At 44.6% G+C, this 72,089-nt stretch overlaps 2 protein-coding genes and 1 long non-coding RNA gene across 7 annotated transcripts; 2 read left to right on the forward strand and 1 right to left on the reverse strand.

The window, feature by feature from the left end:
* Positions 1 to 24,570: 24,570 nt before the first annotated feature.
* LOC125524740 (uncharacterized) lies at positions 24,571 to 38,472 on the reverse strand. 5 transcript variants are annotated; one of them, XR_015611203.1, is made up of 8 exons: positions 38,091 to 38,472; positions 37,466 to 37,557; positions 36,749 to 36,821; positions 34,025 to 34,142; positions 33,740 to 33,816; positions 28,642 to 28,925; positions 28,020 to 28,111; positions 24,571 to 25,628 (listed from the first exon to the last, which is right to left on the reverse strand). It is a non-coding gene; the product is annotated as an uncharacterized LOC125524740 (long non-coding RNA). The 5 variants fall into 5 exon arrangements; XR_015611204.1 differs by lacking the exon at positions 24,571 to 25,628 and adding an exon at positions 27,510 to 27,528; XR_015611202.1 differs by lacking the exon at positions 24,571 to 25,628 and adding an exon at positions 27,687 to 27,926.
* Positions 30,831 to 31,835, forward strand: LOC147960329 (uncharacterized). The gene has a single exon (XM_087537443.1). It carries the CDS (start codon positions 30,831 to 30,833, stop codon positions 31,833 to 31,835), a length of 1,005 nt encoding a protein of 334 aa, XP_087393569.1.
* Positions 38,473 to 52,769: 14,297 nt separating the features above from the next.
* On the forward strand, positions 52,770 to 58,711 carry LOC125519116 (T-complex protein 1 subunit epsilon). Its single transcript, XM_048683996.2, has 9 exons — positions 52,770 to 53,156; positions 53,692 to 54,010; positions 54,755 to 55,103; positions 55,678 to 55,810; positions 55,884 to 55,936; positions 56,303 to 56,405; positions 57,457 to 57,623; positions 57,703 to 57,816; positions 58,287 to 58,711. The coding sequence occupies exons 1-9, from the start codon at positions 52,958 to 52,960 to the stop codon at positions 58,455 to 58,457; spliced, it is 1,608 nt and encodes a 535-aa protein (XP_048539953.1). The 5' UTR covers positions 52,770 to 52,957; the 3' UTR covers positions 58,458 to 58,711.
* Positions 58,712 to 72,089: the final 13,378 nt, after the last annotated feature.

Below are 72,089 nucleotides of genomic sequence, written 5' to 3' on the forward strand. Positions count from 1 at the left end.
ACACGGTGAATCCTACAAAAACATTTCCGTAGATATGTATATCAGACACGGTTCTTTATGTGGAAACTTTTGTGCAAGGTGGCCTAACGCAAACAGTTCGCTGCCGGAAGCCATGTGTGATTGTTAGTTGATCGAACACGCCTACTTTCTAGAAACCGTGCGGGTTATTTGAGTTCATCACCCACGGTGCTGTCTGAGTAACCGTCTGCAATAGAAAACCCCAATAAGTAGGGTAATTAGCCAATTATTGATAATCCATGTACTAATCAAATTGATATTTCTTATAAAACACACCAAATATTTCATATCTGTATAATAGCAACCAGGATTTCATAATCGATTACATCAGATAGCTTCGGCACTCAGTTACGCCACTACACAACAGCACCAAGTTTCACATGCAGCATCAAAAACCTTTGGAAAGTAGCATCATACATGGTAAATAGACAGATGAATCTCATCTGGGAAACTACAGAAGCGGAAGGCAAATATTGAGCCTTCAGTGATGTTGAATGTCCTTGCAACTTTAGGCCAGTGGCTATGGATAATTGCCCGCCCAACCTTCGTCCTCTTCAACAAGACTTCAATATTGTACCGTGGGTGTTGAATGAATACCTTCCTCGCCTCTTGACCATGCAGGTGGTTTGAGAGGTAATCATCGGTGAACTTCTTTGAAAAGTACTGAAAACAAAGCTATGCATAAATCGTTGTTATAAATTCTGAAATGGTGCAAGGGGTAAAAAAAGGTAAAAGAGTTAGTACCATCCTATAGTTGACTGATGTCTTCTTCATTGTGCAAACAAAGATCTTGCTGTTATTCGTCGCAAGTTTCTTCATCCTAACAATCTTCCTGAGTTTCTTGACTTGACTGATAGTCATGGACATCTCATTTCCCCATATGAAAAATGGGTTGAATAGTGGGTCTAAGCCTCTGACAGCAGGACCTACGTGTGCAAGACCAAATTGTAAGAAACCTAAATATTAGAATGATTCCTGCAACTGCACAATAATGTGCTATTAGCCAAAGGACCCTGCTTGAACAAACCTCAATGGTAAACCGCGGTATCTCCCATTGTTTCCCTACAACACACATAAGGAAGATCTTGATCAGGTTAACTGAGAGTTGCCATACTATCAGTAGAATATGTATTGAGTACAGCCAAATTCGATTGGTGTCACATGCATAAAAATACAAAATTGTACCCACAGCAAATGAAAATCAAATTGCAGAACTGAACCAAACAGTTAAATGGATAGCAGACCAAATGAACCAAAATAGTTAACTGAGCACAACATTGCAGAATAGAAACATGTACTAGAAGATAAGACAGTTAACAAAACAAAGAATGCTTGAGAACAGTACTACGAAATGTAGCAATTATTGGACCAAAGTGTTAACTGAACATTACATTTCAGAGGACCAAACTGTTAACTGAACATCAGATTGCATATTAACATTACAGAGGAAAAATCACTAGAAGGCACTGGCGGTGGCCTCGAGAAAACAACACAAACTGCATTTTAAAGTAGACAACCGCATGGCAGTGTCGACGATGACCTCGAAGACGAGGTGCTCCTCCAAGATCTGGCGGTCGACACGCATGGCAGCCATAGCGACCTCATGCGCATGTGCGGTCGCATGCTACTGAGCTCCATGTTATACTGCATGAAAAATGGCTGTGGGCGGCGCTTAATTGGAGGAGGGGGCAGTGATTTCGATGGAAGGTGTCACGCCGTTGGTCGAGGCATGTGGGACGGGAAAGGAGGGGGATGGTGTGGGTGGGTGTGGATTACCTTACCATATTTATGAGGCCGCACAGCAAGAAGAAGGGTCAGTGGCGAGAAGGCCGCGCAGCAAGAAGAAGGATCACCGGCGAGGAGGCAGCGCTGCAAGAAGAAGGGTCGCCGGCGAGGAGGCGGCGCTGCAAGAAGGGTAGCCGGCGAGGAGGCGGCGCTGCAAGAAGAAGGGTCGCCGGCAAGGAGGATGAGCTGCCAGTAAGCAGCAGTGAAGGTTTGAACTTGGAAAGCAAGGAGGAACAGTGGAAATGTGGCTTTTGGTAGGAGGAAGGGGCGGGGAGATAGATATTTCCACGGTGGCAAAAAAATTTGCTCGGTGCCACGAGAAACTGGCGTGCAAGTGTGGTTCAAGCGGGGGCGGTGGACTGTAGACGACAAAGCTTCCTGCGTAAGCCGGACAAGATGGTGTGCCAAGATATTTTATATCACATCCCACACGATTCTTTCTAGTAAACTATTTGTGGTATACCTGATTTTTTTCATTATGTTTGAAAAGACAAAATGGTGTTATGGAGGGAAAGGATGGTGTTTGAATTGCTAGAACATTTACGTACAGTGAACATGCAACTAGTACATGAGTGTCGTGTTTAAATTTGGAATTATTTCGGGTTCATTTGGCATTTTTTGCATTAATTGAGTTTCTCGGCATTTAGTGTGCATAATTCAAATTTGAACTACAACCACATGCTCCAGTACACCAAAGTTTGTTAAAAAATCACATGTGTATCTTTGGGTGAATTTATAGGTCCCATGTAAGAAATGGGAATGAAATTCAAACATCTGGGCGTCGTGGCTCGGTCGGAAAGATTGAGAAACTTGGTTTTTTAATTCCTGTAAATCCAAAACACGCCTGAAATCATGAAACTTGGCATGGTGTCATGACATGGCACCAACATGCTGTGGTAATTTTTTTTGGCCGAATTGGAACAAGCTTTGGTGTAAGCTTCTTGCAAACCGGAGCTTCCCTCAAGAAGGCTCGTGGTTCCGAGAGGGAACATGTCACCTCCGTGTGTGAAAAGAGATACGTACACTGCCTTCTCCCGCCTTAATTTTTCTACAAAGACAGATTAGACCAAATAGAAGTATCATGCTAAATTTTGGAATTATTCCGGGTTCATTTGGCCTTTTTTATACATTAACTGAGTTTCCACGCATTTAATGTGCATAATTCAAATTTGAACTACAAGCACATGCTCTAGTGCACCAAAGTTGGTTGAAAAATCACATGTGTGTCCTTGGGTGAATTTATAGGTCACATGCAAGAAATGGGAATGAAATTCAAACATCTGGGCGTCGTGGCTCGGCCGGAAATATTGAGAAACTTGGTTTTTTAATTCCTGTAAATCCAAAACACGCCTGAAAAACATGAAACTTGGCATGGTGTCATGACATGGCACCAACATGCTGCGGTAATTTTTTTGACCGAATTGAGACAAGCTTTGTGTAAGCTTATTGCAAACCGAAGCTTCCCTCAAGAAGGCTCGTGGTTCCGAGAGGGAACGTGTCACCTCCGTGTGCGAAACGAGATACATACACCGCCTTCTCCCACCCTAATTTTTTTTACATGCAGATTAGACCAAATAGAAGTATCGTGCTAAATTTTGGAATTATTCCGGGTACGTTTGGCCTTTTTATACATTAATTGAGTTTCTGCACATTTAATGTGCATAATTCAAATTTGAACTACAAGCACAGGCTCCAGTGCACCAAAGTTGGTTGAAAAATCACATATGTGTTTTTGGGTGAATATCCAGGTCCCATGCAAGAAATTAGAATGAAATTCAAACATTTGGGCGTCGTGGCTCGGCCAGAAAGATTGAGAAACTTGGTTTTTTAATTCCTGTAAATCCAAAACACGCCTGAAAATCATGAAACTTGGCATGGTGTCATGACATGGCATCAACATGTTGCGCTAATTTTTTTGGCCGAATTGGGACAAGCTTTGGTGTAAGCTTCTTGCAAACCGGAGCTTCCCTCAAGAAGGCTCGTGGTTCCGAGAGGGAACGTGTCACCTTCGTGTGCGAAACGACATACGTACACTGCCTTCTCCCACCTTAATTTTTTTACACAGGCAGATTAGACCAAATAGAAGTATCGTGCTAAATTTTGGAATTATTCTGGGTTCGTTTGGACATTTTTATACATTAATTGAGTTTTTGCGCATTTAATGTGCATAATTCAAATTTGAACTATAAGCGCAGGCTCCAGTGCACCAAAGTTGGTTGAAAAATCACATGTGTGTCCTTGGATGAATTTCTAGGTCCCATGCAAGAAATGGGAATGAAATTCAAACATCTGGGCGTCGTGGCTCGACCGGAAAGATTGATAAACTACATGCATGCGGATATTGTTGAGCCCCATGTGTGCGGATATTGTTGAGCCCCATGTTCTAAATCATGCGACACATCTAAGATTCAGTTTGTACCACGCTTCTAGACTGCAATACTGTTTCAACTTTAAAAATATATATCACAAGTTTATGTTTTTGTAATAAGTTTTAGAACTGTAACATCATTTCAACTTTAAAATAAATTATGTTTGATGCATTTAAATCATCTCTAAGAATTAGTAGATGTGAAACCAAATATGTTTCCGTGAAGTTACGTGTCTTCTATAAAAAATGAGAATCTCATCCTAGAACAATTAAATAGATAGTGGATTTCATGATTATTAGATTTTCAAATGAAAAGAGGATGAAAATTTCAATGTTTTAATTCTTCGAAAATTCATGGCACCAATTCCACGAAATTATGTCTTTCTAGTTTTTATTTTTAGTGAAAACCCAGAAACTTCATGATAATGATTGGATAAATTTACTTATACTAATCTCATGACCTTTTTTCTATAAAGGAGCTAAGTTATTGCTCACGGTGTTTGCTGATTTATTTGTGCAGCCACATGAAACCATCTATATTCATGGTTTAGCAAAGATGAATTAACACTAACTAAATTGCATGGAGACTCGTTTGTTTTTCATTTATTAAATTACAGTATACATGTGAGCTCCAGCACATTTGTTACACCGATAACTGTCTAACGTCCTTCCTCTACCAACACACAATTAACCATGTAAGGACACAAAGTCAATTCACACTAACTTCTGGTATTGCATTAACAATCCAAAAAATTGCCTTGTGCCTTGTACCGATTAACTCGTCATTACTTCTCTACAATGTCATGCAACTTATTTATGTGTATTCAAATTGTATTGGCTCAACAGGGAAACTAAAAACATTTCAGTCCGCATCTCGATGGACATTGAATGGGATAAAGATTACAGGGAGGTGAGCCTCCATGAGCTCCTCGTCCACGTCCGTTGAGGTGAGTCTTTTTTCATAGAGGGCATTGTGACATGGTGTGCTGAGATAGTTGTATGTTAAGTATGAAACATTAGTATTTGTGTTAACTGTATGAGAATTGGAGTTAAAATAAATATAATTTATTCTAGTTGATTATTATATAGTTGTGAAATGTATGTTGAATACAAGTATCATTGGTAACATATTATTTTATCACTATGGCATGATAAGATGATATAAGTGCATGCTCATAGAGAACTAAAGATAATAAGGGTCAACTATTGATGTATATGAGATGACCTTTGTATTCATTGAAAAGGAAAACGTCTTAGCAACCATAGATCACGTATCTGCCTGGGTCGATGGATTTATATATCTCTACTACTTATACTTAAATAGAATGTAAAGTTTCATCTTTCACTTTTATTCCCACCACTCTTTTGTCCAACCTTACCCATATAATAATAAATCACCTTAATTTATTTACCTTCCGAACCAATTCCACTTTAATTTACTTACCAAATTTATCATCAAGCTATAAGGTAAATCAAATAAATGGTGAGGTAAATCACAAGATAATGTACTAGAATATTTATACCGCATTGCAACGCATGGGCATTGTCCTTTAAAAAAATCATATCCCTCTCTTTATTTATGATTCAACTAGCATTAGATCGCTTAATAAGAGAGACATGGGATCGCTAGGAGGCTCAACAAAAGAACTATTACAAGACGTTCCCTTAGACAAATTTGCTAATTCACGAGCAATAGAATTAGCGTCTCTAGGACAGTGCACAAACGCGGTATAAGGGAAGCTTCACACTATATGATAGCAATGACCAAGGATTATAGCCGATGGATCCACAAACCGCTCTCCTCCATTCATCGTATTGATAACCTCAAGATTATCTGAATTGATAGTAACCTTGTCACAATCGATCGTTTGTGCTAGGAAAAGACCATATCTCAATGCAGTAGCTTCAGCAGATACCACATTGTAATGAAAGTCAATTTTCTAGTTCCTCACACTTATAACGTTTGCCCCTATTATCTCGAATAGTTGCACCAGCCACCCCCTTAAGAAGGTCCAGATCAAACGAAGCATTCACATTTAGCTTCACATGTCCATTAGGAGGTAGCATCCATCCTCCCGCTTTCCTCTTAGCTTTTGGCTATGATGCGGAAGTGTAGTTTGATGTCAAGACTCGGACGGAATCAACAATTTGTTTGGCATTTTGTTTTTTCTCGCCATGGCGGAGCTTCCTTCTCTCCCACCATAGATACAAACAAGTGATAGATATTATTTCATGCATTTTTCTTTGCCCTATCACAAACGTCTCATGTTCTGGCAACTCCATGAGATATTCAAGCACAGTTTCTCCTTCTCTATCAATTTGACATGCATTACTAATAATATTATCCAGCCCAAGTCCTCCCAAACTTGCATAGCTGATGGACACTGAAACAACGCGTGTAAAGTAGTATCAACCCCTGTTCTGCGAGCAGGGCATTGTGGTGATACCTTAACATCCTTGTTTAAAAGATTAACACCACAAGGTAAAGTTCCATGAAGAGTTTTCTAGACAAATATGTTTACCTTTGCCGAACAGTCCAAACTCCAAATTCACTGCCACACACTTCTGACTTGCATTATTCCTTGTCCATTTGCTCGACATAGGTTGCCCCCGAATCTGTGGTCCTACTCAACATAATATGCTAATTTCATGAAAACCCTAAAACTTTTTGTCATACCCCATGTAACAAAATCCTCCATGTCATAGTTTGGAGGCGAATTGCTAAGATTCGGTGAACATCCACCTACCAGAAGGTTTGTCTCACCAGTTCCTCATCCCACTAGTTAGTACAATGCTCAATCAAGTCATTTACTTCTGATATGATATGGTTGCCACGTACAATAACAACTTTTCTGTTACACAAACCAGGAATCCATGGGTCATCCCATATATTGATTTTATGTCCATCACCCACTCTCCATATGCACCCATGTTTAAAGAGTATTAACCCCTGCCAGAACACTTTGCCAAGTGAAGGAAGCTACCTTTTTTAATTTGGCATTGAGCAAATCTCCATTAGGAAAATGCTTTGCCTTCATAACACCAGCACCCAAAGAATCTGGATGATTTATTAATCTCCATGCTTGTTTTGCTAGAAGAACTAAATTAAACAGTGGATGTCTCTAAACCCCATATCTCCTTTGCACTTCGGCACACACAATTTCCACCATGCCATCTAATGCATTCGCTTTCGGTTATCATTGTCCTGCCACCAATAGTGCGACATTGATTCAGATATCCTTTGCAAACTTGTTTAAGAATTTTAAAGACTAACATGGCATTTGATGGTATAGCTAGTGCAACTGACTTGAGAAGGATTTCTTTACCGCCCAATGAAAATTGCCTCTTTTTTCAACCATTCACCATCTGCATGACACAATCAATCGAGTACTGAAAACAGTATGTTTTATCCATCCCCACTTTAGATGGCAATCCCAAATACTTATCATTTAGCGCTTCTGTCAGTATATATAGTAAATCACAAATTTGGGCATTCACATTAACATCTGTATTGGGACTGAACAAACCACTAGATTTATCCAAACTCACCAATTGTCCTAATGCAGCACAATATAAATCCATGATTCTCTTTAAAGTTTTGGCATTCTCCATATTTGCTTTCATAAGGATTAATAAGTCATCTGTAAACAGGAGGTTAGAGATGGATGGGGCCTCCGTGCACACCTTTGCGACCTGTAAATTTCTAACCTCCTCTTCACGAGCAAGAAATGCAGTTAAATCCTCTGTACATAAGACTTCTTCCAATGTAAAGGTGCTTAATTGAGGTGCTAAGTGCATTAAATAACTTATCAACTCAACTCCCCAATGCATAGGTGCTTAACTTGTTGTTGCTAAGCCCACTTTATTAAATGATTTAGCACCTAAACTCTTTCATGCATTGGTCATCTTCTTTCATTTAAGTGGTTTGCCTAGGTTTACGCACTTGGCATTGGTTCTTTCTGGGTCACCAAAGTGCTCTCTCTCCTCTTTAATTGTTGTGCCATGTCATTTTTAGCTTATGTGGCATGCTTAGCACCTGTCCAACATGGAGCACTGGGAAGGGCCTAATAGGAACAAATATGATGAAAGAGGATCTACTTAACATAAACCTCTAGTCGGTTTGAAAGTAGCAGTTTCAATAGAGTTAAAGCGAACATAATACTCAAGGGTAGTCACACATTGCATCACTAGGTTGACCCAATCCTCAAGAAAACCTAACATCAACATGATATCTTTCAAGAAAACCCATTCAATACAATCATAAGCCTGATGCATGTACAATTTCACCACACACAAACCAACCTTGCCATTCTTTCATTTTTAACTGTGTGAAAACTCTCATAAGCAATCAACACATTATCTGTGATAAGGCGTTCAGGGAAAAACACACTTTGTGTGGGACTAACAACTATAGGAAGAAAAACTTCAAAACGTGTTGCTAGCATTTTTTTAGATTACCTTATGTCGGTGGGAACGACACCTATGGGATCACAAGAATCCCTACTACGGTTGCGGGGCGCGGGGTCGTGAGAAGAGCGGATCAAACAGATAGCACACGGTTCGTTTATCCAGGTTCGGGCCGCGAGGATGCATAAAACCCTACTCCTGCTTTGGTGGATTGTATATCTGTGTTCTTGAGCTAGCTATGGGGCGTGAGGAGCTCCAAAAAGCCGAATCCTCCTCCTGGTCGCCTTGGGCCTCCTTTTATAGGAAAGGGGTCGCCATAGTGGCACATAGGAGGTGGAAAGGGTACAGTGATGTGAGGTTATCCCTCGCATTACATGACAAGGCGCATTTAATGCGTCTTGCCCAGGTGTCCTTGCTTTATCGGGGACGGGGGAGAGCCCTGTCTCGTCCGTCGCCGCTCCCTCTCGTGTCGACACGCGCCCTGGCCAGCGGCGCCCGCGGTGCCATGTAGGCAGGCAGGCAGCTGAGGTGGCATAGTGGTGGGTCTCCACGAAGATCCGCATGCCGCCACGCAGGTGCCTGCCTAGCTGGTTGGGTCGGCAGCTGCATGCGAACGGCGGTGGAGGTTTGACTGGCGTGGGCCTGATGGTGGCCCTACGGGTGTTCTTGGCAAGGGCCTTGCCGGGGCCCCGGCAAGGGTCTTGCCGTGGCGCCTGCTGTCATCCCCGGCAAGGCTCTTGCCGGGGGCCTTGTGGTCCTCCTTGGCTGGGATCCCGCCAAGGATCATCATCTTCTAAAGGGTGTATCTGATCTTGAATGTCTTCACAAAGATCTGCATGCCACCACGGGGATGTCTCCCGAATCCTTGCCCCATGGGGGCAGTGGACTCAAGGGTGACTCACTCCGTAGGTGTGGGGCGAGCTGCCATGGCAAGGGTCTTGTCGGGTTTGCTAAAACCACCTCCCGGCAAGGATCTTGCCGGGGGGAGTCTGCTTCATCTCCTTTGCTCTTTGTGGTCTTGGTCTTGGCGTCGTTCTGCTTCTCCTGAGCTTCGGCCTTACCTTGGCTCACCTCCCTTGCCTTGCTCAGTGTGGTGGTGCCCGTGGCTCAGACTGCCCATGCACAGTTATAGGGGTACAAAAAGTGTACCCCTCTTTGTACACCGACAGGAGCCCCCGGGCCTGGGCCACACGTAAGCGCAATCGCGTCGTTGGGCTAGGCCCAAAAACAGTGCGTGGGCAGGCGGGGCGGTTTTTACCGCCGTAAGTCTCTTCGCGCGCTGCGCTTCCCATGCTTCCCGCGCGTGGCGTGGCGTGGGGAGGCGTGTGTGACATGGGCGGCATGCGTGGGGCTGAGCTCTGCATGCATGCGTCACGTTGTAGTAAAGGGGGCGGTTTGCGCCTTCCCCATAAACGGAGGGAGGCGTGGAGGCGCGGCCCATTTACTGAACGGGGCCGAGGCATGGTTTTCAAGGCGTCCACTCCCCACGATCACGGGGTGGGGAGAGGTCGCCTCACCCGTCGCCTCGGTCCTGCACGCCTGCCACGTGGCTCTCATGCGCTTGGGGTGGCGAATGGTGGAGGCGGGAAACCGGGCCGCCGCGGGCTCGGGCGGCGGGTCGGTCCCAGTTCCCTGCGCCTTCCGCGTCTTGATTGGCCGAGCGGGGCGGCCGAGCCCCCACCCCGTTCCTTTATAAAGAGCGGGAGGGGGATGGCATCCCGCATTCTTTTCATCTCCTCCTTCCTTCAGCTTCTGCCCCCCCTTCCATCCGCCATGGAGAGAGGGAATCCTGGTCCTTCAACGGTGGCGGCGAGGGTCGCCGCGCGACAACGCGTCCCTCCTTATCCTGCACCCGCAGTGGCAGAGCCAGCCACGAGGGGAAGGGGGAGGGGGCGAGGCCGTGGGCGAGGCCGGGGCGCTCGGGGAAGAGGAGGACGGGGCGGCGCGCCGGCCTCGCCTCCGCCAGCAGCTCCTCCTCCAATGGAGGGCCATGTTGGGGATGACCCTTGTGAGTTCTTCGTCAGGCTGCGCCGGCCGCCGCGCCATCGCCTTTGTCTCCCAACTCCATTTGCGCGGGAGATGGAGTTGGATCCGCCGGAATCGTTGCGGCTGCACATGAGGGGCTGCAGGATCAGTGGCACGCGGGTCCGCGTCGACTTCCCCGCCCCTCACGTGATGTATCTTTGTCGGGGATGGAAAACGTTTGCTCATATCCACCGCTTGACGGAAGGGCTCACTCTCCATTTTAAGCTGATGGAGAGTGGCCTTCTCTCCGTCAAGGTCTTCGGGTGTTTTGGGACCCGTGCAAGGTGCTGCGTGGAGAGCTCTTCTGATAGTGAAAACTCCTCCTCGGGCGGGAGTGACGAGGAGGATAGCGGCAGCGAATACGAGGGTAGTAGGCGGCAGGATGACGGGTCCGATTAGGTGTCGGGCGCCGCTCCGTGCGGCACCGGCGACCCCATCATCCGCGTCACCGACTCCCTAAGCTTCTCGGGGTCGTCTCCTTGGGCGGCTGGTGTTGGGAGGCTGCGGGAGAGGAAGAGGGCGGGCGGCAAGGCCGTCAAGTCGGAGTACGCGGGCATCGACGCCTTCGACGCATGCTGACGTCCTGCCGCCTCGTCTTCGAGCTCTGCTTCCGGCGCCGCCATCACCATCCAGCCTTTGGACGGCCACCAAGATGTTCTCTTGGTGTCTTCTGCCACCCGTAGCTCGCCTAGGCGCTCATTTTGTCTCTTTTGCCTCCTTGACCTGCCTCCTGAGGAGAGGGACAAGAAAGGGATTACAGGCACCTTATCTCTTTTTAGTTTGTAAGCCTTCGGGCCTTTGTTGAATTTAAAACTTGTAATCCCATCATTCATGTTTTTCATTCCCTATGGGTTGTACCTGAGTGGAATGTTTTTAATGAAAAAGGGATGCTTGCCGGGTCATTTGTTTGCGGGTGGAACCCACGACAAGGAGTAAATCCTTGATATCTTCAAGATAAACATTTCATTGCCCAGCAACAGGCCTTGCCGTCCCCCCACTTCGCTCGACCTTCCTCACGCCTTTAGCGGAGGCAGGGATGAGGCGGGTTCTGGCTCCTTGTTTCATCCTTTCGCTGCCGCGACTACGACCAAATTTGGCCCCAGGAACGAGCCCTAGGGCCTAGAGTTATGGGAGCACGGTAGCTTGGGGAAAACGAGGTTTCACATACCTCAGTCCATAATGGAATGCATGATAAGGGATGAAGAACTTATCTGAAGATGCAGCCCCCGGCAACCCTGGTTCGCCGTGGGTGAATCTTTGCTCTTGCAGCCCCCGGCAATGCTGGCTTGCCGGGGGCTAGATGCTGGTCTTTTCATCTTCTTTTCCTCCCCAAGTGGTTTGGCACGGATATCCGTGTGTCCTATAAACCAAAGAAGACAAAAGAAAGACAAAGAGACGCACACTCGACCTCTAAGCTAGGGGTTAGTCGCCGCTAAGCACTATCAACCCTAACCAAGGACGAGACTCGACCTAGCATGCATGCTATAACTTAGGGCGCCAGCGCTTCATTTATTTATGCTCAGGGTCTGCGCCTGGCTTTGTACAAAGGGTTACATGCATCATCGGCAATGCTTGTGCAAAAGGTGGCTTGCCGAGGGGCCCGGCAAGCCGCGCCTCACGGGTAAAACTTGCGAAGATGCTCAATGTTTCAGGAGTTACTCACCGGAACGGCATCTTCGGTCTCCAGGCGGACTGCGCCGGGCCTGGTGACTCGTATTACCCGATAAGGGCCTTCCCACTTTCGCGTCAACTTGTTGGAATTCTTGGCCGATTGAACGCGCCGAAGGACAAGCTCGCCTTCCTCAAGGCTTCGGGCATGAACCTTGCGGCTATGGTAGCGGCGCAAGGCTTGCTGGTAGCGTGCTACTCTCACAGCCTCCCGAAGACGATCTTCCTCAAGGAGCATTGCGTCATCTTGCCGCAGTTTCTCTTGCTCAAGCTCATCATAAGCGAGCACTCGAGGTGACCCGTATATGAGTTCAGTGGGGAGAACTGCTTCTGCCCCGTATACTAGGGCAAAGGGTGTCTGGCCGGTGGCTCGATTTGGCGTCGTCCTGATCGACCAAAGAACCGTCGGCAACTCATCAATCCAGCGCCTTCCACTCTTGTGCAGCCTGTCAAAGGTTTTGGTCCTTAAGCCTCGCAGTACTTCAGTGTTTGCCCTCTCAGCTTGACCATTGCTTCGTGGGTGAGCAACGGAAGCGAAACAGACTTTGCTGCCGAGGTCTTGGATATATTGCATGAAGATGCAGCTTGTGAACTGTGTGCCGTTGTCGGTGATGACCCTATTGGGTACACCAAAATGGCACACTAGTCCCTTGAAGAACTTGACGGTTGACTGAGCTGTGATCTTCCTCACTGCCTCCACCTCCGGCCACTTTGTGAACTTGTCGATTGCAACGTACAAGTACTCAAAGCCCCTGACAGCGCGGGGGAAAGGGCCCAGTATGTCGAGCCCCTAGACCGAGAAGGGCCAGGATAGAGGAATGGTTTGAAGGGCTTGAGCTGGCTGATGAAGCTTCTTTGAATGGAACTGACACGCTTCACACCTGGTGACTAGTGTCGTCGCATCCTGGAGGGCGATGGGCCAGAAGAAACCTTGCCGAAATGCCTTGCCGGCAAGGGCCCTTGACCCGATGTGGGATCCACATATGCCTCCGTGTATCTCCGCCAACAGCTCCAGTCCTTCCTCCCGAGGGATACACTTCAATTTCACACCGTTCGGCCTCTTTCTGTACAGGACGTCATCGACGAACTGGTACATGGTAGAGCGACGGGCTACTTTTTCCGCTTCTTCCTGCTCTTCAGGAAGTTCCCCTGTTTGGAGGAATCGGACGGTATGTTGTGCCCACGCTGGAGCCTGGGGCTCGACGGCGAGGACTAAAGGCATTTCCTCTGCTACAGGAGCGGCTGTCTCGACGGCAAGAGCTTGACGCTCCGCCGGAGCTAGTCATCCCGTGGCGGGCTCAATGTCCCCGGCAACATCCTTGCCGGTGGCTCCGGGGAGCTAGGCGGGAAAGTACTTGTCGGGTCTTGATTTCCTCCTCTTGTTCTGCTCTGTTGATGGATCAACGGATGGCTGAGTTAGCTAGAGCACAAAGGTACCTGGTTCCACAGGTAGCTTGAGGGCAGCGCGTTTTGACAGGTAATCGATGATATCATTCTCCGCTCGGGGAACGTATTCAGCCTGTATACCGTCAAAACGCTCTTCCAGCTTTCTCACTTCATCGATGTAGGCCTTCATCAACGGGCTCTGGTAGTCCTTGTTGACTTGCTTGACGACGAGCTACGAGTCGCCCCTGACGATGAGCTTCTTGATTCCGAGGTCCGCCGCGATCCTAAGACCGGCAAGCAGCCCTTCGTACTCTGTCGTATTGTTTGTTGACACCTCCCTGGGGAAGTGCATCTGGATCACGTACTTGAGGTGCTCTCCGGTGGGCGCGACAAGCAGTACACCAGCCCCGGCGCTGTGTAAGGAGAAAGCTCCATCAAAGTACATGATCCAACTGCAACTTGCCTCCTTGCCGAGGAGAGCAGTCTCTTGGGCTTCTTCGTCAGGCGTTGCGGTCCATTCTGCAATGAACTCCGCCAGGACTCGGCTCTGAATCGTCGAAGTACTTTCAAACTTGAGGCCAAAGCTGGATAGCTCCAGTGCCCATTCCACAATTCTTCCCGTTGCATCTGGATTGTGCAATATCCGTTGCAGAGGGAGGCGAGTGACGACAGTGATCTCGTGTGCCTGGAAGTAGTGACGTAGCTTCCTCGAGGCCATAAGAAGGCCGAAGAGCAGTTTCTGCACGCCGGAGTACCTTGGTCTAGCTCCCTGCAGGAGGGAACTAACAAAGTAGACCGGGTGCTGCATCATTTTCTTCTTCGGCGGCACTTCAACTGGCTGTGTCGTCTCTGCATTGGTGGTGTCGGGCTCTGTCGCTGCCATTACCTCGTCATCAACCTCTCTCTGCGCCACTAGTGCGGCGCTGACCACCTGGTTCGTTGCCGCCAGGTATAGCAGCAACGGCTCCTGTGGCCTAGGCGCAACTAGTATTGGTGCGGAGGAGAGGTACTTCTTCAAATCTTGCAATGCTGCTTCGGCTTCTGGCGTCCACTCCATCGGGCCCGCCTTTTTCAGGATCTTGAAAAAGGGAAGGGCGCGCTTGGCAGACTTGGAAATGAATCTGCCCATGGCGGCGACGCAACCAGCAAGCCGACGCACATCCTTGATTCGCTTGGGTGCTTCAATCTGCTCTATAGCTTTGATCTTGTCCGGATTGGCCTCTATCCCACGCTGTGACACAAAGAACCCGAGAAGCTTGCCGGACGGGACGCCAAAGACGCACTTCTCAGGGTTCAGCTTGAGATTGATCTTGCGCAGGTTTGCAAATGTTTCTTGCAAATCCGGTATGAGGGTTGCCCTGTCCTTGGTTTTGACCACTATGTCATCCATATAATCTTCCATATTTCTATGGAGCTGGGGTTCAAAACCAATCTGGACCGCCCTTGCAAACGTCGAACCAGCACTCTTCAGCCCGAAAGGCATCCGCATGAAACAATACGTACCACATGGGGTGATGAATGTTGTTTTCTCTTCGTCTTCTCTTGTCATGAAGATCTGGTGGTAGCCGGAGTAGGCATCGAGGAATGACAACAGATCACACCCAGCTGTGGAGTCAACAATCTGGTCGATGCGCGGCAACGGGAAGGGGTCCTTAGGACAAGCCTTATTGATATCAGTGTAATCAATACACAGCCTCCACTTCCCATTAGCCTTGCGCACTACGACCGGATTGGCCAACCATGTTGGATGGAGCACTCCTCTTACCAAACCCGCTGCTTCCAGTTTCCGGATCTCCTCTGTGATGAACTCTTGTCGTTCCAAAGCTTGCTTTCTGACCTTCTGCTTGACGGGCCGCACATGAGGACAGACAGCAAGGCGGTTCTCAATCACCTCCCTGGGAACGCCGGGGATGTCGGAAGCTTGCCACGCAAACACACCGACATTCGCCCGCAGGAAGGTGACGAGCGCGTCTTCCTATTTGTCATCAAGGGTGGAGCTTATGATGAAAGCCCCTCCCGTGTCGTCCTCATTGACAGAAACCTTCTTGGTTACCGGCGGTATGGCCCTGGGCTTCTTGTTTCCGCCGGTGGAGCTCTCTGGCACGTCCTCGACGGGAGGGCTACACTCCGGAGAGGTGCGCTTGCCGGAGTGGGTGTCCAGGTCTCACCGGTCTTCTTCTTCTTCCCTCCCGGGGTCCCAGCGGCAGGAGCAAGTGCCCTAGTGGCGGCAGCTACTGCAACTGCTTGCTGGTATAGTTGGTCAGCGCAAATCAGTGCATCTTTCTTATCGGAGGGGATGGTGATGATCGTCACAGGTCCTGGCATCTTCAGGGTGTTGTAGGCGTAGTGTGACGCCGCCATGAACTTGGCCAGCGCTGGGCGGCCAAGGATCCCGTTATAGGGTAAGGGGATCTTGGCAACATCAAACACGATCCTCTCCGTCCTGTAGTTCAGATCGCTTCCAAAAGTCACGGGCAGCGTGACCTTTCCCTTAGGTTGGCTTCTTCCCGGGTTGACCCCCTGAAACGCGCCCGTCTCTTCGAGGTCTCCATCAGGAATCTGCAGTTTTTCGATCACGGCAGGCGAGATCAAGTTCAGACCGGCCCCGCCATCGACTAGCATCTTTGTCACCTTGAGGTTGCGTATTGTGAAACCAACAATGGCAAGAACCCGACCGCAGTAGTGCGATCAGGGTGATCCTCAGTGTCAAAAATGATAGGTGTGCTGGACCACTTCAGCGGCCTTTGGGCATCAAATGACGGCTCTGCCGCTGTAATCTCTCGCGCCCACTGTTTAAGCTGGCGGTGAGAAGTATGCAGCGAGGCGCCGCCGTAGATGCACATGGCCTCTGTAGCTTTCTGAAACTCTTGGTCACCGGATTCGTCGTCCTCTTCGTGATCGTCGTCTTCTGGCTTTTTGTCACGGCCCTGGGCGGGCCTCTCTTGTTGTTTATCCTTGTCGCGACGGCCCGCCTGGCCGTCACGCTTCTTGCCGGACCCCTTAGCACCGTCTTGGCCCTTCTCCTTGTCCCGCCTCTCATATTCAGCCCTCTGCTTCTCAGCGAGGAGCTCAACCTGTCGGCAGTCTTGGAGAGCATGGCCTTTGGTGCGATGGATCTTGCAATATCGCTTGTCGGAGTTTCCTGGCTTCTCGACAACCGCCAAGGACCGGCAGGCGACACATCCGGCAATTTCCTTGCCGGGGTCATCTGCCTTGGTTTTCTTGGTGGAGCCGGTGTCATCAGATCCCTCGACGGCAAGCACGGCTTTACCTTTGCGCTTCCTGTTGTGGCGCCGGCCCTTCTTCGCAAGGGCGGCAGTATCTTCATCTGAGGAGTCGGTTTCCACGCCAGCGTCTTCGCCGGGGTACTTCCTTCCCTCTTCAGTCCGGGCACATCTGTCAGCAAGAACATAGAGTTCTGCTACATCTTTCACCTTGTTCATTGCCAGCTCTTCATGCATCTTGTGGTTACGCACGTTCTGATGGAACGCGCTGATGATGGCGGCAGGGTGAACATCAGGGATATTGTACTGTATCCGGCTGAACCTCTGTATATACTTGCGGAGACTCTCGCCTCCCTTCTGGGGAATGACGTGCAGGTCGCTCGCTTGGTCATGGGCTTGGTGGCCTCCAGTAAAGGCGCCCACAAACTCATGGCACAAATCCGACCAGGAGGAAATAGAGTCTACCGGCAAGTGCATCAACCATGACATGGCGTTGGGTTTAAGAGCCAACGGAAAGTAATTCGCAAGCACCTTATCGTCGCGGGCTCCGGCAGCTTGCATCGCAATGGTGTAGATGCTGAGGAACTCAGACGGGTGGGTCTTACCACTGTACTTTTCGCCCACGTCAGGTTTGAAGGTGCGGTGAGTGGGCCACTGGAACTGCCGCAGCTCACGGGTAAAAACCGGACAGCCTACCTCGTAAGGTAGGCCTCCAGGGCTCTCCAGTGCCGGGTGGTTCACAGCAGGCCCTGCTCGCCTGTCTGACTGGTGGCGCGCTCCGCGCCGGCGCTCGATAGTGGTTCGAGCGTCTTCATGTTCTCGTTCCCGAAGGACTTGGCGCTGGTCACAGTGGGTCCGCGGGTCGGACGACGCTATGGAGATTTCGTCGCCCGTAACGTCGCGATGGGCTGGCGTCCGCGGTACCGAGCGAGGAGGAGGCGAGTGCACCGTGGTCGCGGCGCCACCGGCTTTCCTGCCACTAGTGCGTGGGACTCCGTCGGAGCATCGAGCCGGGGGCTCCACCGGACTCAGTTCGTCTTTGTTGGCCACCGCAACAAGGCTTCGGATAGTGGCTCTCCATTCGTCGAGTGTCCCCGTAGTGGGAGGAAAATCGAGGAGCAACTGCGCGCGCTAGGGCTTCTGCTGGCGTTGGTGGCAGTGAAACCTGCACGGATCGCGACGCGCTTCAACTTATGACCATGTCAGAAGGAGCTCTATCACGACCCCGCGGTCACATGCCATCTTCACTAGCGCCTCGGCGAGCGGGCAGGTCTTCTACCTCCCGGGAGTGGCGCTCGGGGCTCTTCCCGCGGCGACGCCCGGGGTCTTCGGCGTGATTGCGCCGTTCGTCGCGCGCCGCTTGAGAGGAGCGCGCCGTCGGTGCCGGCATGGGAGTCTTGGAGGCCCTCGCATCGCCTTCGGGCGGGGTGGTAGCGATCTTTGAAGGCCCCGCGCCACCCGCGGAGGGCCTGGCTCCGTCTTTGGATTTGGCGGCGTGCGGCCCGTTACCAGGCGCACGAACATCGCCGCCTCCCAAACTCCGGCTGCTGGGACGGTGTTGGTGTTCGCGAACGGCGCCCCGGGTCCTTTCTGCGACCGGTCCGCTGCTCGCCCGCGTCGGGACGGGATGTCCGGCTTCCGACGGGCCAACCACCACCGTCGTCTTCTTCTTGGGCGCCATGACGATGAAGAAGCGTCGAACTAACTGCTAAAGCCAATTCTCACAACTGTGCCTCCTACCTGGCGCGCCAAAGATGTCGGTGGGAACGACACCTATGGGATCACAAGAATCCCTACTACGGCTGCGGGGCGCGGGGTCGTGAGAAGAGCGGATCAAACAGATAGCACACGGTTCGTTTATCCAGGTTCAGGGCGCGAGGATGCGTAAAACCCTACTCCTGCTTTGGTGGATTGTATATCTGTGTTCTTGAGCTAGCTATGGGGCGTGAGGAGCTCCAAAAAGCCGAATCCTCCTCCTGGTCGCCTTGGGCCTCCTTTTATAGGAAAGGGGTCGCCACAGTGGCACACAGGAGGTGGAAAGGGTACAGTGATGTGAGGTTATCCCTCGCATTACATGACAAGGCGCATTTAATGCGTCTTGCCCAGGTGTCCTTGCTTTATCGGGGACGGGGGAGAGCCCTGTCTCGTCCGTCGCCGCTCCCTCTCGTGTCGACACGCGCCCTGGCCAGCGGTGCCCGCGGTGCCATGTAGGCAGGCAGGCAGCTGAGGTGGCGCAGTGGTGGGTCTTCACGAAGATCCGCATGCCGCCACGCAGGTGCCTGCCCAGCTGATTGGGTCGGCAGCTGCATGCGAACGGCGGTGGAGGTTTGACTGGCGTGGGCCTGATGGTGACCCTACGGGTGTTCTTGGCAAGGGCCTTGCCGGGGCCCCGGCAAGGGTCTTGCTATGGCGCCTGCTGTCATCCCCGACAAGGCTCTTGCCGGGGGCCTTGTGGTCCTCCTTGGCTGGGATCTCGCCAAGGATCATCATCTTCTAAAGGGTGTATCTGATCTTGAATGACTTCACAAAAATCTGCATGCCACCACGGGGATGTCTCCCGAATCCTTGCCCCATGAGGGCAGTGGACTCAAAGGTGACTCACTCCGTAGGTGTGGGGCGAGCTGTCACGGCAAGGGTCTTGCCGGGTTTGCTAAAACCACCTCCCGACAAGGATCTTGCCGGGGGGAGTTCGCTTCGTCTCCTTTGCTCTTTGTGGTCTTGGTCTTGGCGTCGTTCTGCTTCTCCTGAGCTTCGGCCTTACCTTGGCTCACCTCCCTTGCCTTGCTCAGTGTGGTGGTGCCCGTGGCTCAGACTGCCCGTGCATAATTATAGGGGTACAAAAAGCGTACCCCTTTTTTTGTACACCGACACCTTATATACTATGTTGCATAAGCTAATCGACCTGAATTGAGTAACTTATTTACCTTTGGGTTCATAACAATGCAATGTTATTTCAACCAAACGGAATCTTGCGTGTATTTACCGCCTACAAGACTTCCTCAATCAGATCATCCTCTAGCAATGGTCAAAACCTTTTATAAAAAGATGCGTGTAGCCCATCTAGGTCAGGAGCTTTGAGATCTCCAATGTTAAACAACACATTTTTAACATCTTCTGCGGTGCAAGAAGCCAAGAAAGCATCGTTCATGTTCTGTGTCACAGACCGCTTCGCCCGTCATAGCACGACAGGATCTAGGTGTGAAACTTCCGAACAAAATAGCTTAGAAAAATAAACAGCAATATGGCCTTTTAGTTCATGTGTACCTTCAAGCATGACCCAACAGAATTGAGAAGTTTTTTGATGTAATTCCGTTTCTTCCTAGCTGTATTATGAAAATATGATGTGTTGCGATCATCGCGTAAAAGCCAGTTTACTCGACCCCTTGCATTATCCTAGTAAAGGATGCCGACATACCGTTTTGCAGTAAAACACTACTCAGTTGGAAGGAACAATGCCACTTGGACAACGTCTCATAAGGTGGCCGACGTCGCGGCGGCTGGTCGTCTCGCCGGACATCCAAGAAAATCGCAGACATAAGTGGGCCAAATTCTGATTGACACGGAGATGGCTAAGCCATTTATTTTCTTGATGCGGCCCTACGCACCAATGGCTGTCGTCTGTGACAAATAAAATTCACCACGAAGGGATCGACGTAGAGACAAAATGTAGCGTCATGATAGAGATTTTGATGGAAATTACTCACAGTGTCAAGTGCCAGTGACAAATATCCCTTGTTTGGCCCGCTTCTGGTCGTGCCAAGACCACATTTATGGTCATGGCCTCTGTTCCCGGGTCAAGCTCAACAATGCGTTTCAGTGGCCTCTTCCTCACTCCGACCATATTGACAGCGGTCAGTGCACCCGTGTGGGTCAGTAAGATGGTAAATGTAAATCTTCACTCACGGCATTTTGTCACAGCCATATGGATTATGGCACAGTTGAGAGCATCTACAACCCGGACTGTGCAAATCCGGCCTCTCAAACACACGGATGCGCCGGGCGCGTCCGCGAGCACTCATTAGATACCCCTCAAATAATGTAATTCACATTCGGATATCTCAATTATTATATCTCAAGTTCATACAAACTCATGCAACTATGTTGATGCATATACATCGTTCGGCTACTCCATCACTACTAACTAAAAATGCCATCAGACTATCAAATTTAGAATGTTTGGCTATGGTGGAGTTCATCCACGGCTGCCCTTGCCCTTCCCGGCGCCCTTGCCGTTTTTCTCGCGGAAGTATCGGTCGAAGACGCAATAGGATTAAGTCGGATCTGCGTCGTCGGAGCTGTCCTCACCGTTGCTATTCTCCTTCTCCTTCGGTGGCAGTCCGACCATGACAGGGACCGTCCGATTCTGCTCTTGGGCGAGGGTGCGCGTTTTCCTCCGCTGTTGTTTCTTCATAATACGCGCGCAGATGGCTTCCTCCTCTGTGGCCGCCCGCGCCACCGCATCAGTCGCATCTGCCGCCGCCATTTCCGCCTCGATACGGGCCTCGTCGACCCTTATCCTCTTCTTCCCACGGCGGGTCGTCCGTTCCCGATGAGACTCATACTCTGCCCGACCAGTGATGGGAAAGAAGATGTGTTCCGAATGCCGGGACCGCGAGGATCCAGCACCAGAGGACCCGAGCGCCCCGTGAGCCGACAATGCGGCATTGCGGCGGACGGATCCGTCCGTCGGCCGGGCATTGTCCTCCCGAGAGCGGCGGAGTGCACTGCGGACTGCCATTGCCTCCTCAAACCCATATGGAATGACACCCCAGTCGATGGATCCGGACTGGTCGAAGTCCGATCCGCTGCCTGCCATGGCGGAGAAGGCTGGAAAACCACCGAAGGTGAGCTCGGGTGGCGGAGGGGAGTGAAAGGGAGTGGAGTGAAGTGGTTAGGGTTTGCTCCGACGAGCGGATTGGGATGGATATATATGGGGTCGGGTGGGCCGGCATAGGCCGGGTCTGACATGGCGGTTGTGACCGGGCACCCCAATATCCGCTCTATATTTGGGGTGGATATGTGGAGTGCGAGTCAGCTCGGACGTTTGAGACGTCCGTCTGAGTCAAAAAAACGTGACCAATGATCGGGCAACCCGCCCGGACGTATGAGGTGGGTTTGAGCTGACCGGTGGTAGATGCTCTGAAAGCCTACTGGAAGTTAATTATGTTCTTGAAAGGGATTTTAGTTTTTTTTTTCTCCTCAAAAATCTTGACCTTTTAACTAGCTCACTTAATTCATTGTTTTTTTAAAGAAAAATCTTAGGCCTTACCTCATTGGGACGGCCAGTCGAGAGAGGTTGATTAGTCTAGTGTGTTAAACTGTGATTTATTTAGGACTTTTGACCAGCATGTAGTGAAGTGATGATTGCATATAACTGTGCCACCAAATTACTGATGTTGCAGCATGACACAAAGTTATACGAAACGCTAAGTACTTTTTCCGTTTCATAATATAAAAGTGTTTTTGATGCTCTTTTATATTATGAGACGGAGCGAGTGGTACCGAAAGAGACGAGAGTATCTGTCTGCTGTTATTTTATTTTTCTTTTGAGTAGGAGTAACTATCTGTTAAACACTCCGACAAGTGCTAACACAAACCGCATGGATTTGTTTATTTTCAGAAACACACACTGCATACAAAAGATGATGTTTTTGGATTTTTTTTTAGGATTGGATGTTTTTGGATGATCTGCAGAGGTTGGATGGATGCAACAGGCACCGCTGCGGCCTCCCACAGCCAGATTTTTGATATTTTTTTGTTGAAATTTTTGAATTGCTAATGACATGTGTCATGTGGTCTCACGACCCAGGTGCTCTCTAAAACGGATGCACCTAATTGGCGATGTTGGCGCCGGTTGTCAATCCTGGCGCTCCCGCGCGCACGATCTTGGGCAGGCCCAGATCACATCGATTTGGACTGGTCGCGATTGACCGGTCAATTGTTCACTTTGGAAAAAGAACTAAAAAAAATTGGGGAGTCAAAAATGTACATGAATTTGAAAAAAAAATATCAAAAAATAATAAATTTGACAAACAAATCAATGAATGTTTAAAAAGTTCATCAAATTTGGAAAAAGTTCATAAAAATTTAAAATTTAAAAAGTTCATCAAATTTGAAAAACAAATCATCAAATTTGAAAATTTTCATCGATCTTAAAAAAAGTTCATCAATTTTGGAAACAGTTCATTGAATTTGAAAAGGTTCATAAAATTTGCAAAAAAAGTTCACCCATTTTAAAAAAGTTCATTGATCTTAAAAAAAGTTCTTTGAATTTTAAAATTAGTTCAACAAATTTTTAAAAAGTTCAAAAACGTTCATCCATTTAAAATAAATTCATCAATCTTCAATTGATTTTGAAAAAATTAATCAAATATTAAAAAAATCCATCAAATTTGAAAATAGTTCTTGCATTTTGAAAAAAAATAAAGAAAAAGAAAAGGCATTAAATGAAGGAAAGAAAAACCAAATAAAACCTGTCTAGAAAAAAACGCAACGCAAAAAGAAAAAAAACTGGCTGGAAGCTTTGCATAATTGGGGCTTCCGCGAATGGGGAAATTATAAATAGAAAAAAGGGAACTTTGTATGCACAGGTGATTTGATGTCCTAGTGGTAGGTCGTTTCTCTTTGAACCGAGAGATGTCCTGTTGAAAATCTTCGCGCGCACCTTCTTTTGTTTAAACACGAAAAAAGAGAGAGTAATGGGCCGGACCAACCTGGTGAGGTGGTCTGCCTCGGTTGGGAAAAAGCACCTAAACAGGCGCCTGAAGCGCCGAATAGGGAGTGCCCCCTAAAACAGGGTGCCGGGTAAAGCAAGCACGGGCCTTGCCACGCGATTTGGCCCGGCCTAGTGTGGGGCGCAAGCTCCAATTTGTTGTTTTGGAAAATGATCAGAAAATGTGAAAAAACTTGAGATCTGTAAAATGTTCCAAATATTTAAACAATTTAGATTCTAAAAATGTCCATGAATATTTAAAAATATAGTGTATCTAATAAAATATTGGTTACTTTTAAAAATATTCTCATATTCTTAAATTTTCAATTTCAAAAAAACGTTCCCGAATTTTAAAAATGTTACGAATTTTAAAACTCAAATAAAAGCAAAATTTGGAAAATGCTCCCAGATTTTAAGAAATGTTAATAAATTGAATTTTTTTCCTGCATATAAAAACTATTCATTATTTTGATAAATGTTTCTTGAATTTATAAAAACAGATTTCAGAATTTCTTCCAAATTTTAAAAGCGCCAATTTTTTAAATACATATTAAAAATATTCAGGAGCTATAATAAATATATAAAAGATAAAATGATTTTTCTGGAAAAATAGAAAAAATCCAAAAATTTGAGAAAAACGACAGAAAAAGAAAACAAATGAAAAAGGGCGACGCTACGCATCGACCGGTAGATAATATAAAAAGTTCTGCCGCATTCGTGACCATTGGATAGAGGTGCGGATGGCGTCCGATCTACCTATGTGACAAGTCGTCTTTGCAACAAGTGTGTTATTTGAAAGTGCTAGTGATCGACTAGAGGGGGGTGCATAGGCGATTTTTATGAAAGTCTTCAAAACATGAAAGTTTCGAAGATAAACGATAGAAATAAACCTATTACCATGCAGCGGAAGGTAGACTACACTAGGCAAATCATAGTCAAGTATTCAATGGAGTGAAAGCACAATGACTAATAGCAGCTAGGCAGTAAAGATCAGGTAGGAAGATATTGTGAAGCCAATCAGAACAAGCAGTCACTCAGTGAAGACAAAAGATAAAGCAATCATACAGTGACTTCACAAGGACCAACAGTAAGTAAATGGAAGGGAAGGATGAAACCAGTGACTCGTTGAAGACAATGATTTGTTGGACCAGTTCCAGTTGCTGTGACAACTGTACGTCTGGTTAGGGAGGCTGAGATTCAACTCAGAAGACCTCGTCTTCACCTTATTCCCCTTGAGCTAAGGACACCCAGTCCTCGCCCAATCACTCTAGTAAGTCTTCAAGGTAGACTTCCAAACCTTCACAGACTTCGTTCACCGGCGATCCACAATGACTCTTGGATGCTCAAAACGCGACGCCTAACCGGCTGGGGGATTCACAGTCCTCAAGTGTAATAAGTCTTCAGATCACACAGACAGGAAGACTTAAGTGATGCCTAACACTCTTTGGCTCTGGGTGTTTAGGGCTTTATTCTCGCAAGGAATTCTCTCAAAGGCTTCGAGGTGGGTTGCTCTCAAACGACAAAAGCCGTGTACTAACTCTGAGCAGCCAACTGTTTATGGTTGTAGGGGGTGGGCTATTTATAGCCACTGGGCAACCCGACCTGATTTGTTCGAAATGACCCTTGGTCACTAAGGAACTGACACGTGTTCCAACGGTCAGATTTCAAACACACACGACAACTTTACTTGAGCTACAAGCAAAGCTGACTTATCCAACTATGGACAAGATTTGCTCTCATAGTCTTCACTCGAAGACATAGGATTTTGGTTAAGCATCACTTCAGTCATTCTGACTGGTTCTCTTGGACTCCACTTAACAGTACGGTGGTTTCTATGACCCAACAAGGAAAAACACAGAACGACGAAACTGCTAAGTCTTCGCGCTCCATAGTCTTCACGCGATGTCTTCTCTTGTCATAGTCTTCAATGTGAATGTCTTCACATACCATCTTTGACTTCAATGTCTTCATACATTTTTAGGGGTCATCTCTGGTAGGAAAACCGAATCAATGAGGGACTTCTACCTGTGTTATCCTGCAATTCTCACAAACACATTAGTCCCTCAACTAGGTTTGTCGTCAATACTCCAAAACCAACTAGGGGTGGCACTAGATGCACTTACAATCTCCCCCTTTTTGGTGATTGATGACAAACTGATTGAAGTTTTCAACAGGGAATAAAATATGTGAAATTGTAAAGGATAGGGGATTGTCATCATAAGTGGCAAAGGCTCCCCCTGAAGATGTGCATATAAGTAATTTGTTTTTGGTATGCAAATGCACATGGCAGGTTGTACTTGTGGAGATCCTCTTCAACTTATGATGACAATTCATCATGCATGAAAAGTAAGTGAAGATAATGACATGCATAATGAAAAATGGACGTCTGCAAAATGATCTAAGTGCGGAATTTATCGTCGCACATGCGGAATTTATCATCGCATCACAGAAAGGCAAATAAGTAGCAGACGACCATCGAGTTTGAGTGTTACAACTCAAAGAACCAAATGTATCAAAACGCGAGAGTTGTAAACACTAGGCAAAATATAAAACCACCGCCCATATGGACCCACTTAAAGACTATCAAACTCATATGCTTCTCCCCCTTTTGTCAGTAAGGACCAAAAAAGTTTAAAGACATAGAGCACCTACGCGTTCCCATGAGGAGTTGGTGAAGCAGCAGGGTCGTCGGAGTTGGTTGGCGGTGCAGACGAACTCGGTGCAGTGGTGATTCACGCCGAAGGTGGTGAAGTAGCATCGTATTCATCATCGATGACACATGCATTCACTGTTGCAGCAGAGGAGGAGAACTCAGAGTCTTCAAGAGACGGAGTACGCCGCAGCAAGGTCCTTCTTGGAGGTGTTGAGTCAAACTTGAAGCGTTCAGAGAAACCATCCTCTTGAAGATCATCTTCAGAACACATAAGCGTCAGCCCTTTCCATGTACGCCGACAAGTTTCATGGGCGACAAAGGCATTCTTGGTGGCAAGGTTGCGAATCCTGTTTACGTCCACCAAGAGGCTTTGCATTTGGCGCTTCAGCCAGTCATGATGCTTATCCTGTTTCTGATGAAGGGCAACCAGAAGCTCTCGGTCATTGAGAACACGGGATCGCTTCTTGGGCCATTGTGCAATGGTGCTTTCAGTGGCTTCAGTGAGGACACGATGAGGTGCACGGGTAGTACCAGCCAGAGGATAAACACGAGTGACTGCTGGGTCGCCTTCAATGTGTTGAGAGAAACTTTGCTTATCAGTATTCTGAAGACTAAGGGGCTCCTTGGCAGGCTCTGTATAGATGGCTTCAACTGACATGTCGACGTCAGGCAGAAAAATCCAATGATTGCGAGCAGAGGGCTGATAGGTGACAGCTGAGTGTAGTTTGATCAGACGCATAATCCATGGGGCGTAAAACTTCAAGCCAAAGAGATCAGATCCGGATGCAGCAAGTTGGCGGATGAAGAAGTCTTGTGCATTGAAGCTTTTGCCGTGAAGAATATGGAAGACCAAAGTCTTCATTGCACCTTCCAGCTTTGCATGTGGAGAATGTCCTTTGATGGGCCAGAGAGTTCACCTTATGATGTGATAGATAGTGCGTGGCAGATACTCAAGGTCTTCAACAAAGAACTCCTTAGGATATTCAGCATTTGGAGGCAAAGGCTTCATCATGCTAAGCATCTGACTCATGTTGGGTTCAGGCTTGTGAAAAATGCTTTCCATAGCAGCACTGTGAAGCTGACAACCAGGTTCATAAAGATCTCCTAGAATGGGCAGGCCAGTGAGCTCAATGATATCTAAGGCTTTGGCTTCGTGATGAACATTGCCTGTCATCCACTCAAGGACCCAAGTCTTCGGATCCCTGTTGTAGCCACGAATATGAAGAGTGGCATAGAATTGGAGCAGCAATTCTTTGTTCCAGTGCTCCTTGTCAGTGATGAACTGCAACAAACCAGATTCTCTGAAGCAATCCAACGCTTCTTCCAAACAGGACGGATGTAACGACCCGTATATTTTCACATAGTATTTCCACCCTTAACTAGATAATTAAGTAGAATCCATTAAGCAAATACATATCAGATTTCTTCAACAAGCATTCGTAACCACTCAAGTATATATATATTTATATTCATAAACCATAGACAGTATAGGTGTACAAAGACTATGCTAAGCTATACAACAAAGGGCACACCAAACTTAGACCAACCCAAAAATATCTCGTGGTCAAAGCAGTAAACAGTGAGACATATTTGGGATACACATTGACCACCACCATCACGTGCATTATAGATATCAGTAGTCAATTGACCAACAATTGGTCTAGGCATGGGCTGCAACTCCTAGCCAATAGAGAGACTCCACAAATGACTACACTGTACAACAGGGATGGGCAGCCATAACTAGCTAGGTACTAGAAAGAGAGGAGGAGTAACCTGGCTAAGGTTTCACCGTAGCACACTCTTCACTCTGCTTCCAAATAGCCAGACCAAGCTCTCGTCTTCTTCTCAGTAGCATTTCCATTCCCCTGTTCACAACCAACAAAGATCCAAGATCAATAAGTGAAGATGGTGACCTCAGAAATCATCAGTAGACTGAAGGGGACAGGTTGGAGCTACAATCTAGCCTACTGGAGTGGACTTGGAGCGTAGGAGCAGCAAGAGTAGGACCAACAGAGAGGGCAAAAGAAGAAAGGTGAGTTCTTCTTCTGCCACTATATATTTCTCACATACACAAAGAAGACCAGCCCAGATGCACACACAAGTCTCATAGTCATTCACAGATGCACGCAGAAGTATCCTAATTATTCATAGGTGCACAAAAGTCACAGCAGGAACATCTACCCCAGATCTTGGAAGCAACAGTACTTGGAAACATGGATAAGGCATTAAGATGTAAAATAAAAAGTTCCCAGATTAATTAGGCAGCAGAAATACACCAAGATTATTCAAAGGGGTGAACATGTTCAGTACACACACATGGGAGCCATTTTAATCTACTAAATCTGAGAACTTGACTATCCTAAATATTTGAGAAAGGAACAAGGGCACCACTAACCTGCACCCATGGTGGATCTGCTCCACGGACACGCACTGGAGCTCTGACCTGCACCATCCAGCATCACGGTGGCGGCGCCCAACGCCAACCACTTCAATCTGGAGCAGGGAAATCACATCCCCAATAGGGTTTGACCTGCAAGCCAAAAGAACACACACACAGAGGGGGATTAGAGAGTTGAGGCTGAAATTCATGGGGATAATACGGGGATTCACGTCAGGGGAGAGAGAGAGTGTGGAGGATCTAGCAGCGGCATCTTTCCCGTCGCTGGCGGCGGCGCCGATCTGGGCAAGGAGCAGAGGAGCATCAGTCTGTATTATTACTTGTGTTCTCGCTGGACTAGTAGTACTAGTGGGTGCTCTGTTCGGTTGAGGACTACTAGTACATAACTAGTACAGGGAAGAGAAAGATAGGCTTAGTTTAGAGAAAGGGAGAGGGCACGTGGAGGATAAATTAGCTTAGTAACTTATCCAGGTGCACACCTAGTACGCGTACTAATGCAAGCTTAGTAAAAAGACATTAGAAAAAAAAGTAATATTTGACTGTAGGATGACCACACTGCACCGACGTATATTTTTTCATTTTCCTAGTATTCACTCGACTTAGTCTCAAAATATATATTTGCCGAACTGCAGGAAGCAAGTACAGTCAGGAGAAGGAGATGCTACAGAAGCAACCTGAGTCCGGGTCTGAGTACGAGAACTCAGGCAAGCTCTCCTTGATCATGCTGAGTAGAGCTATTTTTGAAAAACACTATTCTTTGCTGCATCTTATCATCAACTTGCATAAAATGTTTTGGTAATAAATTGTGTGGAGTGACTATTGCCAAAAAGTTGGGTTAGCTGATGGAGCAGCTAATCCATTGATTTATTTATTTTTTTATAATTATTTGGTGGGTAGAGGGTGCCCTGGATGGACATACTGGAAGGTGGGGCCCTCTACATATGGCTAGTATATTAAGAATTAAATAACTTTCACTCGTTTTATGCGCCGTACTACAACCGTATCAACCATGGTCTCGTCTAAGACGAGTTGAGCCCAATACCATCAAGTTATTATACTCTCCACATGGGTAAGTAGTAGTAGGATGGGCGATGAGTTCCCACGCTAATGCCGGATGGGTGCATTAGCAAGCGCTATATATATTAAGCGTTGGTGGAGTGCGGGTTCCGAAACCCGACACAACGGCTAGTGACACTAGCCGGGTGGAGATATAATATACAAATGGGAAAAAGCTTAGGTTCTGAACCATGTCTCGCATCTAAGGAAATGCAGATGGCAATTATGGTTTCGAGCTCTATGAGTAAAGTGATACAAACTCTGTAGAGTTAAAGGAAAACATGAATTCATGCCAGTCTCTTGGATTGGGGATTATGGGGACCTATTGGTGGTCTATCTCGCAATACGAATGTTTGATAGCTTTTATAAATTGAAATAAACTTTTTGCAACAAATGGTTATTTTGAAAGGTGTTGAGTTGAGGTAGGACTTGTTGATTTATATTGAGCTATCATGAGTGTTGCATTTTGCCTTTTGAGCTTGCTGAGTACTTTGTACTCACTCTTGCTATTAATCATCTTTTTCGTAGAGCAAAGCGTGTATGAGAATCCTACTGGACCAAGTGAGGAGAGCAATGGTGATGACTACAACTACACAGGGTACCTAGATGTGGATCCATCTAGTGCTATGTACGATCTGGATGCCACATATGGGGGTTGGGATGAATAAGTAACTATGATCTAGCTATGTAATCCAGAAACTATTTTATCATCATCTATCTAGTACTGCTAGTTGGAACTCCGGTGTTAGGAGATGTAATAATTTGGCAAAACATGTGAGAAGCCTACCTGAGACTTTTAGCCCTGTGTGGCAAGGTATTGTAATATAAATGACCATCTCTAGCTATTTCCCTGTTGCATATCTCTGACATGGATTATTATTTGACAAGACAAGATTTTGTCAAGAAATAATCCAAGGACTAGTGTCATTATCTATAGTAATAATGACACGGGTCATCACAGGTGGTATCAGAGCAATGGTTTCGAGGGCCACGCAGATAGTTAGAGATGGTAGGAATACTTTAATTGGAACCCATACTTGCTATATTGCACTACCAATAAATCCCACATCATAATTATTCTGTCCAGTAACTTTAGATGACTACCATGCTAATTAGAAGCCTGTTGCAGGATGGTTCGAATTAGAATTCCACCATCAAGGGTTCATGGCCAGCATGTCCTACTACTTTGGCAAATGATGCAGGAGCTTGGGGCACCATGTCCTCAATTCTTTGAAGAGATGCCAGATGATGGAACACACTACTACAGGCGTGTAGTTGTGGTGCTCAGCGGTGTTCCATCAGACATGGACTTCTATGTGGAGCTCTCCACAATGCAGCGGTCATCCGATGACACTCTACCCATGCAGGAGGTTGCCAAGGAAGTTATGCTTGGACTACGAGCACGCTTTGGAGAGAAACTGCGCACCACCGGATACCGAGACTTGCCAGCACTTGATTCTGGGGGTTTTGGGCAGAACCATCAGCAAGGACCTAGAGGAGCAAGCCTGGGTGTTGGGTCTTCATCAGCTCAGCCTACACCTGTCGCTTCAACAGTTAGCACCACTTCTAGTATGATAATGATTGCTGATACGATGATGTATCATACAATGAAGGAGGAGCTTATTAGACACCAGGAAGCAACCCAATTCTGGTATCAATGCTATCAGATGAGCGAACATGATAGGGTTGTGCTTCAGGGAGCACTAAATGCTATGCCTGGAGGTCCTCTTAATCCTATAATAGTACCAGGTGATGTTCAAGAGGAAGAAGAGGAGGATCCAGAGGAAGTAGAACTAGAGGAACAGGAAGAAGTTGAGGGAGTAGAGAACCCAAATGAGCCACTAGTTCCACCCTCACCGAACGTACCACCTGCACCACCCCAGCCGCTACCTGAACATATAGTTGAACCAGAACCAGCCCTACAGCCAGATATAGAGCAGCAGCAGCTACCCCACTTCCCTATTCCACGACCACACCAACCTGACTTTATCCACCCACACATGAGTGTCAGCTCGAGGGAGTACAGGGAGGCTGCTACCTATGCAAGGGTACTTGGGCTTGGCGCGAGTGGCAGTGGCGGAAGCAATGGAAGTGGCAGCGGTAGCAACAATGGCGGTGGCAGCGGCATCGCCTAATCAAGTTCCAATCTTCCAGACTCTTAGGCGTGGGACGCCTGGGCCATAGACTAATCTTTTGGGATCAGCAGTAGTTAGTGTAGTGGCAGCCTGAATATGTGTGTTTATGTAAAATATGTGTGAATTGCAAGGTAGAGTTTGTCCCCTATGTACTAGTAGGGACTGAACCCTATGTGGTGTGTGCTCTAGTTGTAATGCAGTTATGCCCTTAAGCAAGACTTATGTGATGTACTGATTGTAATATAAGTGCTTGTTCTATAGTATATAACTTGTGTGCATTAGGAGGCTCATAGTACCTTACTATTGTGTGCTTTAGTGAGTAATCAGAGTGGTATCATTCTGGTTAGCAAGAGGCATTTGCCACCATGATTGCACTTCATGTTGGGTTACTGCAAATTTAAGGACAGCATGCTATTTATTGGTATCACTTGCACTTGTGCTTGCTGATTTGAATCAATAATCATGCAAAGAAGTAACCAACTAACTAGAAAAAAAATGCAGGATGAATAACAATGGTTTGACTGAGCAAGACCTTGTCTTTCGTTTGGGATCAAGCACCCATGATCAGCATGGGGGTACTCCAGTTTCAGAAAATCAAAGTGCCCTACCCGGAGCGGCACAACTTCCAAGCAATCTAGAAGTGGGCAATGCTGGAACTTCTGGACTTATGGGTGGAGAAGGCAATCTAGGAGATGTCCTTAAGTTCATGGAGAATTCTCGAAGGGAGTCCCAAGAGAACCAGAACCGCTTCCTCGAAGCGATACTAACAAGACTAGTTCCTGGAGGAGCACACCTACCCGTTGCAGGAGTTAGCTTGGGAGAATTTTTGAAAACTCAGCCACCCACATTCTCCAAGGCGGTGGATCCACTAGAGGCAGATGACTGGCTGTTAGAAGTAGAACACAATCTGGAAACCGTGGGGTGCTCAGATGAAGAGAAGGTGAGATATGCATCACACCAGCTAACCGGACCAGCAGCAGCTTGGTGGAGAAATTTCAGCCTTAACCGAGCAAATAATCAGCCTATCACTTGGGAGGAGTTCAATGAGAATTTCCGTCAGACCCATATTCCAAAGGGAAAGATGGATATAAAAAAGAGGGAGTTTCGCAATCTGACTCAAGGTAGCAAGAGGATAAACGACTACCTAAACCAGTTTAATGATTTGGCAAGATATGCTCCAGATGATGTGAACACTGAAGCTAAGAAAGTGGAGAAGTTTATGGAGGGGCTGCATCCATTCCTGAAAATGCACCTCTCAATTCACGGGATCACCCAGTTTCAAGACCTTGTCAACAGGGCCTTCATACTTGAGAATGAGCATGCCAACCTAAGTGAAGAGAGAAGGAAGAAAGCAAGGGTAGATCCACGCCCCATGATGCATCACCCACATCCTATGATGCCTGGACCAATGCGTCCTCATATGCCACCACCACGGCCTAGATTTCCTACTCAGCCAATCTTTGTTCCTAAATGTGGGAAGTGTGGAAAAGGTCATGCTACTCGAGATTGTATGACGGGTACAGGACTTTGCTTCAATTGTGGGAGACCAGGACACCACAAGCTCAATTGCACCTCTCCTCCCACGAATCCTACAAGGCCACCTATACAGCAGACTCAAGTGCATCGTCCACCAGCTGGGCGAGGACAAGGCGGACCTATGAACTATGCAGCAAGAGGAGCTGGGCGGGGAGGACAAGTAGGAGGACAACCAAGGCTGAATTATGTGGCTGCAGAGCAACTAGGAGAAGCTACAGATGTTGTCATCGGTAAACTACTCATTCCTCCTTCAGTTGGTACAGTTCTTTTTGATACTGGTGCCACACACTCATTTATTTCCCAAGATTTCGTGAATAAGAATGGATTAACATGCACACCGTTGGAAAAGGCTTTAGGAGTTAACTCACCTGGAGGGAAGATTACAGTAGAGGCAATGCGCAGAAATCAACCAATAATAATCCACAACACCAAATTTTCAGCAGACCTGCATGTTATAGAGATGTCAGGGTTAGAAATAATCCTTGGGATGGATTGGTTAGCTGCTAATGGAGTAAAAGTAGATTGTGAACTTAAAAGTGTATCCATAAGGAAGTCTGATGGCTCTAGGCTGATATATTTTGGAAGTAGAACCAGACCCAACAATCCCTTAGTAATGGCAGCAAGTGGACAAAAGAAAGAAATAAAGGATATACCTATAGTTTGTGAGTTTCCTGATGTATTTCCGGATGAACTGCCGGGTATGCCGCCTGATAGGGAGTTAGAGTTCAGCATTGTTTTAATGCCTGGGGCATCACCCATCTCCAAAAGACCCTACAAAATGTCACAGCCAGAGTTAGTGGAGCTAAAGAAACAATTGGATGAGCTGAAGGAAAAAGGATTCATTAGGGAAAGCATGTCACCATGGGGAGCACCAGTATTATTTGCAGAGAAAAAAGGATGGAGGGTTGAGGCTATGCACAGATTTTCGAGACCTTAACAAGGTAACTGTAAAGAATAAGTATCCGTTACCGAGAATAAATGATTTATTTGATCAACTCAAGGGTGCATGTGTCTTCTCGAAAATTGACTTGAGATCTGGATATCACCAAATGAAAGTGAAGGAAGAGGATATTGAGAAGACGGCATTTGTATCTCGATATGGACACCATGAGTACACTGTGGTTCCATTCGGTCTAACTAATGCCCCAGCTATGTTCATGAACTTGATGAACAAGATTTTTATGCAATATTTGGACAAGTTTGTAGTGGTCTTTATTGATGACATATTAATATATTCAAGAAGCAAGGAAGAGCATGTTGAACACTTGAGGATAGCACTTCAAATCTTAAGAGAGAATCAGTTGTATGCAAAATTTAGTAAGTGTGAGTTTTGTCTGGACCAAGTAGCTTTCTTGGGGCACGTAATTTCAGGAAGAGGAGTTGAGGTTGACCCATCCAAAATTGAGACAGTTGTGTCTTGGGCTCGTCCGACCAACCCAAGTGAGATAAGGAGTTTCTTGGGCTTTGCTGGATACTACCGCAGATTTATAGAAGGGTTTTCGCAGATTACAGCACCAATCACCAAATTGCTTAGGAAAGAAGCTAAATTTATTTGGACTGAAGAGTGTGAGAGAAGTTTTGAGGAACTAAAGAAAAGGTTAACTACCGCACCAGTGTTGGCATTACCTGAAAGTGGACAAGATTATGTGGTGTATTGTGATGCTTCAAAATCTGGACTAGGATGTGTTCTGATGCAAAATGATAGAGTGATAGCCTATGCTTCTAGGCAATTAAAGACACATGAAGTAAATTACCCTACCCATGACTTGGAGTTGGGAGCTGTTGTGTTTGCACTGAAAACATGGAGGCACTACCTATATGGTTCTAAGTGCACACTGTACAGCGACCACAAGAGTCTCAAATACATATTTACACAAAAAGAGTTGAACATGAGGCAGAGGAGGTGGCTGGAACTAATCAAGGATTATGATCTGACAATTAACTACCACCCTGGTAAGGCAAATGTAGTGGCAGATGCACTTAGTAGAAAGAAGCAATGCAACCACATATCAATTGAAGGGTATGGCAAAGAGCTACTGCAGGATCTTGCAAAGATGGGAATAGAGCTGAGAGAGGCCACATCTAGTGCTAATATAGCAGCCATGACATTTCACCCCACATTGCTAGATCAGATTAAGGAAAAGCAAGCAATGGATGCATTCATCAAGGAGGAAACGAGAAGAATTCAAGCGGGACAACCTTCACAATTCAGGTTGGACCAGGAAGGAGTTCTTTGGAACCATAGTAGGATCTGTGTACCAGATGACCTACAAATCAAGGAAATTATTCTGCATGAAGCTCATGACACTTTGTACACTATCCATCCTGGGAGCACGAAGATGTATAAGGATGTGAAGGGAAATTTTTGGTGGCCTGGTATGAAGAGGGAAATCGCAGAATATGTCAGCAAGTGTGACACTTGTCAGAGGGTAAAAGCGGAGCATCAAAGGCCTTTCGGGTTATTAAAGCCATTAGAGACACCAGAGTGGAAATGGGAAGATATTTGTATGGATTTTATTACTGGTTTGCCTATGACACCGAAAATGAAGGATGCTATATGAGTTGTGGTCGACCGACTCACTAAGTCAGCACACTTCATTGCTACAAACCAGAAATATTCCTTTGATAAGTTGGCTGAACTGTACTTAGAGAGGATAGTTACCCTCCATGGTGTGCCAAAGACCATAACGTCTGGCCGAGGTTCCGTGTTTACATCAAGCTTTTGGAAGAGCCTACAGAAGTCTCTTGGAACTGAGCTCCACTTTAGCACGGCTTATCATCCCCAAACTAATGGCCAGACAGAGCGGGTAAATCAGATCCTTGAGGATATGTTGAGAGCATGTGTAATGAACTTTGGAGAATCATGGGATAAGAATCTACACCTAGCAGAATTTGCTTACAATAATAGTTATCAATCCAGCATACAAATGGCTCCATATGAGGCATTGTATGGGAGGAAATGCAGATCACCTATATGCTGGTATGAAGTTGGAGAGAGACCATTACTTGGTCCTGACATAGTGAGAGAGAATGATGAGAAGATCCAACTAATCAAAGAACGACTCCAGATTGCACAAAATAGGCAAAAGAGCTATGCTGACCGGAATAGGAGGGTTATGCAATTGGCAGTAGGAGACTTGGTGTATCTAAAAGTATCACCTATGAGAGGGGTTAGACGCTTTGGAATCAAAGGAAAGTTGAGTCCTAGATATGTTGGGCCATTTAAAATTTTGGAGGAAAAGGGAACATCTGCTTATAAGTTGGAGTTACCAGAACGTTTATCAAGAATTCACAATGTCTTCCACATATCTCAACTTAAGAAATGCAACAAGCCACCACCACAAGTATCAGACTTGGAAATTGAATTACAACCAGACCTGAGTATGAAGAACGACCATTGAAGATCTTAGAAGTTGAAGACCGCAAGCTCAGGACAAGGACCATTCGGTTCTGCAAAGTGCAATCGAAGAACCACTCAGTTCGTGAGGCGACGTGGGAGAAGGAGGAAGACCTACGAGTAACCTACCTCAACCTTTTTAAGTAAGTTTTCGATTTCGAGGACGAAATCTTTTTCTAAGGAGGGTAGGATGTAACGACCCGTATATTTTCACATAGTATTTCCACCCTTAACTAGATAATTAAGTCGAATCCATTAAGAAAATACATATCAGATTTCTTCAACAAGCATTCATAACCACTCAAGTATATATATATTTATATTCATAAACCTCAGACAGTATAGCTGTACAGGTGTATTACAAATCTTTGAGAATATATATATATATATATATATATATATATAGAAAGAGAGAGAGAGACCAGACTATGCTAAGCTATACAACAAAGGGTACACCAAACTTAGACCAACCCAAAAATATCTCGTGGTCAAAGCAGTAAACAGTGAGACATATTTGGGATACACATTGACCACCACCATCACGTGCATTATAGATATCAGTAGTCAATTGACCAACAGTTGGTCTAGGAATGGGCTGCAACTCCTAGCCAATAGAGAGACTCCACAAATGACTACACTGTACAGCAGGGATGGGCAGCCATAACTAGCTAGGTACTAGAAAGAGAGGAGGAGTAACCTGGCTAAGGTTTCACCGTAGCACACTCTTCACTCTGCTTCCAAATAGCCAGACCAAGCTCTCTTCTTCTTCTCAGTAGCATTTCCATTCCCCTGTTCACAACCAACAAAGATCCAAGATCAATAAGTGAAGATGGTGACCTGAGAAATCATCAGTAGACTGAAGGGGACAGGCTGGAGCTACAATCTAGCCTACTGGAGTGGACTTGGAGCGTAGGAGCAGCAAGAGTAGGACCAACAGAGAGGGAAAAAGAAGAAAGGTGAGTTCTTCTTCTTCTGCCACCATATATTTCTCACATACACAAAGAAGACCAGCCCAGATGCACACACAAGTCTCATAGTCATTCACAGATGCACGCAGAAGTATCCTAATTATTCATAGGTGCACAAAAGTCACAGCAGGAACATCTACCCCAGATCTTGGAAGCAACAGTACTTGGAAACATGGATAAGGCATTAAGATGTAAAATAAAAAGTTCCTAGATTAATTAGGCAGCAGAAATACACCAAGATTATTCAAAGGGGTGAACATGTTCAGTACACACACATGGGAGCCATTTTAATCTACTAAATCTGAGAACTTGACTATCCTAAATATTTGAGAAAGGAACAAGGGCACCACTAACCTGCACCCATGGTGGATCTGCTCCACGGACACGCACTGGAGCTCTGACCTGCACCATCCAGCATCACGGCGGCGCCCAACGCCAACCACTTCAATCTGGAGCAGGGAAATCACATCCCCAATAGGGTTTGACCTGCAAGCCAAAAGAACACACACACAGAGGGGGATTAGAGAGTTGAGGCTGAAATTCATGGGGATAATACGGGGATTCACGTCAGGGGAGAGAGAGTGTGTGGAGGATCTAGCAGCGGCATCTTTCCCGTCGCTGGCGGCGGCGCCGATCTGGGCAAGGAGCAGAGGAGCATCAGTCTGTATTATTACTTGTGTTCTCGCTGGACTAGTAGTACTAGTGGGTGCTCTGTTCGGTTGAGGACTACTAGTACATAACTAGTACAGGGAAGAGAGAGAGATAGGCTTAGTTTAGAGAAAGGGAGAGGGCACGTGGAGGATAAATTAGCTTAGTAACTTATCCAGGTGCACACCTAGTACGCGTACTAATGCAAGCTTAGTAAAAAGACATTAGAAAAAAAGTAATATTTGACTGTAGGATGACCACACTGCACCGACGTATATTTTTTCATTTTCCTAGTATTCACTCGACTTAGTCTCAAAATATATATTTGCCGAACTGCAGGAAGCAAGTACAGTCAGGAGAAGGAGACGCTACAGAAGCAAACTGAGTCCGGGTCTGAGTACGAGAACTCAGGCAAGCTCTCCCTGATCATGCTGAGTAGAGCTATTTTTGAAAAACACTATTCTTTGCTGCATCTTATCATCAACTTGCATAAAATGTTTTGGTAATAAATTGTGTGGAGTGACTATTGCCAAAAAGTTGGGTTAGCTGATGGAGCAGCTAATCCATTGATTTATTTATTTTTTTATAATTATTTGGTGGGTAGAGGGTGCCCTGGATGGACATACTGGAAGGTGGGGCCCTCTACATATGGCTAGTATATTAAGAATTAAATAACTTTCACTCATTTTATGCGCCGTACTACAACCGTATCAACCATGGTCTCGTCTAAGACGAGTTGAGCCCAATACCATCAAGTTATTATACTCTCCACATGGGTAAGTAGTAGTAGGATGGGCGATGAGTTCCCACGCTAATGCCGGATGGGTGCATTAGCAAGCGCTATATATATTAAGCGTTGGTGGAGTGCGGGTTCCGAAACCCGACACAACGGCTAGTGACACTAGCCGGGTGGAGATATAATATACAAATGGGAAAAAGCTTAGGTTCTGAACCATGTCTCGCATCTAAGGAAATGCAGATGGCAATTATGGTTTCGAGCTCTATGGGTAAAGTGATACAAACTCTGCAGAGTTAAAGGAAAACATGAATTCATGCCAGTCTCTTGGATTGGGGATTATGGGGACCTATTGGTGGTCTATCTCGCAATACGAGTGTTTGATAGCTTTTATAAATTGAAATAAACTTTTTGCAACAAATGGTTATTTTGAAAGGTGTTGAGTTGAGGTAGGACTTGTTGATTTATATTGAGCTATCATGAGTGTTGCATTTTGCTTTTTGAGCTTGCTGAGTACTTTGTACTCACTCTTGCTATTAATCATCTTTTTCTTAGAGCAAAGCGTGTATGAGAATCCTACTGGACCAAGTGAGGAGAGCAATGGTGATGACTACAACTACACAGGGGACCTAGATGTGGATCCATCTAGTGCTATGTACGATCTGGATGCCACATATGGGGGTTGGGATGAATAAGTAACTATGATCTAGCTATGTAATCCAGAAACTATTTTATCATCATCTATCTAGTACTGCTAGTTGGAACTCCGGTGTTAGGAGACGTAATAATTTGGCAAAACATGTGAGAAGCCTACCTGAGACTTTTAGCCCTGTGTGGCAAGGTATTGTAATATAAATGACCATCTCTAGCTATTTCCCTGTTGCATATCTCTGACATGGATTATTATTTGACAAGACAAGATTTTGTCAAGAAATAATCCAAGGACCAGTGTCATTATCTATAGTAATAATGACACGGGTCATCACAACAGACCAGTTATGGCTTCAGTGCCAAGACGCATATGGGGAAAATGCGACATTGATTGTACAAGATGCATGAGTAATAATTGCACTGCTGATAGCTCCAGAACCGATCAGAAGATATTCTTGCCTTTGAGTAGGGGTTCTTGACGCTATTGAAGAAGGTGTTGTGTGCTTTGAAGCCATTGATATTGAACAATCCAGGTGCAGATGCAGTGCCTGGAAACCTAGGCAGCCTTGGCATTGGCTTCTGAACCTGAGGCCTGCGCTCGACGTGATAGCCAAATTGAGGACCAGCAGTAGGTGGAGGAACAAGAAGAGGCCATTTGACATTGATGAGCTGACCATAGTTGTGTGCTTGCTCAATAGTATGTGGCCTTGGTGGCAGAACAGGAGTAGTGGCATCAACAGAGGCGTCAGGCTGCACATCTGTTGCAGGTGCATCATTGGCTTCATTGACCTCTGGCACAGTGTTAGGTGCAGGCTCCACAGTGTCTTCAGCCATGACCACGTCATTGGCTTCAGTGGTGTTAGTGGTGGTAGCCTCAGGATTCTCAACCTCCACTTGAGGAGCTGGAGGGTCGGTCATGTTCTCCTCGAGAACAACATCTTGGTGAGACGGGGGTGTAGCAAATCTTGTGTCTCTTGGGGATTCTTCTTCATCTTCTTCTTCATCGGCTGATGCAGCCGGAATGTCTTCAGCAACTTTAGCTTCAGACTCGGAAACATTCACAGTAGGAGTGGCTTCGGGGAACACCTGACGTGCAACAGATTGGTGGTGCACTTCTCCTTCTGGAAAGCTCGAAAGAGGGACTTGGGGCCTTGGTCCTTTGCGAAGCCTGCATAACGCTGGCGACGCCTGTGGAGATGGAGTTGGCTGGGCCTCAAAGTCATCTTCTTCTTGCACATGTGGGGTGACGTGTTGTTGGGGATTACTCAGGGTGTCTTGTTGTTGTGGGTGATCAGCCCATGATGCATCCTGAGCAATTGGCGTCAGAGGACGACCAATGCTAATGAGTTCGTTGTTCGTGAGAACAGGCGATGATACCAAGTTGTGCTCGATCTGAGGAAGAACTACATCATCTTCAACATTGTCATGGTGACCAATGTCTTCAGCAGCGATGGGGTCAACTGCTGGAATGTCTTCAGCTTCAAGAGCCTCTGTAGAAGCAGGCTCATGAACTATCATCTATCGTTCTTGATGCGAAGATTTAGGACGAGCAACCGAGATGGGCTCGACAACAGGTGGCTCTGTGGGAGCAGCCCGATCTTTCTTGGTTTTGCGCTTCTTCTTGGAGGGAGCGACATCAGAACCTTCAGAATGTTTCCTCTTTCTGGCTTCAGCCTCGACAACCCTTGTCTTCTTTAATTCTGAAGCCACTATGGGGACCTTAGGCTTCGAGCCTGTCATACTGGCTGGGAAGACAATGGGATGTGCTTCCTGCCTTGTTGCTTCGGGTTCGGCCACAACTGGCTTCTTCTTCTTCTGTGCAGCCATCCTGGGATCGATACCAGGATGCCCAAGAGCCTTGCGCTTTTCAGCTTCATTGTAGGCTTGCACGCACTTGTCAGCCAGACTCTTCATGCGCTCACGAGAACCTTTAGCTTCTTCGTGTTTCTTGAGAAAGGCTTCCTTGAGCTCGTGCAGCATAGTCTTGAAGTTCTTGACATCTTGCACACTGAGCTTTGCCATGTGCTACTTGAACTGAGCTTTCTCATAGTCGATCTTTTGCTTCAGTTCAATGATGCGCTGAGCTAGAGCTAGCTCAGAAGCAATGGCGCCAGTGAAAGCGACGTTGAGGCCAATTGGAAGTTGCAGATCTTCAAAGCTGAGATTGGGGGTTTGAAACCACTCGTCAATGAAGTTGTGGATGATTGCCACGTCAAAGAGAGGCAAATCATTGAAGATTTCTGCTTCTTCCTTGCTCTTAATCAGTTGCTCAAGAGCGTCATCTGCAAGATCTTCATCGCTGGACAGATCAATGGCGTCGTTGTGCAGAATAGCAGCAGCAGTTAGTGTCTGATCAGTATTATTTCTCATCTCAGTCTTTTTGGAGATACGTGATAGATCTTCAGACTGCACACTTTCTTCAGGAGGTGCAGTAGCCAGTGGCTTCGCCCGTAAGATTTTTGGTGCTGAGGCAGACTTTGAAGCTTTAGGCTTCTTCAGCTTCGTTGGCCTCGGTGGTGCAGGTGCTTCGTCAGATTCAGCATCATCTGCAGGTTGATCCACGACTGCCCCTTGAACCACAATATGAGTGATGAGACCTTCTAGGTTGTAGAAGGGCCCAACCAGATTGGGTTCAGCATCGCGTGTGCCGTCAGCCCGGGGAGCAGAAGGACCAGGGTTGAAGTCTAGTCCCAATGACTTCTTGTTTTCCTTGGCCGATGCCTTTGCATGCTGGAAGTTGCGCTTGAAGAGATTATCGTCACGACACCAGAGCAGTGATGATGGGTCGGCATTTTCAGGCTGTGGTCCACGGACCATACAAGGATAGAAACCCTGAGCAATAGCTTCAGCTCTGGTCTTCGGTGGAAGGCTTCAGAAGAGAATGTCACCCAAGGACTCTTGATGGCATTCTTCTCAGCATACTCCTGGGTCACAAACTTGTATTTAAACCATTGTTCGGCCCAATATCTTTGAATCCATTGGATTCGTGTCTTGCGCTGATTGTAATCCTCTTCTGGATCTGTCTTGTACAGCTCTGAGAGGTCATCGGGCAGATCTCTTGATGTTCCCCCTCGACGCTGTCTGCCACCCTTCCTTGCAGATTTCTCTGTAGCCATGAACTTCAAACTGAATGGCTTCAACACATTCAAAGGCTTCTGCTTGCTGGTCAAACAGGAACTGGCTTCGGGAGAGTTAATGTGATGTTGTAAGAATTCTGTAAACGAATGCAGACTATGAGAACCAAGGGATTCTCCCACGGACATGTACCTGTGATAGCATTAAGGTGCGAGGGAAGGGGAAGAGGTCATATGCATTCTCAGAAGATTTTGAAGATAAATCAGTTTAGAAGACATTGACCTCATAGTGCGAAGACATTCACTCATAGATAGAGAGTTGGTTCCAGATTTGTGCGAATCCACGAATAAGTACAAGTGAGGAATCTAACTACTTTGTGAAGCATAAGTGAACATACTAGGCATATTATGAGATGAAGTATGAAATAGATCCAACTTGTGTGAACAGAAACTGCTTGTGGTAGAAAGTGATGAATCTATAGGATCAAAAGGGCCGTAAAAAGGAAGTTTTATTTGCCACACGAAGAACTGCTAGACGGAGTGGGAGAGGAGGCCGAGCAGTTCGATCGTCTGTGCCCTAACTTGGCGACGGAGGACACCTACGACGACGGCGGAGAAGATGATGTCCGCGGCCGGCGTGAAGACGGCGTCGGTGAGGTCGCGGCAGCTAAGCGCTTCGTCGCCGGCATCGTCGAGGGCTAGCAGTGGCGCTAAGGTTTGTGCGAGAGTGAAAGAAAAGATAATGACTGTGGTGAGACGTGTATTTATAGGGACAGGGACGGCACACTGTTATTACACAGGTGCCCCTGGCGATTCACATCTGGAGGACACGTGGCCATCATGCAACATATCAGAGGTTGTTCCACGTTCCCGCGCACGCCTGGATTGTCGGGTGGTTGTTCCCACTTCTCCTGGTTTCAGGTGAAGGAATTAGCATTGGAAACGGACTTAATGTTTGTCTCTGTATCTTCTACTGACAAGGACGCAGAGAAGACATTCGACAGTTTCAATAGAATGCATATGATTTGGACAGATAGAGTTTGAGATAGAAAGCATAGAGAGATTAGGGTCCGATCACATTCACTTAGTTCAAAAAATTCAACAAGGAAAACGTAGCTATAAGTGAATGCTGTAGAGGACAGAACACTAGTATGTATATATCAGAAGACAATCAAGTCAACATAGTGAAGATAATCATGAAGACAAGTTGAAATCGAAGAAAAACCAAATGTGAAGACATAGCAAATGTAACGCCATGGGTAAAACACTTCAAACAGAAGAATTTGGTGGTGGTGTTACCCACCGTATAGGAAGTATTAGACCCAGACACGACGCACAATTATCGTGGTGCTCCGAAGTCAAATTCCACGTTAATGTATTCACACTCAGAGTGTAAGTCTTCATTGATTGAAGATATACTTTACTTCGTGTGTTGCACATCTAAGTCATCAACGTGCATAAGTGTTAGGATGTGTGCCTGATCACAGGACATTTGAGGATTCCAAGATATTTAGCTCACACCATAACTTGCAAAACCTCTCTCATCCAAGGGCTTGGTGAAGATATCTGCCAATTGCTCTTCAGTGTTGACGTGTATGATATCAATATCTTCCTTCACAACATGATCTCTGAGAAAGTGATGACGAATTTCAATGTGCTTTGTCTTCGAGTGCTGAACTAGGTTGTTGGCAATCTTGATGGCGCTTTCGTTATCGCAGTAGAGTGGTACTTGCTTCAGGTGAATGCCATAGTCTTTGAGTGTTTGCTTCATCCATAGAAGCTGAGCGCAGCAAGATCCAGCAGCAATGTATTCAGATTCAGCAGTGGAGAGAGATACACAGTTCTTCTTCTTTGAAGACCAACATACAAGTGATCGTCCCAGAAAATGACATGTGCTTGATGTAGACTTGCGATCCACCTTGTCACCAGCATAATCAGTATCCGAGAATCCAACTAGATCAAACTCTGAGCCCTTTGGATACCATAATCCTAGTGTTGGGGTGTGAGCCAAATATCCGAGAATTCGCTTCACAGCTAAGTGATGCGATTCCTTTGGTGCTGCTTGGAACCGGGCACACATGCAAACACTAAGCATGATATCTGGCCTAGATGCACATAAATAAAGCAAGGAACCAATCATGGAGCGATATACCTTTTGATCGAACTCTTTACCATTGTCGTCGGGACCCAGATGATGTTTGGCTGGCATTGTCGTGTAGCCTTTGCAATCTTGCATTCCAAATTTCTTCAGGCAATCTTTGAGGTATTTCTCTTGAGATATAAAGATGTCGTTGCGTTGCTGACGTATTTGAAGACCAAGGAAGAACTTCAGCTCACCCATCATGGACATCTGATATTGCTCTTGCATCATATATCCAAACTCGTCAGTGTATTTCTGATTGGTGCAGCCGAAGATAATGTCATCCATATATATTTGGCACACAAACAGTTCACCATCATATGTCTTCGTGAAGAGAGTGGGGTCGAGGGAACCAAGTTTGAAGCCTTTGCTCTTTAGGAAGTCTTTGAGTGTGTCATACCAAGCCCTAGGGGCTTGTTTGAGGCCATACAGTGCCTTGTTGAGCTTGTACACCATATCAGAATGTTTTGGGTCTTCAAAGCCAGGCGGTTGTGCAACATACACTTCTTCGTCAATCTTGCCATTGAGAAAAGTGCTCTTCACATCCATTTGATGCATAAGAATGTTATGATGATTTGCATAGGCCAGCAGTATGCGTATGGCTTCAAGTCTAGCCACAAGAGCAAATGTCTCATCGAAGTCAATCCCTTCAACTTGAGTATATCCTTGAGCAACGAGACGAGCTTTGTTTCTGATAACTTGACCATGCTCATCTTGCTTGTTGCGGTATATCCATTTGGTGCCTATTATATTGTGCTTGCGAGGATCAGGACGCTTAACTAGTTCCCATACATTATTCAGCTCAAACTGTTGAAGCTCTTCTTGCATAGCTTGAATCCATTCAGGTTCCATGAAGGCTTCATCAACTTTCTTGGGTTCAGATATTGAGACAAATGCGAAGTGTCCACAGAAATTTGCTAGCTATGTTGCCCTTGTACGAGTGAGTGGACCTGGTGCATTGATACTATCAATTATTCTCTCAATCTGCACTTCATTTGCAACACGAGGATGTACAGGACGAAGATTTTGCTCTTACTGATCATTTTCATCGTTAGAAGGATTGTCTTCAGGCTGAGCATTGTTTTCAGGTTGATCAGGTGCGGAGATGATAAGTTCCTCTTCAGGCTGAGCTTCAGATGGTATGATTTCTCCAGTTCCCATAAGTTTGATTGATTCACTGGATGGAACTTCATCTAGCACATTTGGCAGGTGCTCTCTTTGCGAGCCGTTAGTCTCATCGAACCGCACATCCACAATTTCAACCACTTTATAGTGAAAGAGGTTGAAGACTCTGTAGGAGTGCGAATCCTTTTCATATCCAAGCATAAAACCTTCATGTGCTTTTGGTGCAAATTTTGAAGTGTGATGTGGATCCTTGATCCAGCACTTGGCACCAAATACTCTGAAGTAACTGACATTTGGCTTCTTGCCAGTAAGGAGCTCATAGGAAGTCTTATTCAAAAGCTTGTGAAGATAAACACGGTTGATGATATGGCATGCAGTATCAATGGCTTCAGGCCAGAATTTTCTTGGAGTCTTGTATTCATCAAGCATCGTCCGAGCCATCTCAATAAGTGTTCTGTTCTTGGGTTCGACGACGCCATTCTGCTGTGGCGTGTACGGAGCTGAGAATTCATGTGTGATGCCCAAAGTATCAAGATATGTATCTAGCCCAGTGTTCTTGAATTCAGTGCCATTGTCACTTCTGATGTGCTTTATCTTGACGCCATAGTTGTTCATGACTCGATTTGCGAAGCGTCTGAAGACATCCTGCACTTTAGTCTTGTAGAGGATTATATGCACCCAAGTATATCTTGAATAATCATCAACAACGACAAAGCCATAGAGACAAGCAGTAGTAGTAAGAGTTGAGTAATGAGTGGGACCGAAAAGGTCCATGTGGAGAAGTTCGAAGGGTTGAGTCATTGTCATGATTGTCTTTGAGGGATGCTTGGCCCTCATCATCTTTCCTGCTTCACAGGCACCGCATAAGTGATCCTTCTTGAACTTGCCGCCCTCGATGCCTATGACATGCTTCTTTCTTGCAAGAGTGTGCAAGTTCCTCATGGCAACATGCCCTAGCCTCCGATGCCAGAGCCAGCATTCTGAAGCTTTTGCTAGAAGACATACGGTAAGTTTTTGGTCCTGCTGAGAAATCTACCACGTACAAATCATCTTTTCGATACCCTTCAAACACTAGAGACTTGTCAGATTCCATTAGAACAAGGCAACGATATTTTTCAAACATCACAATCATGTTTAAATCGCAAAGCATTGAGACAGACATTAAGTTGAAACCAAGGGATTTAACAAGCATGACTTTATCCATGTGTTGATCCTTTGAGATTGCAACTCTACCTAGACCCAATACCTTACTTTTACCAGTGTCAGCAAATGTGATGTGACTCTTGTCAGATGGACATAAGGTTGAGTCCATAAGAAGGCTTCGCTTGCCAGTCATGTGATTGGTACACCCACTATCAATAATCCATTCTGAAGCAGCTGGTGTCGTACCCTACAGTGCAGTTAGGGGGATAGGCTTCACGAAGAGAATTGTGAAGTAAAAACATTTGACAAGCCAGTGGATTATGAAAGTTTAGATCAAGATTAGGACTGATAGGGCAAGTAGCAAGCGACTCAGGAACAAAAGTACATAATAAGACTATTTGGGCATTTGATCTTGCGCCCTACAAGATGTTTAAGGTCCCCAGCAATAACGACAGACGATTTTGGTTTTCGGCTGGAGACCTTTCCCTGCAAAAGAGAGTTAGCTTTCTTAGCCACCCACATCTTCAAGGATGGCTTCGAAGCAATGAGTCTAAGTGCAGCATCTGAGAACTTTGGATTTGGAGCCCTAGCAAAAAGTCTTGCAGGTGGACAATAGTACTCATAAGAATAAGCAGAATAGTTCTTGGTCTTATGAACATGGCGATTTGATGAACCGCGCTCATATTCATAGGCCTGAGTATGGCTTTCCTGCAAAACATTTGCATTAGTGCGACTCAGGTGAGTCCTCTGTCTATATGAAGCCTTTGGGCCGTATGAAGCCTGTGGTCTGGGGTTTGTCTTCTTCACTTGTGGTGTCATGACGACATTCACAGGAAGATTCTCCAAACACCTTTTCGGCACCCAGACCTTCTTCATAGGCGGCCCATTGCTGCAGTTAGTACCAATATACCTGGCAAACACTTCACCATTCTGATTCTTAAACAGTTTATAGTTTGCATCAAAGGATTCATCAATAACAATGGGATTAGCACAAGTGAAGCTAGATAGGGTGGATGGATCCACTAAAGGTCCCTTTGCAGCAACCCATGTGGTTTTGGGGTACTGCTCAGGTTTCCAGTAAGAGCCATCAACATTCATTTTTCTTTCGAACCCAATACCCTCTTTCCTAGGGTTTCGGTTCAGGATCTGCCTTTTGAGGACATCACATAGTGTCTGATGCCCTTTGAGACTTTTGAACATCCCTATTTCAAGCAATGTCTTCAACCTAGCATTCTCATCAACAATAGCAGTGGCATCCTCAACAGAGGGGTTAGTTATCACATCAACAGTTGAAGATATTGCAACAGTAGCAGCAGTAGAACATTCAGCAACAGAAGTAGCGTTATCACGCTCAATGCATTTAAGACATGGTGGTTCAAAACCTTCCTGAACGGAACTGATCTGTTTGGCATGAAGTGACTTGTTTTTCTTTTGAAGATCTTCATGAGCCGCTCTCAATTTTTCAAGGTCTTGCTTCCTTTGAAGATAATCATAGGAAAGCTTTTCATGAGATGTTGAGAGCGTTTCATGACGACTTTCAAGTTCCTCATACTTAACATGAAGATTTTTTGTCTTCAATTAAGGACTAAGATCGAGTCATTTCATCGTCCAACAGGTCATCGCTTTTGTCTAATAGTTTTTGAATATGTTCCATAGCTTTTTGTTGTTCAGTTGCAATTTTAGCAAGTGTTTTGTAACTGGGTTTGGAACCACAATCAGAGTCATCTTCACTTGATGTTTGATAGTGAGTGGCGCGTGAGTTTACCTTGGCACCGCGTGCCATGAAGCAGTAGGTGGGAGTGGAGTCGTCCTTGTCATTAGCATCGGCGTTGGTGACATTGTCTTCAGTGTTGAAGATGGACTTGGCAACGTAAGTTGCAGCCAGACTTGCAATGCCAGAATCGGACTCCTCCTCAGACCCCACCTCTGCCTCCTCAGAAGCGGACTCCTCCTCTGAATCCATTTCCTTGCCAACAAACGCACGTGCCTTGCCAGATGAGCTCTTCTTGTGCGATGAGGACTTTGAGGAAGACTTGGCAGAAGACTTTGAGTATTTCTTCTTCTTCTTGTCGTCAGAATCATACTCCTTGCTCTTCTTTTTCTTCTTGTTCTCATTGTCCCACTGCGGACACTCAGAGATGTAGTGGCCAGGTTTCTTGCACTTGTGGCATGTTCTCTTCTTGTAGTCATGAGCAGAAGCTTCATCATTCCTTGAGCTTGATCTTGAGGACTTTCTGAAGCCTTTCTTCTTGGTGAATTTTTGGAACTTCTTCACAAGCATAGCAAGCTCCTTTCCAATGTCTTCAGGATCATCAGAACTGCTGTCAGATTCTTCTTCAGACGAGGAGACAACTTTTGCCTTCAAGGCACGAGTTCACCCATAGTTAGGACCGTAGATATCTCTTTTCTCAGAAAGCTGAAACTCATGTGTGTTGAGCCTCTCAAGTATGTCAGACGGATCGAGTGTCTTGAAGTCAAGACATTCTTGAATCATCAGGGCCAGGGTGTCAAACGAGCTATCAAGTGATCTCAGGAGTGTCTTGACGACTTCATGCTTGGTGAACGCCGAGGGCTTGAAGCTCATTTGTGATGTTAGTGAGTCGATCAAACGTGAGCTGGACATTCTCATTGTCATTTCTCTTGAAGCGGTCGAAGAGGTTGCGAAGGACACTGGTTCTCTGATCCCCCTGGGTTGAGACGCCTTTGTTGACCTTGAAGAGCCAGTCCCAGACTAGCTTAGATGTTTCCAAAGCACTCACGCGGCCATACTGTTCTTTGGTCAGATGATCACATATGATGTTCTTGACAGTGGAGTCCAGTTGAACAAACTTCTTGACATCAGCAGCGGTGACACCTTCACCAGCCTTGGGAATGCCATTCTTGACGACATACCATAGGTCGACATCAATGGCTTCAAGATGCATGCGCATCTTATTCTTCCAGTAGGGATATTCAGTTCCATCGAAGACGGGGCACACAGCGGAGACTTTAATTATCCCTGCAGTCGACATAGCTAAAACTCCAGGTGGTTAAATCGAATCACACAGAATAAGGGAGTACCTTGCTCTGATACCAATTGAAAGTGCTAGTGATCGACTAGAGGGGGGTGAATAGGCGATTTTTATGAAAGTCTTCAAAACATGAAAGTTTGGAAGACAAACGATAGAAATAAACCTATTACCATGCAGCGGAAGGTAGACTACACTAGGCAAACCATAGTCAAGTATTCAATGAAGTGAAAGCACAATGACTAATAGCAGCTAGACAGTAAAGATCAGGTAGGAAGATATTGTGAAGCCAATCAGAACAAGCAGTCACTCAGTAAGTAAAGGGAAGGAAATGATGAAACCAGTGACTCGTTGAAGACAATGATTTGTTGGACCAGTTCCAGTTACTGTGACAACTGTACGTCTGGTTAGGGAGGCTGAGATTCAACTCAGAAAACCTCGTCTTCACCTTATTCCCCTTGAGCTAAGGACACCCAGTCCTCGCCCAATCACTCTGGTAAGTCTTCAAGGTAGACTTCCAAACCTTCACAGACTTCGTTCACCGGCGATCCACAATGACTCTTGGATGCTCAGAACGCGACGCCTAACCGGCTGGAGGATTCACAGTCCTCAAGTGTAATAAGTCTTTAGATCATACAGACAGGAAGACTTAAGTGATGCCTAACACTCTTTGGCTCTGGGTGTTTAGGGCTTTATTCTCGCAAGGAATTCTCTCTCAAAGGCTTCGAGGTGGGTTGCTATCAAACGACAAAAGCCGTGTACTAACTCTGAGCAGCCAACCGTTTATGGTTGTAGGGGGTGGGCTATTTATAGCCACTAGGCAACCCGACCTGATTTGTCCGAAATGACCCTTGGTCACTAAGGAACTGACACGTGTTCCAACGGTCAGATTTCAAACACACACGACAACTTTACTTGAGCTACAAGCAAAGCTGACTTATCCAACTCTGGACAAGATTTGCTCTCATAGTCTTCACTCGAAGACATAGGATTTTGGTTAAGCATCACTTCAGTCATTCTGACTGTTTCTCTTGGACCCCACTTAACAGTACGGTGGTTCCTATGACTCAATAAGGAAAAACACAGAACGACGAAACTGCTAAGTCTTCTCGCTCCATAGTCTTCATGCGATGTCTTCTCTTGTCATAGTCTTCAATGTGAATGTCTTCACATACCACCTTTGACTTCAATGTCTTCATACATTTTTAGGGGTCATCTCTGGTAGGAAAACCGAATCAATGAGGGACTTCTACCTGTGTTATCCTGCAATTCTCACAAACACATTAGTCCCTCAACTAGGTTTGTCGTCAATACTCCAAAACCAACTAGGGGTGGCACTAGATGCACTTACATTATTGCAGTATTTTCTACAGCTGAGGTCTTGTTACAGATTTTTTTTGCAACAGAGCTCTTGTTGCATAATTTTTTCGCAACAAAGATCTTGTTGCTGAATCATTTTTATGAGTTTTTCCGCAATAGAGGTCTCGTTGTATATATTTTTCGCAACAAAGGTCTTATTGCAGAATCATTTTTACGAGTTTTTCTGCAACGGAGGGCTTGTGGTAGAATTTTTTCGCAACAAAGGTGTTGTGCGAGAATCATTTTTACGAGTTTCTATGGAACAAAGATCTCATTGTAGATTTTGTTTACAACAAAGGTCTTGTTACAGAATCATTTTTATGAGTTTTTTAATACTGCAATAGGTCCCTTTTGCAGAAAAGCCTTGTTGCAGTAACAACCCCTTTGTTGCAAAAACAAATATCTTCTATCTTCTCCTTACGCCATGGCTATAGTTTGGGTTATGGATAATCTAAAAAGCAGATTGACACCGCCATTCACCATTGCTGGAGCTTGGCCCATGGATGATTTAGGAAACAGATCAACACCACTGTTCGTTCTGGTTGGAGCTTGGGTTGTGGATGATTTGGGAAGTAGATTGACACCCCCATCCGCCATGGCTGGAGCTTGGCTCGTGGATGGTTTTAGAAGCAGATTGAGTGAAGGAAGTGTTAGAGCATCATGGGGAGAGAGACGAGATCGAGGGGATCGAAAGCGGGGAAACAAGGGAGTAGGTGCTAGATTCGTCGAGCGGATCGAACGATTGTTTTCTGTTTCTGCAACATCGTTGCCTCGCACATGTGGTCATCGTTGCCTGTTATCGCTAGAGGCAAGCGGTAAGTGGTCCCAAGCTGCACGCGCAACCACGATCTAGTGGACCAGTGGATCGCAATCTGACGGCCGCGCGAGCGGCGGATGCGGCGAGAAGATCAATTGGCTTTTTTTTGAGACAACAGAAGATCAGTTGGTTGATTGGAAGGTTTTTCCAATAAAAATGGTTCAGGAAGGTTTTTCCAATAAAAATGGTTCAGGAAGGTTTAGACTTTTCAAAACCTTTGGGTGTATCGTAAATGGCCAGGACTTGGTCTTACCAGAAACCCTAGACACCACGGAACTTGGCCAGGCCCATGTGCTCATCCCGGCCCAAACCACAGCCAGGGTTTTGCCTGAAGCCGCCAGAAGTTCTCAAGTGGAAGCACGAAGAAGAAAGCACCACAAACCCTCGCCCCCGCGGCGCGTCCTCCCTCCAGAAACCTACCGCCGCCTCATTCTCCCCCACCACAGCACCCCTCCCAGTCCTCGTCCGATCCGCCCTTCCGGAGGTTTCTGGGAGAAGCGGCGCCAGCGCTCCGGCGGCCATGGCGCTCGCCTTCGACGAGTACGGGCGGCCCTTCATCATCCTCCGGGAGCAGGAGAAGAAGTCGCGGCTGCAGGGGCTCGACGCGCAGAAGGCCAACATCGCCGCCGGCAAGTCCGTAGCGCGCATCCTCCGCACCTCCCTCGGGCCCAAGGGCATGGACAAGATGCTCCAGTCCCCCGACGGCGACGTCACCATCAGTAATACCCGCTCCCTCTCGCTTTCTCCTGGTTTTAGGTTTTAGGTCTGGTCTTTCCGGTTAGCCTGGTACGAGATCCGGAAGTTTTCGCCTGCCATTGGATCTTCGACGTTGGTGGCAATGGCTGTGCGTTGAGGATCAGGGTTTCTCTTAGGTGTCACAGCGAGTCTTATGATGGCGAGATCTAGCTTTGTGGGATGCCCCTTACTTTCGTGCTGTTATGTTGTTGCTTGGGGAAGGAGATGGTACGATTTGTAGGGCTAGTTTGTTGCTTTCGTTATGTCTCTGCTCGGATTGGAATACTGTGTATCGGGGAAATGCTAGGTTGCCATTTCTGTAGCTATCTCTATCTAGTGGGTACGAGCGTGCTCTTACTTTTACTCCTGCAAATGTTATGCTGAAGTGAGGCGAGGTGCCCCATCCTATGTGGATCTGGAGATCCGGTTGTGTTTTTAGCACTTCATTTATTGTGCTCACGTACTGAATTGATTTGTCTCATGTTTTGTTTACTGACCTTCTTTCCAATGGATTTTCAGCAAACGATGGGGCGACGATCCTGGAGCTAATGGATGTTGACAACCAGATTGCGAAGCTCATGGTGGAGTTGTCCCGCAGTCAAGACTATGACATTGGAGATGGTACCACCGGGGTTGTGGTCCTGGCTGGGTCGCTCCTGGAGCAGGCTGAGAAGCTGCTGGAACGTGGTATTCACCCAATAAGGATCGCCGAAGGTTATGAGATGGCGTCGAGGATAGCTGTTGATCACCTTGAAAGCATCTCCACGAAATATGAGTTCAGTGCTACAGACATAGAGCCTTTGGTGCAGACCTGCATGACAACTTTGTCCTCAAAGATGTGAGTAATAACATATTGTGCTTAATCAGTCAGCTGCTTTAGAACCGAGTTATAAGATATTACCTCTGTCCCAAATTAGTTATCTTAGATTTGTGTGCATATGGATGTACCTAACACTAAAACGTGTCTAGATACACCTGTATCTAGACAAATCTAAGATAACTAATTCAGGACGGAGTGAGTATTATTTTGGCTTGAATCAGGCTTCACATTTTTCTACAACATGAAGGCTGTCAGGGGGAACATATTGACAGTTTAGTTCCCTTTGTTTTGCGAGAACCCAATTTATGGACAGTATACTTGCCTACAGTTTGGGAGAATTTCTGGTGTCATTTTAATTGCAGATGTTACTGTCTTGTACCGTTGTCTCTTGAGCTCATTTTGTACAATAATATCAATTCCGCAGTTCTACTTCTAAAATGGACATTACATGAAAGAAATATTCTGGTATAGCAGAAAAACTATTTGTTACAGCCTTATAAGTTGGAAGTATCCCTTCCGTTTTAGTATAACTGTCCTTGACCTCAAGTGAAATCTGTTTCAAATAACTCTAGCCTTGCTTTATTGCCTTACTAGATGTACTCATTTTTTGCTAACTCTTTCTTAGTGTTAGCGTTGGTCTGTGTGCATGGTGGGCTGATGATATAGTGGCAATGTGTAATGGATGGAGTATTTCTGCATGGGTACATTTTACATAGGTTATTTCAAACCTTTCTGATCTGTCCAATTATTCTGATTCTACAGTGTTAGCCGTTGTAAGAGGGCTCTAGCTGAGATTGCTGTCAAAGCAGTCCTTGCGGTCGCTGATTTGGAAAGGAAGGATGTAAATTTGGACTTGATTAAGGTGGAAGGTAAGGTTGGTGGGAAGCTCGAGGATACTGAGCTAGTACAAGGAATCATTGTTGACAAAGATATGAGCCACCCCCAAATGCCAAAGAGAATTGAGGATGCTCACATTGCCATTCTGACCTGCCCATTTGAGCCCCCGAAGCCTAAGACAAAGCATAAGGTTGACATTGACACTGTAGAGAAATTCCAGACACTGCGTGGGCAAGAGCAGAAATACTTCGATGACATGGTTCAGAAATGCAAGGTAAAAGCCTATAAAGGACAAACTGTTTATATATTGTGGAGTAGCTTGTTTTTGTATTCTTGGTTTGTGATGTGTGCTCTTTTACAATAACTAGATGGTACCTCACGTGTTGCGGGAATTGGTTGCAATATATTAATTTTAATGAGATTGGATTGTGTGGAATATAAATATTTTGATTGATAAGACGTGAACCAAAGTTAAAAATACGTAAGACTTATTGTATTTGATTATGTATAGTTGTAAATATTTATGAATACAAGTAGAATAATAGAATGAAAAATAATCCCATGCACAGTTGCATGTTGAGGTGGGCCTTGTCCCGTCTATAATTGTATGGTGGTGTGGCATGCTTGCATGTTGAGATAAATAAGTTAGTGGGGATGGCTCTTTTAGATATATATAGGATACATTATTGTTAATACCCTTAGGCTGCAAAAAACACTTTCTACCTCCCCTTATTAACATTTATGTTACTAATGCTATGCTGTACGAAGTGTATGCACATCAATCTGTTTTTTATGTTCAGTGTATGATTTGCTCAAAACATAATCACGTAACTATGTACATTTTATAGGATGTTGGTGCAACCCTAGTTATTTGTCAATGGGGGTTTGATGATGAAGCCAATCACTTACTAATGCAAAGGGAGCTGCCGGCTGTCAGATGGGTTGGTGGTGTTGAATTAGAATTAATTGCCATTGCGACAGGTAACCTACCTCTCTTCATGTGTTTCTAAATTATATTTTATGGCAGTACGTAACATTTAAGAACTGAGTGCAGGAGGGAGGATTGTTCCAAGGTTCCAAGAGTTGACTACCGAAAAGCTTGGGAAGGTATAACCTGATCTGTCTATATCTTTCTTCAAACAAGTAATATGCATGCTATCTTGTGAGGGTTCAACTGAGAGTGAATGTAACCGTCTGTGGGTTTCTGAGGGCGACCATTCACCACTACTTGATATGCTGAATGTTTATCTCCAACCCTAAATTCAACCATCATGCTATCTTGGTAGCCGAGTTAGTGGTTTAGTCAGTTTCTTGAAAACACCATGTGAATGCCTTGCACTTCTGAACAGCAGTTACATTAGAGAATGCAGAGGATGTATTGTTTGAACTTTGAATTGCATATGCTTGGTAGCCATCTTAATTTGCTTTGTAAAGCATAAGATTTATGTTTGTTTGCTTGTCCTGCTTAAATAGGCTGGATTAGTCAGAGAGAAGTCATTTGGAACAACAAAAGATCGGATGCTATACATCGAGAAGTGTGCCAATTCCAAAGCTGTAACTATTTTCATCCGTGGTGGTATGTTCTGATGTATATGTTTTTTCTTTTCTTCATATTGACACATGTATGCTCAGTGATTTGTTGGGCCATGGAAGCATTATCCCACCAACCACGAATCTGTTCGAGACACACTTTACAGTTAATACTGGATAGCCTGGATATTGTTATATCAATTGGCAGTATTCGTATGAATTTTCAAAGCAATGGTTTTAGAAGAAAATTTTAATGCATGTCAACTCCATATTAGATCGTACCAACTGTTAATTGTAATACATGAGAAATAATTCTTGTTTTCACTACAACTGAAGAAATGCTAACATGTTTTTAATCGTGATTATATTTTATCGTACTTGCCATACCTCAAGACGGCTTATAAAATGACACCAGTTAACTACAAAATTTCTAATTTATGCCATGAACTATCCAAAGTCGTCCAATAGACCCTCAAATGTTGATCTGGGTGATTTGGGAGTCTGTTGGTAACTAATCCACATCATTGAGCTATATATTCAATACCTCACTGGTATTGAATATAACTCCTTGCCTGTTTGGATCTCACTGGTTATGTAGTTCTGGGGCTTTTAGTAAGGACATGTTTGGTTTGTGCCCAAAGTTGCCCTGTCAAAAAAGTTGGCTAGCCAAAAATTTTGTTGAGGTTTTGCTTGCCAACAAATTGGATAGAAAATGAACTAGAGTTGGTAAATGAACATTTGCATGCCAAACAGTTGGTATCATCCAAACAAAAAGCCAATGCTTTTGTGATGACCGACAAATTGGGAAGGTACACTTTGGTCACAATCTGAACATAACCTAGGCACCTCTGTTGTTCATGATAATGTCCATATTTCTTGTTGAATCGTTATACAGTCATATCATAACATTAAAGTCATCTGTACTATTTAGCTTTGTGCTGTTACTTTTTTAGGATTATAAGATTGAAGTCCTCAAAATATTTGAGAAACACCAAGCCTAACTGCTGTCTTCCAGTCTTAGTTAGTATACATTTCAGTCATATTTAGGCTAATAATGTATATGGGTATCTTCTGATTGGTATTCTGGTATTGCACAGGCAACAAAATGATGATTGAGGAGACCAAGCGAAGTATTCATGATGCTCTATGTGTTGCAAGGAATCTGATCATCAACAACTCAATTGTGTATGGTGGTGGCTCAGCAGAAATATCTTGCTCAATTGCTGTTGATGCTGCAGCAGATCGGCATCCTGGAGTTGAGCAGGTAATTGTGGTTTTGGAACTGGTACTACAAAAGAAATCCATATATGTTTTCTTCTAATTGTGCTTCTTTGTATTTTCAGTATGCAATCAGGGCATTTGCTGATGCTTTGGATGCCATTCCACTAGCTTTAGCTGAAAACAGTGGTTTGCCGCCTATTGATACTCTCACTGTCGTAAAATCCCAACATGTCAAGGTATTTTGTTTTCTCTGTTGATTTTGACAGTCACTTTAAAATGTCGGTTGTCAGCCTGTTCTTCTCTCTTTAAAACATCCTCCTTGTTCTGTTATACTCCTACTAATTAGCCGCCTGTGTTTTTGTTGGGCTTGTGATAGAATTTATTTCAGAAGTTACTTTTGGCTAGTGCCTGTGCTTAGTCCTTATAGTCCTTAGTCCTTCCCCACCTGGCATTGATTGTGCTTGATGCTGTACACGTTGTACCATCATGTAAGTCATATTATGTAGTGTACGATGTGAGGGTTCCAGAAACCAGCACTAGGCATGTCACTGCCAGTCACCAGTGTTTTTGAGCTCATATCTACTACTCCCTCTGTAAACTAATAGTGATCTAAAAGATCTTATACGTATTAGTTTACAGAGGGAGTAATTGTTATGGCATTCCTTCTGAATTGAGGGTAACATTTCATTTCTGAACATATTTCTAGGAGAACAATTCCCGCTGTGGCATTGATTGCAATGATGTTGGTACCAACGACATGAAAGAACAGAATGTTTTCGAGACTCTGATCGGCAAGCAGCAACAGATCTTGCTGGCAACACAGGTGGTCAAGATGATCCTCAAGATTGATGATGTCATAACGCCTTCTGAGTATTGATGACGCCTTCAAGAACGGGAATCGACTGTGCTAAGTGGCATGCGCTCCATTAGTCAGCATATTTTATATGGGTTGATTTTGATTTGCTCCTAGAATTCTTACATGGAGTGGTCACTTGTTTTGTTTGATGAGCTATCTAGTTTTGTGACGTGCGTTCACACTTTGTAGAGCTTGAGACAGTAGCACAAGTCATGTCGATACCAGACCATTCGTTGTGTTGTTCAGATGCTTAATGTATGGTTTTGGACCACTAATTTGTCTGCTTTATCGTAATTGTTTCATTTTTTTGTTTGCTTTGTCTAAAGTATCTCAGGTAAAGTTGGTGTGAGTCAGACTTACTATATGTATCGAGTTGCTTGTTTTTGTACCGATCAGTGCCAGGAACGGTGCACATGTCTTCAATTTACTTACCTCTGAAAACTAAATTATACGTGACATAAACTGAAAAGCTACTTGTCTTACGGAGTCTGTTGGTGACTTTAGATGTTAGTAACGGTAGTGAACAAAACATCTGTGTTTACAATTAACTTCATGAGTAAAATGCGCCTCTTATGCTCCTTGGAAGAACCGGAATTAGCCATTTGCGATCAGTTCCGAACAAATCCTATGCCAGTTGAGATGAAACACGCCTCTGAAACTAGGTAGATTTTGCTGCCTATTCCCTCTCTCGAGTAAGTGGCCTCTATTTGTTGCCGCTCCCCGTCCATACACCTGCAAAACGGAGGGGAGATTCTTGAAAGATTTCGGCTTGTAGGTTTTTGTGCCCGGGATTCTGAAGCTAGCAAATTTGTCTTCAGTAGAATCACGGCAGTGCCTGTGACTTCTGGAAATGGGACATCTCTACAGAGATTTTTCGGGTCGCAAATGGAGTTGATCCTACACCTGTTCATGAAATAATTAAGGAGATAGCAGGGGGCAGTCACACATTTGCAGGAGGTAAGCAGCAGTGCATGCTAGATAATGTTGCAGGTGACTAGAGGCATGGAATGACGGTTGGAGAACGCAACAGCTTTATTGAAAGAGAAGTACTCTAACTGGATGTTGAACGCACTTGCCAGATAGTGCAAAGGCTAGACGATGCTGTTAGGTTGCTTGTGTGTATTCTAGTCGTTCAGCTAGTTAGGCTTATCAAATGAGGTAGTTGGCTATGGACACACTTTGCTATGTGTGTGTTAGTTGGGAAATAAAACTCAGTGTACCGTTATTATGTTCATTGGGGTCACAATGTGTGAAGATGAATTGAGCACTTTTGCGGAAGATGATCATTATGCGTGTTTCCTAGAGATTACTTGTTGTGCATGTGCTCTTCAACAATACAGACAACAACATTGCTTTTAAGTGACTATAACAAAAAGATCATCACAACAAGTTAATCACATGATGTAACAAAAGCAGCATCACCACATTGCATCCAAGAAAGCTAACAATTGTCCAAACCAAATATTGCTCTAGTTTGAGATGCTTGAGCACTAGAAGTTCTTCATTTGCATCTGCCTCTGCCTCTTCTACCATCCCTTTTGCCATTGCAACCACAAATACCGAGTCGCTTCTCCCATCTTCGCGGCATGCAAGCACAAGCGATGGACTATGCATGAGGACATGAGGGACAATGCTTGGCCGAGCAAGATAAACCCTTCCGTGGAGATCACTTTGGGCCACATTATCGAGTTTGTGGTCCTTTGGGTCCGCTTAGAGCACTTCCATCTTCATATGAGTACTCCGCGATGTCCGCGTATGAGGCACAATTCATGGGCTCAACGTTGACCACCATGGACAAGACTGTTTGTAAGGTTTGCCCTCCACCCCTGGTCAAGTTCTTCGCCTGGCTAGCATTGCAAAATAGGCATTGGACGGCGGACCGATTGCAAAGGCAGGGATGGCCTAATTGTGGGCTATGCATGCTATGCAAGAGCCAACGAGACAGCCCCACCTTTTCTACAAATGTCGTTTCACGTTGCGAGTGTGGAGGATAGTGAAGGATTGACTCGGTTCGGCGAACCTACCGATGGATCAATGGTCGAATGGATATTGTCAAGAAATGGTGGACCAACATGTCAAGGCCCAACACAGCTCTTCGTAAGGCCATGGCCATCCTCACCATGCTTGTCACTTGGGTGTTGGGTCATTTGAAACGAGAGGAATGCCAGAGTGTTGCGAAAGAAATCGACACCACCATTCTACATTCTAAAGCTCATTAAGGATGATGCCAAACTTTAGGTCACCGTGGGGGCTAGGCACTTGGGCGCTATTATGCATGCCACCAGAGTAATCTGATGATGTAATTTTTGTTGATGAGCTAGTTGGGCCGCCCATTGATGACCCACAAGTATAGGGGATCGATCGTAGTCCTTTCGATAAGTAAGAGTGCCGAACCCAATGAGGAGCAGAAGGAATCAATAAGCGGTTTTCAGTAAGGTATTCTCTGCAAGTGATGTAAAGTAGCCGTGACAGATAATTTGATGCCAAGATAATTTGTAGCAAGTAACAAGTAACAAAAGTAGAAAGGTGCTTGAGGAAACATGGTAATTCTGTCTAGTCATTTTAATCACGATTCATTGACTCACATTCATTGCTTTGATAAATTGTTATGTGGGTGGACTGATGCTAAGGTGTTGTTCTTACTTGAATAAACAATCTACTTATGATTAGCCCCTCTCGCAAGAATCCGCAATTACGAAAGAAGAATTAAGATAAATCTAACCATAACATGAAATATATGGATCCAAATAAGCCCCTTACATAATAGCGCATAAACTAGGGTTTAACCATCTGTCACTCTCGCAAACCATCATCTACTTATTAATTCTACAATACCTTCCCCTAGGCCCAAGCATGGTAATGTGTCATTTAGTCGACGTTCACACGATACCACTAGAGGAAAAATAACATAAGACATTATCAAAACATTGAACAAAAACCAACTTCACATGATTACTCATAACGAGACTTCTCTCATGTCCTTGAGAACAAACAGAACTACTCAAATCATATTCATGTTCATGATCAGAGGAGAATAATATATTACTAACAATCTGAACATATGATCTTCCACCAAATAAACCAACTAGCATCAACTACAAGATGTAATCAACACTACTAGCAACCCACAGGTACCAATCTGAGATTTGAGACAAATATTGAATACAAGAGGTGAACTAGGGTTTGGAGATGAGATTGTGTTGGTGAAGATGTTGATGGAGATGAGTCCTCCCATGATGAGAGCAACATTGGTGATGAGGATGGCTTCTATTTCCCCTCCCGCAGGGAAGTATCCCCGGTAGAATCGCTCCACCGGAGAACAAAAGTGTTCCTGCCCAAGTTCCACCTCGAGATGGCGGCGCTTCCTCCCGAAAGTTGTCTCTTTATTTTTTAGGGAAAATGGCTTCATATAGAAGATGGGCCACAGAGGCTTGATGTGGGCCCCACAAGTTCTAATGATGCGCCCTAGGGGGCGCTGATACGTCTCCAACGTATCTATAATTTATGAAGTATTCATGCCATGTTTGCAACAATTTTATATGGTTTTGGTATGATTTTATTAGAACTAAACCGGACTGATGTTGTTTTCAGCAGAACTACCGTGATGTTGTTTTTTGTGCAGAAATAAAAGTTCTCGGAATGGGTTGAAAATTTACGATGATTTTTTATGGACCAAAAGAGATCCCCGAAGCACCGGAGTTGGACCAGGAGGTGACCGAGGAGGCCACAAGCCTGGGGGGCCCGCTCCAAGCTTATGGGCCCCTCAAGCACCCCCTTGACGTGAGACCGATGCCAAAAATTCTTATAAATACCCAAACCTTCGAAAAGAACCCTAGACCGGAAGTTCCACCGTCGCAAGCCTCTGTAGCCACAAAAAACAATCGGGAGCCCGTTCCGGCACCCTATCGGAGGGGGAACCATCACCGGAGGCCATCTCCATCATCCCGACGGCTACCATGATGAGGAGGGAGTAGTTCACCCTCGGGGCTGAGGGTATGTACTAGTAGCTATGTGTTTGATCTCTCTCTCTCTCTCTCTCTCTCGTGTTCTTCACTTGGCACGATCTTGATGTACCACGAGCTTTGTTACTATAGTTGGATCATATGGTGTTTCTCCTCTCTATATTCTTGTGATGAAGTGAGTTTTACCTTTGAAGTTTCACTATTATCAGATTGAATACTTTCATGGATTTGAGAACACTTGATGTATGTCTTGCGTGGGATACCAGTGGTGAGAATGGGGTGTTCTATGTATGTTTTGGCACTCAACTCGCGGATTCCCGAGGTGACATTAGGGTAATCTATGCATAGGAGTTGATGCACGTTTTCATCCTTGTTTCTCCGGTAGAAATCTTGGGGCACACTTTGAGGTTCTTTATGTTTGATTGAATATCATGAATCTGAAGTTGTTTGATGCATATCGTATAATTGACCCACAGATATTTGTGGTGACATTGGAGTATCTAGGTGACATTAGGGTTGATTGATGTGTATCATATGGTGTTATTTCAGGACGAACTCTAGGGCGGTTTGTGACACTTATAGGAATAGCTCAAAAGATTGATCAGAAAGAATAACTTTGAGGTGGTTTCGTACCCTACAAGCAATTTCATCTTATGTTCTCCGCGATAGGAACCTTGGAGTAACTCTTTTTCGCACACTGAGAGATTTCCATATGATTTAATTATGTTATCATTGTTGAGATACTTTGCACTAGTGAAAGTATGAACCCTAGGCCTTGTTCTCAAGCATTGCAATACCGTTTTTGCTCACTTTTGTTACTAGTTACCTTGCTGTTTTTATATTTTCAGATTACAAAAACCTATATCTACTATCCATACTACACTTTTACTATTGTATTGGGTGTGTTGGGGACACAAGAGATTTCTTGTATTTGGTTGTAGGGTTGTTTGAGAGAGACCATCTTCAGCCTATGCCTCCCATGGATTGATAAACCTTAGGTCATCCACTTGAGGGAAAATTGCTACTGTCGTACAAAACTTTGCGTTTGGAGGTCCAACACGAGTCTACAAGAAGAAAGGTTGCGTAGTAGATATCAAGCTCTTTTCTGGCGCCGTTGCCGGGGAGGTGAGTGATTGAAGGTATATCTTTAGATCTTGCAATTGAATCTTTTAGTTTCTTGTTTTATCACTAGTTTGGTTTATAAAATAAAACTACAAAAAAATGGAATTGAGGTTGCCTCATATGCTTCATCTTTTTAATGTCTTTCTTGAAAATGATGGAGAGAAAACTTGTGCTCAATTGTTAGAAGAAGTTAATAAAATGTTTGGCACTAAATCTTTGAATGATGAGCATGATTGCAATGTTGTTAGTATGAATTCTTTTAATACCCATGATGCTAATGACATGCAAAGCCATAAGCTTGGGGATGCTATATTTGATGAAGATGATATTTTGATTCCCCAAAGTTTTGATGTGCAAATTTATGATGATGATAGCATGCCTCCTATTTATGATGATTATGTTGATGAAAGTGGGTTTGAAAGAGTGTCAACTCTAGTTAATGATCCCACTATTTTGGAGGATGTTGAATCTTTTCACAATATTTATAAAAGTGGATTTGGAGAGGTCATGACTTTATTTAGTGATGAATCCACTATTTTGGAAGAGGTTTCAATTGATTATGAGAACAAAGTTGCTATCTATGATGATTATTGTGATGACATGTATGTTATAAATAATGATGATAACCATGAAATTTGTCATCATGATTTTAATGTTCAAATTGATTATGTGAATCAAGTATCTCATTATAGTAATTTTGTTGAGTTTGCTCCCACTATTATGAATGAGAATAAATTTGCTTATGTGGAGAGTAGTAAAATTTCTATGCTTGTGGATCATGAAAAGAATGCTTTATGTGATAGTTATACTGTTGAATTCATTCATGATGCTACTCAAACTATTATGAGAGAGGAACATGTGCTTGTAGGGTTGCAATAATATCAAGTTTCCTCTCCATGTGTTGAAAGTTTTGAAGTATTGCTTGTTTTGCCTTCCTATGCTAGTTGATTCTTGTTCCCATAAATTGTTTGCTCACAAAATCCCCATGCATAGGAAGTGGGTTAGACTTAAATGTGCTATTCATATGCTTCATGATGGTCCCATTATGTTTAAATTCTTATCTTTTATGTGAGCACCATTAAACTCATTATGGCTAGTTAGGGGCATAAAACAATAGCGCTTGTTGGGAGGCAACCTAATTTTTATTTTGTGTTTTTGTTTTTGCTTATGTTTTCAGTAAATACACATTATTACATCTGTAGTGATTGTGTTTTAGTGTTTTAATTAGTGTTTGAGCCAAGTAAGACCTTTGGGATGGTCTATTATGATAGTTGATTTGATCTTGCTGAAAAACAGAAACTTTTGCGCTCATCGACAGAATTTTAGAAAATCACAGAAATGTGCTTTTGATCTGAATTTTTACAAAGGATTTATGTAACATCCTAAATTTTCAATTTGGAATGTTATACATTAGATCATCATTTGCATATCATATTTTATTGCATTTGGCTTGATCCTAGAAATTCTACGCAACTCAAGGACCTACGGAGAGAGTTTGGGATTTCATTATTTTCATATTCGAGTTTTCTCGAATTTTGGAAAGAGAATCGTTTGATTTTAATTATTTTCTATTCGATTATTTCTTTAATAAAAATAAAAGAGAGAGAATAAAATGACTTCCTCAAAATAGATAAATATCAAAGATTTCATATTAAAATCAAATAAGATTTTCATTCGGAGATTTATTGCTATTTTATTTGAATTAGGAAAAAATATGCATTTTCCAAAATTGCATTTTAGGCCCAAATAAATGTTCACCTTGTCCGTCTTATTTTTAGATGATGGGGAGAATTTATTTCGGAATTTTTGGAATCCGTTTAGTATTTCTTTTCTTTCTTTTTCTGCATGTCGGAATTATTTAAAAAAAAGGACAAACCGACTTCAGGCCGTACCCGGCCAGGAGACCTCGGGCCGACCCTCTTATATGCCGCACCTGAGCCAGCCCAGCCGTGCCTCGCCCCGAACCCTTACCCTAGCCGCCGCGCCGCCGCCGCCGCTGCCGCCCCGCGCCGCCCGTCGCGCGCTGCCGCCGCCACCCGCCGCCCGCGCCGCTGCCGCTGCCGCACCGGAGCCACCCGCCGTCACCGGACCTTGCCGGACCCGAGGTAGCCGCCTCGGTTTTCTGAGAAAACCGTTTTTTTTCGAAATCCTAAATCCGTTTTTATTAGATCTCGGTTTATTTTCGGTTTAGTTGTTTAGGGAACGTCCGTTTTTACGTTCGTTTTAACGAACGGTTTTCACCGTTTAGCCACAGACAGCGAACGTTCGTTCGTTAGCCTGTTCATCAGTTTTTTCTTTTTCTTAGATTTTCCACGATTTTTTTCGATCGTGATTTCTAATCTGATTTTCGCTTTAGTATAACTTTTCGCTCGTTTATCAGAATCAGGCGATTCAAGCGCGTAGAGTTTCGTCTCGAAACCCTCTTTCCGTTTAACCAACTTGAACAAGATTTTGATACAGTAAAATTTGACTTTAGTCCAGATTAGTATTCAGATCTGGTTTCTTTCGCAGTTTGAGTTTCGTTGCTCCGTTTGATTTGATTCTTTTTGCAAACCGGAGTTCTTAAGTTGAACTTTCTGGTTAGATCTCTTATTTGAGTTTTACCTGTGCCCTTGTTTGATTGCTGGTTAGATCTCTTATGCTTGTTTGATTGTGATAGAGTACCCGGAGTGCGAAGCGTGCTACATCGAGTCTCTAGGTTTCACGGATCATCAGCAAGGGAAGTAACACTTTGATCATATCCCTTTATCACCCAGTTTTTATGCATTAGTTTCAACCCTCAAACATTGCATGGCTAGGACTTGATAACATGTGGGATTGGGAAGTAGATGAGGTAGTACCTATTCACCTGTTCATTATCAAACCTTTGGGAGTTACTTCTACGTATTGCTTATATTGTATGCTATGCTCGTAGACGTGGATTGAGTTTGAGTGAAGGCATGACAGATGTGAGATTGTTAATTAATGGTTCAACTTAAGGTGGCAACTTTAATACACATCTGGGTGGATTGCTTGTCGGGCACCTGGAGAATCCAGTGTTGTCCTAGGATATCCCGGAGTACCCATGTGATAATCTTAGGGTCCGCCACCCAGGCTCAAAGGGAACTGAGATATTTCATGCTAGAAACTTCCGTGTGCAGCCACAAGCTATTATGGGCTCTAGCATAGTTGAGTAAGTTGCGTGAAGCTCTTGAAGAGGTAGACTAGCAGATGTAGTGGGTTGTAGGTGGTATAGTCTATCCGGAGTAGAGAGTTAATGCTTCTGAAAGACTATGTCTCGGTCATCCGTTTCTCAAACACCATGTAGTGCGAGAAATCCAATGGAGGAGATCGAGTCTTGTGGGGAAAAGTGCGCAAAACCTCTGCAGAGTGTACAAACTAATCATGGTTAGCCATGTCCCCGGTTATGGACATCTTGAGTATCTAGTACTTGGATTATCATATGTATCTCATCACTCTAAATTAATATTGTTTGGTTGATAATTAATTTTTAATTGGGATTGAGTTGGAGGAACCTTCTCAATGATGTTTCAACTACCATGATAGTTAAATAAAATCTATTCCTTTGTTGTAGGGAAAAATTGGCTTTTCGCAAAACTTTAACCGTAGAGCTTTTCACCAGCCAAATATGCATATAGTGATAGCATTATTCTGTTCTTGCTCTATCGTGTTATATTGCCAGCATATTCCATGTGCTGACCCGTTTTCGGGCTGCAACGTATTATGTTGCAGACTTTTCAAACGAGGAGTAAGGTTTGTTAGGTCGTTTCCGTGCAGCTCAGCTATGCCGTTGGAGTTGATGGACTCACTTTATCTTCCAAGCCTTCCGCTGTTATCGTATTAGATGGCCTTAAGCCATATTTATTGTAATAAGTTCTCTTTTGAGACATTCGATGTAATAAGTGTGATTGCTACTCTATTATAAATCCTTCGAGTACTGTGTGTGTCAGCATTACCAATCCAGGGATGACACTGAAGTACAGAGACTTGACCGTTTGAGGTCGGGTCACTACAATTTATATACAAATTGCCTAGATTGTCCTAATTTTTTAAAAAAATTGGAGTTACATAAGTATACGAAATTTCCATATTACTACAGACTGTTCTGTTTTTGACAGATTCTGTTTTCTATGTGTTATGTGCTTATTTTGATGAATCTATGGGTAGTATCGGAGGGTATGAACCATGGAGAAGTTGGAGTATAGTAGATGTAACACCAATATAAATTTAGAATGAGTTCACAATAGTACCTAAAGTGGTGATTTATTTTATTATACTAACGGATCTTACGAGTTTTCTGTTGAGTTTTGTGTTGTGAAGTTTTCAAGTATTAGGTAAAGTTTTGATGGACAAAGGAATAAGGAGTGGTAAGAGCCTAAGATTGGGGATGAACAAGGCACCCCAAGGTAATATTCAAGGACAACCAAGCATGTAGGCTTGGGGATGCGCCGGATGGCATCCCCTCTTTTGTCTTCAATCCATCGGTAAATTTACTTGAGGCTATATTTTTATTCACCACATGATATGTGTTTTGCTTGGAGCGTCTTGTATGATATGAGTCTTTGCTTTTTAGTTTTCCACAATCATCCTTTCTGTACACACCTTTTGAGACGGACACACATTAATCGTGAATTTATTAGAAAACTCTATGTGCTTCACTTATATATATTGAGCTAGGTAGTTGCTCTAGTGCTTCACTTATATCTTTTTAGAGCACGGCGGTGGTTTTATTTTGTAGAAATTGTTGAACTCTCATGCTTCACTTATATTATTTTGAGAGTCTTTAAACAACATGGTAATTTTCTTAGGTTATGAATTTAGTCCTAATATCATGGGCATCCAAGAGGGATATAATAAAAACTACCATAAAGAGCATTGAATATATGAGAAGTTTGATTCCTTGCATTTGTTTTGAGATATAAAGATGGTGATTTAGAGTCATTCTAGTGAGTAATTGTGGATTGATAGAAATACTTGTGTTAAAGTTTGTGATTCCTGAAGCATGCATGTATGGTGAACCGTTATGTGATGAAGTCGGAGCATGATTTATTTTTGATTGTATTCCTTATGAGTGGCGGTCGGGGACGAGCAATGGTATTTCCTACCAATCTATCCCCCTAGGAGCATGCACATTAGTACTTTGCTTCGATGGCTAATAATTTTTTGCAATAAGTATCTGAGTTCTTTATGACTAATGTTGAGTCCATGGATTATACGCACTCGCACCCTTCCACCATTGCTAGCCTCTCTAGTACCGCACAACTTTCACCGGTGCATTAAACCCACCATATACTCTTCCTCAAAACAGCCACCATACCTACCTATTATGGCATTTTCATATCCATTCCGAAATATATTGCCATGCAACTTCCACCGTTCCGTTTATTATGACACATACCATCATTGTCATATTGCTTTTTGCATGATCATGTAGTTGGCATAGTATTTGTGGCTTGGCCACCGTTCATACTTTTTTATACATGTCACTCTTGATCATTGCACATCCCCGTACACCGTCAGAGGCATTCACATGGAGTCATATCTTTTGTTCTAGTATCGAGTTGTAATTCTTGAGTTGTAAGTAAATAAAAGTGTGATGATCATCATCATTAGAGCATTGCCCCATGTGAGGAAAGGATGATGGAAGCTATGATTCCCTCACAAGTCGGGATGAGACTCCAGACTTCAAAAAAAATTAAAAAGAGGCCAAAGAGCCCAAACAAAAAAAAGAGAGAAAGAGAAAAGGGACAATGTTACTATCCTTTTACCACACTTGTGCTTCAAAGTAGCACCATGTTCTTCATGATAGAGAGTCTCATATTTTTTCACTTTCATATACTAGTGGGAATTTTTCATTATAGAACTTGGCTTGTATATTCCAATGATGGGCTTCCTCAAATTTCCCTAGGTCTTCGTGAGCAAGCAAGTTGGATGCACACCCACTTAGTTTTCTTTTGAGCTTTCATACACTTATAACTCTAGTGCATCCGTTGCATGGAAATCCCTACTCACTCACATTGATATGTATGATGGACATATCCATAGCCTGTTAATATGCCTAGTTGATGTGAGCCTTTCTCCTTTTTGTCTTCTCCTCACAACCTCCACCATATTCTATTCCATCTATAATGCTATATCCATGGCTCATGCTCATGTATTGCGTGAAAAGTTGAAAAAGCATGAGAACATTAAAAGTATGAAATAAGTGCTTGGCTTGTCATTGGGGTTGTGCATGATAAAATACTTTGTGTGATGAAGATAGAGCATTGATGTCGGCTAGGACAACGTCGGTATTTCCCCAAAGAGGAAGGGATGGTGCAACACAGTGACGATAGGTATTTCCCTCAGTGAAGAAACCAAGGTTCTCGAACTAGTAGGAGAACCAAGCAACACAACGTAAACAACCCCTGCACACAAATAACAACCACTCGCAACCCGACGTGTTAAAGGGGTTGTCAATCCCTTTCGGGTAACGACGCCAGAAATTGGTGCGCAGACGGGATAAAGTTGTAATAGACTGAATAAATAGATCGTAAATAGAATAAAGTGCAGCAAAGTATGTTTGTATTTTTGGATTAATAGATCTGAAAATAAATGGCAAATAAAAGTAGATCGCAAAGGCAAGTATACGAGAAAGAGACCCGGGGGCTGTAGGTTTCACTAGTGGCTTCTCTCGAGAAAAATAGCAAACAGTGGGTAAATAAATTATTGTTGGGCAATTGATAGAACTTCAAATAATCATGACGATATCTAGGCAATGATCATTACATAGGCATCACGTCCAAGATTAGTAGACCGACTCCTGCCTGCATCTACTACTATTACTCCACACATCGACCGCTGTCCAGCAGGCATCTAGTGTATTAAGTTCATGGAGAAATGGAGCAATGCAATAAGAATGATGACATGATGTAGACAAGATCTATCTATGTAGAGATAGACCCCGTCATTTTATCCTTAGTAGCAACGATACATACGTATCGGTTCCCCTTCTGTCACTGTGATCAAGTACTGTAAGATCGAAGCCACTACAAAGCACCTCTTCCCATTGCAAGATAAATAGAACAAGTTGGCCAAACAAAACCCAAATATTGGAGAAGAAACACGAGGCTATAAGAGATCATGCATAAAAGAGATCAAAGAAACTCAAATACTTTCATGGATATAAAAAGATAGATCTGATCATAAACTCAAAGTTCATCCGATCCCAACAAACACGCCATAAAAAGAGTTACATCATATGGATCTCCAAGATACCATTGTATTGAGAATTCAGCGAGAGAGAGGAATCCATCTAGCTACTAACTACGGACCCGAAGGTCTACAAAGAACTACTCACGCATCATCGGAGAGGCACCAATGGAGGTGGTGAACCCCATCCGAGATGGTGTCTAGATTGGACCTGGTGGTTCTGGACTCTGCGGCGGCTGGATCAATATTTCATCGACTCCCCTAGGGTTTTGGGAATATTGGGGTATTTATAGAGCAAAGAGGCGGTCCGGGGAGCACCCGAGGTGGGCACAACCCACCAAGGCGCGCCTGGGCCTCCTGGCGCACCTTGGTGGGTTGTGCTCTCCTTGGAGCACCCCCGGCATAGCCAGGGCCCATTAGGTGTCTTCTGGTCCATAAAAAAATCTTCGTAAAGTTTCGTGGCATTTGGACTCTGTTTGGTACTGATTTTCTGCGATGTAAAAAACATGGAAAAAACATCAACTGGCACTTGGCACTATGTCAATAGGTTAGTACCAAAAAATGCTATAAAATGACTATAAAATGATTATAAAACATCAAAGATTGATAATATAACACCATGGAACAATCAAAAATTATAGATACATTGGAGATGTATAAGCATCCCCAAGCTTAACTCCTACTCGTCCTCTAGTAGGTAAGTGATAAAAACAGAATTTTTGATGTGGAATGCTGCCTAACATGTCATATCATACTCTTTTCTTTATAGCATGGACATTTGGACTTTTATATTTTTCAAATCAATAGTCTAGTTTTGACATGATAATTTAAATACTCAAGCATATCAACAAGCAACCATGTCTTTCAAAATATCAATGCTAAAATAAGTTATCCCTAGCCCATCATTCTCAATCATTGATCCATTGATCATATTGCCTCCTAGTTGGTGCTTTTATAAGAGAATATGGAGACTCAAATTCCAAAAAAATTGTATAAAGTAAAAGAAAGGCCCTTCGCAGAGGGAAGTAGGGATATGTAGAGGTGCCAGAGCTCAAAGCGAAAAATTAGAGATAAAAACATTTTGGGAGGTGTATCCATCCCACCAACGGAAACGACTTAGAGTTCCCAACACTTTCCATGCTAGATATATGATAGGCGGTGCTACCTCTTGAGCACTATGTTGGTTTTCCTTGAAGAGGAAAGGGTGATGCAGCAAAGTAGCATAAGTATTTCCCTCAGTTTTTGAGAACCAAGGTATCAATCCAGTAGGAGACTACACGCAAGTCCCTCGTACCTACACAAAGAAATAAGAACCTCGCAACCAACGTGATAAAGGGGTTGTCAAGCCCTTCACGGTCAATTACGAGAGTGAGATCTG

Source organism: Triticum urartu, chromosome 7A (genome assembly GCF_056163025.1).
Source record: "Triticum urartu cultivar PI428250 chromosome 7A, HENAU_Tu73, whole genome shotgun sequence".
In the NCBI taxonomy this organism is placed as follows: Eukaryota; Viridiplantae; Streptophyta; class Magnoliopsida; order Poales; family Poaceae; genus Triticum; species Triticum urartu.

Coding starts and splice junctions, on each gene's coding strand:
- LOC147960329 (XM_087537443.1), top strand. CDS start 30,831: ATGGTTCGAATTAGAATTCCACCATCAAGGGTTCATGGCCAGCATGTC.
- LOC125519116 (XM_048683996.2), top strand. CDS start 52,958: ATGGCGCTCGCCTTCGACGAGTACGGGCGGCCCTTCATCATCCTCCGG. Junction 55,811..55,883: donor ATTAATTGCCATTGCGACAG/GTAACCTACCTC, acceptor AACTGAGTGCAG/GAGGGAGGATTGTTCCAAGG. Junction 57,624..57,702: donor GGCATCCTGGAGTTGAGCAG/GTAATTGTGGTT, acceptor TTGTATTTTCAG/TATGCAATCAGGGCATTTGC.